The 72089-nt window shown below is 37.9% G+C and overlaps 2 protein-coding genes and 1 long non-coding RNA gene across 5 annotated transcripts; 2 read left to right on the top strand and 1 right to left on the bottom strand.

The window, feature by feature from the left end:
- The first annotated feature begins 34691 nt into the window (after positions 1–34691).
- LOC114273251 (putative pentatricopeptide repeat-containing protein At5g52630) lies at positions 34692–36265 on the top strand. The gene is made up of 4 exons (XM_028215022.2): positions 34692–35021; positions 35393–35674; positions 35794–35806; positions 35910–36265. The coding sequence occupies exons 1-4, from the start codon at positions 34692–34694 to the stop codon at positions 36263–36265; spliced, it is 981 nt and encodes a 326-aa protein (XP_028070823.2).
- Positions 36266–37071: 806 nt separating this feature from the next.
- LOC114273229 (uncharacterized) lies at positions 37072–40181 on the bottom strand. The gene is made up of 2 exons (XM_028214997.2): positions 37798–40181; positions 37072–37713 (listed from the first exon to the last, which is right to left on the bottom strand). The coding sequence occupies exons 1-2, from the start codon at positions 40049–40051 to the stop codon at positions 37334–37336; spliced, it is 2634 nt and encodes an 877-aa protein (XP_028070798.2). The 5' UTR covers positions 40052–40181; the 3' UTR covers positions 37072–37333.
- Positions 40182–50434: 10253 nt separating this feature from the next.
- Positions 50435–59976, top strand: LOC145822474 (uncharacterized). Of its 3 annotated transcripts, none has more exons than XR_014363779.1 (3): positions 50435–50600; positions 50744–51067; positions 58928–59976. It is a non-coding gene; the product is annotated as an uncharacterized LOC145822474 (long non-coding RNA). The 3 variants fall into 3 exon arrangements; XR_014363778.1 differs by lacking the exon at positions 50435–50600 and having other exon boundaries at positions 50623–50812; positions 50900–51067; XR_014363777.1 differs by lacking the exon at positions 50435–50600 and having other exon boundaries at positions 50623–51067.
- Positions 59977–72089: the final 12113 nt, after the last annotated feature.

Below are 72089 nucleotides of genomic sequence, written 5' to 3'. Positions count from 1 at the left end.
CCAAGTAGTGGCCTCCACAGGTAGCTTCGAAGCTAGCTTCAAATGTAGAAAGAGCTAGTTCAGCAACTGAGCTAGTGAGTTCATGGGTACCTGGGTTTCAGATTGGTTTGTCATGCAGAACAAGACTAAAGAAATGCCTACCTAGTGAAGTGTTGTTGAGACCAGGGTAGAATGGTTAAACCTCCTTTGGTGGCTCCAAATAATTGGGTGTTAATGAAGCATCCAAAAACAAAGGAACCAAATATGGTTCCAGTAATTTCTAGGTCCCAAAGAAGGAAGATCCAGCAAAGGTACACTCAGTACCAAAAGGATCTAAAGGAAAGTGGGGAGAGTTCTTCATTGGCCCAGCCAAAAGGCCAGACAAAGAAAAGAGAAAGTCCAAAATTGGACCATAGTCCAAAATCAACTCCTCAAAATAGAAGAAGTTTCAGTAAAGAGCAGTTGGCTAAAGTTCACTCTAAATTGAAAGCCAAGGAAAGATCTAGCTTAGCAGGCCTTGAAAAGGCTTTGATGGAAAGCGACAGTGAGACAGAATAAGAAGTTGACCTAGGCCATAGGAAAGAGATGGTTGAAGAGGAGATGTTTGAAGCCTTCATGGCTGAATAGACATTTTTGGTCGAAAAACCAGCAGGAACAGACCATTCGAAGGAGGTCACTAGTACTAAAATGCAGAATGTAGCATGGAAAATGCTTCTGAAATAACTGAATAAGTTAGCATGGAAAAGAAGCAAGTTCAACCAGTTGTTCTGTAATAACCCTCACCACTGATTACTGATAACCCTACTGATTACTGTTAAACTGTGACTGATTATGATAAGTAATTGAATCAACTGAAACACTGAACTGACTGATTGAACGTACTAGTTTAAATTCATGTCTATCTGTTTGACTGTTTAATTATCTGTTTATGTTTTATGTTTAAACTGCAAGTTGAAGGCCTTATCGGCGGCCGAATCTGAAATTGATTAGTGATATGTGTTAATCGTAATTTATGTGATTTTATGGCATATTTATCTGAATTGTGATTTGGTATGATTAAATTAGATTAAAATGAGCTAAATTACATAAGTTGCTCTATTTACCATATTGCCATCCTAGTGGCCCACTACCTAACACATTTGAGCCTTGCACTTGATCACATAACATTTCTCCCTCAGCCATTTTAGAGGCCACAACCGACTAGAGTGAGAGAGTGAGAGAATAGGAGTGATTTCAACTTGATTTTGTGAATTGGCTTGAAGAATTGAAGTATAGATTTCAAATTAAGCTCCTATACCTTGAGTACAAGACTTAAGGTAGAACATCCACCTTCTTGAACTTGTTTTTGAATTGATTCATGCATGGTTCTTGTGTCCTTAGTGATCTGAGCCTAGATTGAGCCTTATAATGCTGAATTAAAGCTTAATCTTTGCATGCATGGCATACTCTTGCATCTTGAGGTTGTTCTTCATAAATTTGCCACATGCATATTCATATCTTGAGTAAAGGCTATGAATTTATCATGTTTTAGAAGAAATGGGCTCATTAGAGCATGTAAATGAAGCTTTGAATTGGTTTAAACTCATGCATGTCATGTTTGAGCTTTGTTCATGAAAATTGGTTTGAATTGGATTTATTTGAACAACCTTTGGGCTTTGATTTTACAAATTAAGCTTTGAAACATGTTATGTTATGGGTTTTGAAGTGTTTTCCAAGAAATGGGCCCAAAAGAATCGAATTTGGTTCATTTGAAGTTGATTTTGAGCTTGAGGTTCAAATCTGGGAATTCCAAATTTTGAACTCACACTCGAGCGGGGTGACTGGCGCTCGAGCGTGAAATTCATGCTCCCATCACTTTGCACTGTTTTGAAGTCCGCTCGAGCGGAACAATTAACGCTCGAGCGGGACATTGTGTCTTACGCTCGAGCGAGTGTCGAGTGCCAAATCGAGCGTGATTTTCACACATCCAGCACTTTTGGCTGTTTTGCAGTACGCTCGAGCGGGTAAGTCTACGCTCGAGCAGAAACCTTTGTCTGCATGTCCGCTCGAGCGGAGTAACCTATGGTCGAGCGTGAACCTTGTTTTCTGAAAATTTTGAAAATGCTTTTCAAGTGCATCTTTGTATCCTCATTTCATCCTAGGCATTCCTAGGCCTAGTTTAAGATATCTTAATAAGGATATAGATGTAGAACAACACCGAAGCAAATTAGGGATTAAGTTATTATTTTTCCCAACCGTACAGCTTAGTGTGTGTTCACTCTGTAACTGTGTAGGGTTGGCATCTGAGGACGCGCTCTAGCTTAACTGTAGCCCAGAACTCTGTGAGTAACAACTGTGTAAAGATATGTTCAAATATGATTATCTTCTGAACTATTGAACTGTACTGTTTTTTGAAATGATACTGTTACTGAATGAATGATGTCCTAATTGTGAACTGTATTATGGCATCCTTAGCAACCTACTATTACTGTGTTGTACTGCTACTGTCACAGAGATCTCTGTTGGTTCCCATGTTGGAACCACTACTGTTTACTGATATGATGGCCATCAACTGACTGTTCGGTCTGATAAGACTTACTGTACTGTTTTGCTACTGGATGTACCACATATGACTGTAATGACTGAATAACTGATATATTTATTGAAATGATTGTTTTCAATACTGTAAGGACATTCATTCTTAACCTCTTTATACATTATGTTATTCACTGGGCTTTAGCTCACTGCTCATATATATATGTAGGTGTTCAGGCACCGGACCGTTGCTAGAAGCGTCGGGGTAAACTCCAGTTTTGTCAAGCCAACCCATGTGCCTCACTTCGAGGTTCTTGATCTGTTCAAGCTGAGGCTGCTTGGGGAGTTTTAGATTTCCCCTTTTTGCTTATAATCTATATAGACTGAATGTTACTGTACTGTACTGTTTTAATAGGGATTAAGTCCCTGTCCTGAACGATTGCAAATGTTGTACATACTGTTTTGCACTGATTGTATATATTTATGAAAAGTCTTTTTGCATACAGACTGTCACAGCTCATTGGACATTGTTCATTTACTGATTTGGCTTCCGTCATGCCCCTGTACTCTATATTACTGTTTTACTGTTAAGCAGGCCTTTAGTAATCTCGGATTACTGGCTGGTTACGGTGCTAAACCCATAGGGGCGGGTTTGGGTCGTGACAGAGTGGTATCAGAGCGATACTTATATCACGAGTTATACTGCACGCATGTGTCACGACCCAAACCCGCCCTTATGGGTTTAGCACCGTAACTGGCCAGTAATCCGTGATTACCGATGGCCTGCTTAACAGTCAAACAATGATACCACATTGTCTATTTACTCTTTTGGCTTCCGCCATGCCCCTGCACTCTGTATTATTGTTTGACTGTTAAGCAGGCCTTTGGTAATCACAGATTACTGGCCGGTTACGGTGCTAAACCCATAGAGGCGGGTTTGGGTCGTGACAGAGTGGTATCAGAGCGATACTTATATCACGAGTTATACCACACACACGTGTCCAAATAAGCTACAGGATGTCCTATAAAAGTGATTAGGGCATTACATGAGCATGATAAGTGTGTGTGGCTAAGACATGAATGTAACTATTAATGTGATAATCTGTCTAAGTATGCAACTGCCTATGTTTATAATTGTTATAACTGCCTATAGTGAGATGGACAATGCAAGAAATGTTGATGAAACTGAATCTTCTGAGGCAAGAATGCCGAGGTTGGAGAGAATGGTGGAATTAATAACTCAAAGATTAGAGCAACAACAGAACCCACAGCCCCCAGTTCCTCCAGTACAACCAGAGCCACCGGTTAATGATGATATCATAGCTCTGACACAGAAATTTAGTAAGATGTAGCCGCTATCCTTTCAGGGAGGCCTTGAACCCTTAAAGGCCAAAGCTTGGGTTCTTGAAACAGAAAAATTGTTTGAAGTGTTTCCATGCTCTGAAGCACATAAAGTGTTGCTAGCTACCTTCACCTTACAAGAAGAAGTTAGAAGGTGGTGGATGTTGACCCGCGATACAAATACTGTCATGACCTGGGCTCAATTTAAGGAGTCCTTCTTCGAAAAGTACTTCCCTTAGTGTGTCAGGAACATGAAGGTGACTGAATTTGAACAGCTGAAACAAGGTACCATGTCCGTAGGAGAGTACGAAACAAAGTTCACCAAACTTGCTAGATATATACCTCACATGGTTGATACAGATTACAAGAAGGCCAGGAAATTTGAAGGCGGCCTTAATGTAGAAATACTCGACAGGATTAATGTACCGAAACTGCTCAAATATGTAGATGTTCTTGACTGAGCCATTATGGCCGAAGCAAATATCGAGGCTTTGAAACAGACTGAAACACCCGCAACTGAGTGGCGCGGGAAGAAATGGGGTTTTAAATTCAAGAAAGGCAGAAACAACCCACTGAACAAAAAGCAAAACTCAGGGTCAACCACCAGCTCTAGTCAGGGAAGTGGTTCCATACCGCCTTGTTCTGAATGTGGTAAGAAACACCAGGGGGTTTGTTATAAATTATCTGGTGCTTGTTACAGGTGTGGCAAGGTGGGCCACATGGTAAAAGATTGCCCCTCTGGTCCTCAGGACAATAGTAAAGCTGTAGCCAGCGGCGCAGCATCAACTGCTCCACCAAAACCCAACCCTAAAGCTACTGGGAAAGAGCCTATGAGGCAAGGCCGAGTGTTTGCACTCGTACCAGGAGACGTACAAAATACCGAGACCGTCGTGTCAGGTATCCTCTCTATTTGTTCCTAAAATACTTATGTATTGATTGATTCGAGGTCTACACATTCATACGTATCGCATACTTTTTCGCGAAAATTGAATAGACCATTAGAACCTATGAACTATTTGTTAGTTGTATCTTCACCTGTTGGGGGATCTATGACTTGTGCTTATATGTATCCTGCATGTGAAATTATTGTTGGGGATATGCACCTGTATATTGATTTACTGCCATTGAACGTTGACCATTTTGATGTAATATTGGGGATGGACTGGTTAACGAAGTATCATGCCACCATAGACTGTGTAACGAAACAAGTAGTTTTCCGTCCACCCAGACTGCCCGAATTTGTGTTTAACGGAGTAGGAGTAGTACCTCCCCTGTATCTGATTTCCTTCATGAAAGCCTTTAAATTGATTAGAAAGGGGTGTAAAGGGTATTTCTGTTCTATATTGACTGTACCTACTGATGATAATACTGATGTGAACAATGTTCCTATAGTCAGAGAATTCCCAGATGTTTTTCCAGATGATCTTCCAGGGGATTTGATTGATAGGGAGATTGAGTTCACCGTTGATGTAATTCCGGGTACACAGCCAGTATCTAAAGCTCCTTACCGAATGGCTGCGACTGAACTGAAAGCGTTGAAAGTTCAATTGCAAGAGTTGCTAGATAAGAAGTTCATTAGGCCCAGTACTTCACCGTGGGGAGCACCTGTCTTGTTTGTGAAAAAGAAATACGGCTCACTGAGACTTTGTATTGACTACTGCGAACTGAACAAGGTAACTGTAAAAAATAAATATCCATTGCCGTGCATTGATGACTTATTTGATCAGTTACAGGGTGCTCAAGTATTCTCTAAGATTGATCTCAGATCCGGATATCATCAGCTGAAAATTAAACCAGAGGACATTGACAAAACAGCTTTTCAAACGAGGTATGGACATTACGAATTCCTAGTTATGCCTTTCGGAGTTACCAATGCACCTGCTGCATTTATGGACCTTATGAACAGAATTTTTTAACCATTCCTCGATGACTTTATTGTTGTATTTATAGACGACATTCTGATTTATTCTAAAAGTAGAGAAGAACATGAACATCATCTGAGACTTGCCTTACAGATCTTAAGAGAACAGAAACTGTATGCTAAACTGTCTAAATATGAATTTTGGCTTGATCATGTTATGTTTTTGGGACATGTTATTAGCAAGGATAGAATTTCAGTTGATCCGCAGAAAGTTGAGGCAGTAGTAAATTGGCCTAGACCAACAAATGTTACAGAAGTCCGAAGCTTTTTGGGATTAGCCGGGTATTACAGAAGATTTGTCAAAGACTTCTCCAAAATTGCCTTACCATTGACTCAACCAACACAAAAAGGGATATCATTTGACTGGACTGACCAAAGAGAATCAGCATTCCAAGAGTTGAAAACTCGACTTGTGACTGCACCGGTTCTTACCCTACCTCAGGTACGGATGGTTTTACCATTTTTAGTGATGCTTCTCATAAGGGTTTGGGATGTGTTTTAATACAGAATGGGAGAGTTATTGCCTATGCTTCCCGACAACTGAGACCGCATGAAAGGAACTACCCGACCTATGATTTGAAACTTGCTACAGTAGTGTTTGCACTGAAAATTTGATGTCACTACCTTTATGGGCCTACATGTGAGGTATACACAGACCACAAAAGTTTGAAGTATTTCTTCACATAGAAAGAACTCAACATGAGGCAGCAGAGATGGTTAGAACTGATAAAAGACTATGACCTACAGATTTTGTACCATCCGGGGAAAGCCAACACCGTTGCCGATGCATTGAGTCGAAAATCGATTGGGAACTTAGCCTGTTTATTCACTGGACAGAAAGAGTTGCTATGTGACCTTGAAAAGTCTGAAATTGAGATTGTTTTATGAGAACAAGGTGGGACAATAGCTCCTATTTTTGCTCAACCAGCACTGATTGAAAAGATTAAAGAGAGGCAACAACAGGATGACTTCTTGAAGAAGATCATCGATGAACGAGAATCTAAACCGAGGCCGGAATTCAAATTTGAGAATAATGTACTAAAATTTCAGGGAAGATTGTGTGTACCGAATGATTCTGAATTGAAAAGAAGAGTTCTGCAAGAGGGCCACAATTCAAAATTGTCTACCCACCCAGGAAATACAAAAATGTACCAAGACTTGAAATTGAATTTCTGGTGGCCCGGAATGAAGAAAGAAATTGCTGATTTTGTATCAACATGTCTTCATTGCCAACAAGTCAAAGCGGAACATCAACGAGCCGCAGGCTTACTGCAGCCCTTACCTATACCGGAGTGGAAATGGGAACATATCACCATGGATTTCATTGTTAGTTTACCTCGCTCCAGTAAAGGTATGGACTCAATTTGGGTTATTGTTGATAGATTGACTAAATCTGCTCACTTCTTACCTGTCAAAACAATTTATAATGCGGACAAATTGGTTATACTCTATATTAATAAGATTATTAGACTGCATGGAGTGCCTGTGTCCATTGTTTCTGATAGGGACTCGAAATTTATATCGAGATTCTGGCAAAGCCTATAGATTGCATTGGGTACTGAACTGAGACTGAGTAGTGCATACCATCCTCAGACAGATGGTCAGTCAGAAAGAATCATCTAGACTCTAAAGGATTTACTGCGGATGTGTGTTCTTGATTTCCAGGGAAATTGGGAAAGTCATCTACCGTTAGCTGAATTTGCCTACAACAACAGCTTCCATTCAAGTATTGGTATGGCGCCTTTCGAGGCATTGTATGGTAGAAAATGTCGATCTCCGATTTGTTGGGCAGAAGTTGGAGATGGGCCTTTGCTTGGGCCCGAGATTGTGTATGAAACGACTGAGAAAGTAAAACTAATACAACAGAGACTGAAAACCGCACAGAACCGACAGAAAAGTTATGTGGATGTCAGAAGACGAGACAGGGAGTATGAAGTAGGTGATCACGTTTTTGTGAAAGTGACACGGATGAAAGGCCAGACTCGTTTTGGAGTCAAAGGCAAGCTAGCGCTGAGATATGTCGGACCGTATGAAATTATTGAGAAAATCAATCTGGTGGCGTATCAAGTAGCGCTTCCTCCTGAAATGGAGCATATGCATAACGTGTTCCACATTTCTATGTTGAGGAACTACCTTCGGGATCCTTTTCATGTGATAGAGCCGACCTGTGTAGTGCTAAGTAATGACTACACTTACGAGGAACGACCTATTCAGATTGTAAACAGACAGATCAAGAAGTTGAGAAGCAAAGAGATCCCGTTAGTGAAAGTTGACTGGCAAAACCATGGTGGCATGTATGCCACTTGGGAGAGGGAAGATGACATGGCCAAGAGATATCCTGAACTATTTCCACTGAATCATGTTTTCTTTCAGAATGAAGGTAATTCAAGTTTGGAGGACCAAACTCTTTTTAAGTAGGGGAGACTGTAATAATCCTCACCATTGATTACTGATAACCTTACTGATTACTGCTAAACTGTGACTGATTATGATAAGTAATTGAATTGATTAAAACACTGAACTGACTAATTGAACGTACTAGTTTAAATTCATGTCTATCTGTTTGACTGTTTAATTATCTGTTCATGTTTTATGTTTAAACTGCAAGTTGAAGGCCTTATCGGCAGCCGAATCTGAAATTAATTAGTGATATGTGTTAATCGTAATTTATGTGATTTTATGGCATATTTATCTGAATTGTGATTTGGTATGATTAAATTAGATTAAAATAAGCTAAATTACATAAGTTGCCCTATTTACCATATTGTCATCCTAGTGGCCCACTACCTAACACATTTGAGCCTTGCACTTGATCACATAACATTTCTCCCTCAGCCATTTTAGAGGCCACAACCGACTAGAGTGAGAGAGTGAGAGAATATAAGTGATTTCAACTTGATTTTGTGAATTGGCTTGAAGAATTGAAGTATAGATTGCAAATTGAGCTCCTAGACCTTGAGTACAAGACTTAAGGTAGAACATCCACCTTTTTGAACTTGTTTTTGAATTTATTCATGCATGGTTCTTGTGTCCTTAGTGATCTGAGCCTAGATTGAGCCTTATAATGCTGAATTGAAGCTTAATCTTTGCATGCATGGCATACTCTTGCATCTTGAGGTTGTTCTTCATAAATTTGCCACATGCATGTTCATATCTTGAGTAGAGACTATGAATTTATCATGTTTTAGAAGATATGGGCTCATTAGAGCATGTAAATGAAGCTTTGAATTGGTTTAAACTCATGCATGTTATGTTTGAGCTTTGTTCATGAAAATTGGTTTGAATTGGATTTATTTGAACTACCTTTGGGCTTTGATTTTACAAATTGAGCTTTGAAACATGTTATATTATGGGTTTTGAAGTGCTTTCCAGGAAATGGGCCCAAAAGAATCGAATTTGGTTCATTTGAAGTTGATTTTGAGCTTGAGGTTCAAATCTGGGAATTCCAGATTTTGAACTCACGCTCGAGCGGGGTGACTGGCGCTCGAGCGTAAAATTCGTGCCCCCAGCACTTTGCACTGTTTTGAAGTCCGCTCGAGTGGAACAATTGACGCTCGAGCGGGACATTGTGTCTTACGCTCGAGTGGGACATTGTGTCTTGTGCTCGAGCGGGTGTCGAGCGCCCAATCGAGTGTGATTTTCACACATCCAGCACTTTTGACTGTTTTGCAGTACACTCGAGCGGGTAAGTCTACGCTCGAGCAGAAACCTTTGTCTGCATGTCCGCTCGAGCGGAGTAACCTACGGTCAAGCGTGAACCTTGTTTTCTAGAAAATTTGAAAATGCTTTTCAAGTGCATCTTTGCATCCTCATTTCATCCTAGGCATTCCTAGGCCTAGTTTAAGGTATCTTAATAAGGATATAGATGTAAAATGACACCGAAGCAAATTAGGGATTAAGTTATTATTTTTCCCAACTGTACAACTTAGTGCGTGTTCACTCTGTAACTGTGTAGGGTTGGCATCTGAGGACGCGCTCTAGATTAACTGTAGCCTAGAACTCTGTGAGTAACAACTGTGTAAAGATATGTTCAAATATGATTATTTTCTGAACTATTGAACTGTACTGTTTTCTGAAATGATACTATTACTGAATGAATGATGTCCTAATTGTAAACTGTATTGTGGCATCCTTAGCAACCTATTGTTACTGCGTTGTACTGCTACTGTCACAAAGATCTCTGTCGGTTCCCATGTTGGAACCACTACTGTTTACTGATATGATGGCCATCAGCTGACTGTTCGGTCTGATAAGACCTACTGTACTGTTTTGCTACTGGATGTACCACATATGAATGTAATGACTGAATAACTGATATACTGATTGAAATGATTGTTTTCAATACTATAAGGACATTCATTCTTAACCTCTTTACGCATTATGTTATTCACTGGGCTTTAGCTCACTGCTCATATATATATGTAGGTGTTCAGGCACCAGACCGTTGCTAGAAACATCGGGGTAAACTCCAGTTTTGTCAAGCCAACTTATGTGCCTCACTTCGAGGTTCCTGATCTGTTCAAGCTAAGGCTGCTTGGGGAGTTTTAGATTTCCCTTTTTTGCTTATAATCTGTATAGACTAAAGGTTACTGTACTGTACTGTTTTAATAGGGATTAAGTCCCTGTCCTGAACGATTGTAAATGTTGTACATACTGTTTTGCACTGATTGTATATATGTATGAAAAGTCTTTTTGCATACAGACTGTCACAGCTCATTGGACATTGTTTATTTATTGATTTGGCTTCTGTCATGCCCCTGTACTCTATATTACTGTTTTACTGTTAAGCAGGCCTTCGGTAATCTCGGATTACTGGCCGGTTACGGTGCTAAACACATATGGGCGGGTTTGGATCGTGACAAGTTCAGTTTGGCTCATTTCCTCCAGTGTCAGTGAATATGGTGCATATACTACCACAGGAGTTCCAGACTAAAGATGGAAACCAAGAAGGTCAGGAGATTGACCATATTCCAGTTTCTAGTGAAGATTCATATCAAGATGAATCCGAAGTGGCTACACCAACGAAAAAAGTGAGTATTAATCTCTCATATCCTTTTGAGTATCCTACAACATCCATGACACAACATGTCAAGCCCTTGTATATGAAGGCTTTTTTCGATGGGATACAGATGAATAGGGTATTGGCGGATAATGGAACAGCAGTGAACCTACTTCTGAAATCCTCTTTGAAGAAATTAGGGAAAAGGAACCCCAAATTAATCCTAACCAGCACAACCATTGCTGGTTTTGCTAGGGATAAACAAATGGCTCAAGATATTTTGCCCATCAACCTGAGTGTGGGAACAAGAGATTGCATGACGGTATTCTTTGTTATTGATAGTAATGCTAAGTATAATGCTTTACTTGGCAGAGATTGGATTCACACCAACAAATGTGTGCTTTCCTCTCTATATCAGAAGATAATGATGGCCTTGTGCAATGGAGAGACAGAGGAGATCAATGTAGACCCTCAACCCTTTGTCGCTTGTGCTGACTTTGCAGAGGCCAAGTTATATGCTGAAGGAGTGACACCACTCAGTATATTGAGAAAACCTGATGCTTCAGTTGAAGTGACGGCTAATGAGGAAGTAGCACACCTGAAGCACTTGGTACAAGAGGGTGCTGATGAAGAATTTGTTATCAAAGATGATAATGATACCTGGTCATAGGCAAGAAGATGAAACCCAAGAAGCTAGACCCTTGGCTTTAGTCAAGTTTTTAGCATTGGACTTAAAAGCAATAGTCCAAAAAGTTCAGGAACAAGAGAAAGAAGCCATGGTAGTTGGCTGTAAGAAGAAACAACAATAGGTCAAACCTTTGACCTTTGATAAATACTATGCATTGGACATCGAAACAAAAGTCCAAGAAATACAGGAAGAATAAGCCTTATGGACAGACTTTGTCTATGAGGAAGAAGGCAAAGATGTTGAATCAAAGAAAATGAGAGCAGAACAAAGCAAAAAAATTGCTTCGAGGATAGAAAAAATCAAAAGAGAAGCATTAGTGAGTTCTCAAATATAAGACCCCTTGGAAGAAGTTAATTTAGGGGAAGGTTCTGCACAGCAACCCACTTACATCAGTGCTTGGTTAAGTGCTCTTGACAGGGACTAGTTATTGATGGTCTTAAAGAGATATAAAGATTGTTTTGCATGGTCTTATAACGAACTGCCAGGATTGGATAGGTCATTAGTGGAACATAGGCTCCTTATGAAGCCTAATTTCAAGCTATACAAGCAGAAGCCAAGAAGGAAGAGTCCTGAAGTGATTTAGAAGGTTAAGGAGGAAATTCTTAGACTCCTTAAGGCAGGCTTTATTAGAATAGCTAGATATGTTGAATGGCTATCTAATATTGTGCCTGTGGTTAAAAAGAATGGTAAAATGAGGATATGCATCGATTTTAGAAACCTGAATTTAGCAACTCCAAAATATGAGTACCCTATGCCCATAGTAGATTTATTGGTGGATAGTTCAGCAGGACACAAGATTTTATTTATGATGGATGGGCATTCTGGTTACAACCAAATCGCATTGCAGATGAGGATGTCCATAAGATAGCATTCAGATGTCCTGGGAACATTGGCACCTTCGAATGGGTTAAAATGCCATTTGGCCTAAAGAACGCTGGGGCTACATATCAAAGGGCAATGAACGCTATCTTTTATGATCTCATTGGAGGGTATTTAGAGTGTTACATTGATAACATTGTAGTAAAATCCCAGTCCATGGAGGAACATTTGTTTCACTGGGAAGCAGCTTTCGAAAGAATAAGAAAGTTCAAGTTGAAGCTTAATCCTCTCAAATGTGCTTTTGGTGTATCAGCTGGAAACTTCTTAGGCTATGTAGTACACAAGAAGGGAATATAGATTGATCAGAATAAAGCCAAAGCCATCATTGAAGCCAAGCCTCCATCAAGTAAGAAAGAAATACAAAAATTCCTTGGACAGGTTAATTTTCTTCGAAGATTTATTTCTACCACTGTAGAGAAAATTAAAGTGTTTTCTTCCTTATTAAGGTTGACAGATGAAGAGGAGTTTGTGTGAACAGAGAGCATCAAACTACTTTCGAAAGAATTAAAGCCTACTTGGCCAAGCCTCTAGTGCTGATGCCACCAAAGAGTGATAAGCCCCTGAAGTTGTACATTGCTATAACAGAAGATTCATTGGGAGTTTTCTTAGCCCAGGACAATGAAAAAGGCAAAGAGCAAGTAGTTTATTACCATAGTAGGTTTTTAAATTCTTGTGAAGCTGTAGAAAAGTTGTGCCTTACATTGTATTTTGCTGCAATGAAACTAAGATACTATCTTTTGCCTACAATTGTCTTGGTAATTGCAATCACACATTTGGTTAAGTATATGTTATCTAGACCTATGTTGAGAGGAGGAATTGACAAATGGATATTAGTTTTATCAGAATTTCGTTTAGAATATGTCTCCCAAAAAGCAGTAAAAGACAAGTTTTAGCTAATTTCTTGGCAGATCATCCATGTCAGACAGAAAGCCAAGAAATAATGGATCTTGGTATGGTTAATATTGAGCCATGGAAAATATGGTTTGATGGATCAAAAGCTAATGGTCTAACTGGAATTGGTGTGGTGATTAAGTCACCACTGGGGGTAGAAACCACACATGATTTCAGAGTTGATGAAATTACTTGTTCCGATAATCAAGCTAAATATGAAGCTTTAATAATGGGACTAGAAATGCTTATTGGATTACAAGCTCATGTAGTTGATATATTTTGGAATTCTCAATTGGTGGTCAACCAAGTGAAAGGAATTTTCAAATGTCAAAGTGCAAGCATGTTTCCATACTATGTTGTTACATTACATTTGCTTTCTTAGTTTTAGATAACAAATGTGACTTATATCCCAAGATTCATGAATAACAAAGCCAATGATGTAGCTCAGAAAGCTTTGAATTTCAGAAGAAGGGATGACACTCAAATGAACATAAGTCAAGCAACATATCAAAAATTAAGACCACCCTTAACTAAAAGGAATGTGGTGTTAGAAGTCAATCATAATGACTTACAAGATCAAGATTGGAGGCATTCAATAATGCAGTGCCTAACTGGCCCATCTTCAAAAGCTAGCATAAAGATCAAATTACAATCTATGCAATACATAGTGTATGGTAATGCTCTTTACAAAAAGGGAGCAGATGGGTTGTTATTGGAATGTCTAGGGCCAAAGAAGGCATTGACAGCTATGGCTGAAGTTCATGAAGGCATCTGTGGTGCTCATCAGCCTGGTGTGAAGACGAGTTGGCTGCTTCGAAGACATTCCTACTATTGGCCAACCATCCTTAAAGATTGTATAGAGTATGCTAAAGGTTGCCAGGCATGCCAAAAGCATGGCACGATAAGACATGTACTAAGAACTGATTTACATGCAGTTATGAAGCCTTGGCCATTTAGAGGATGGGCTATAGATATGATAGGAAAAATACATCCACCCTCTTCGAAGCATCATTGTTTCATCTTAGTGACCACAGACTACGTCACTAAATGGATCGAAGCTAAACCATATAAGGCTGTAGACCAAACTGAAGTTATTGGATTTATTAAAGATCTGATTCATAGGTTTGGCATCCCACAGACCATAACTGTGGATAATGGGATTGTATTTGATGGGAAGATGGTAAAGTCTTTTGTGGTAGAGTTTGGAATTAGCCTTGTTAATTTTACCCCCTATTATGCACAAGTAAATGGTCAGGCAGAATTATCCAATAAGTCTTTGAAAAAAAGAATACAGAGAGTTGTGGAAGACAATCCTAGGGATTGGCATAACTTACTATTGGATGTATTATGGGGTTATAGAACTTCTCCAAGATCAAGTATATGAGTTACTCCTTATGCTTTAATATATGGGCATGATGTAGTGTTACCTGTAGAAATTAATATCAAGTCCTTGAGGGTGAGATGTCAGGATCAGTTAGTTCCTGAGCAGTACCATCAGAGCATGTTCTTGGAATTAGAAAATGTGGATGAAACTAAAATTTTGGCATTAAATAACATTCTTTTCCAAAAGAAGAAAGCAGCCAAAAACTATAATAAGAAAGTCAAGCACATTAGCTTTAATGAAGGTGATTTGGTATGGAAGACAATACTCCCAATAGGAATTAAAAGTCATAAGTTTGGTAAATGGTCATGTAATTAGGAAGGACCATATCAAGTTCATAGAGTCTTGCCTTGGGGAGCATACCATTTGAGAAATTTGAATGGTATGTACACCCTAAGAAAATTAATGGCAGGTGCTTGAAGCCTTATTATTCAACTGTATGGGAAACACAAGGAGTATAGTAAATGCTAAACAAGAGAAGCATGAAAACACTCAAATAATAAATAAAGAATTTATTTCATAAGGAGTTAAGTACATGCAGCCATAGATTGGCCCAAAAGTCAGTATAATGTTTCAGTTGTTCCCTTACAATTGATTCTCTACTCTTAAGGGATGGGAATAACTGGATGGCTGTAGTCATCTCCTGCCTTCGATCAGCCAGTCCTTGGTTGGTGATTTGCAGCTTTGTGGTAGTTCGATCCAAAGCCAGGTTAACTACTGATAACTTTTCCTCTAGTTGAGCTTTCTTCTCCAAAAGTTGGGCTCGAAATTGGGAGACAGAAGAATGTTGTTCTTTCAATTCAGACACCTCAGCATGTATATGGGAAACAAATTCCTAGTCTCTTAATAATTTCTCATCTGCAACTTTGGCAACATGGCAGATGTTGACATAAAAGTCAATGGTAGCTGTTGCCTGAGACAAGTGACTTGAAATAGCCATGTTAGATTGCTCAATGACCTTGCAGCACTGGAGGAAACCATTATTGATAATAGGTCTTTGCAAGGCTTCGAATGGGATCCTTAAGAACAATGTCAGCAATTCCAAATAGATGCCCAAATCCAGTGAAGGTGAGGAAGCCCTACTGATGGTGGAAGAGCTCTTAAGAATTTCCAAGAGAGAATCAGCCAAAACCAATGGCTTAGTTTCATTACTAGTTGTTGGAATGGTAGAAGACATGTCAAAAAGGCTAGCCAGTCTAGCTTCAAAAATGTCCATTTTTTCCATTGACATTGGTGGTACAGAAAGGGCTCTAGTAGGAGGAAGAGATGGCTGCATAGGGATAAGAGAGGAGGATGAAGTGTCCCTAGCAATTTCCACAGTCCTGGCCACCAATAGGTCAAGAGAAGTAGGACTGGAGCTGGATAGTGATGGTAGACAAAGAATTGGTGAGTTACCCGTATCTTCTCTAAGAGAATCAATTATCATTGGAGATGAAGTAATAACTAGGATCTCTTCAAGAGGGGAAGGAGCAGCAAGGATTGCATGGAGAATAAATTGAGCTGGGTTAAAGGTTAGAAGAGGAAGGTATGGAGTTAAGCCGAAGGATAAAGATATAGGAATGCTTTGCCTCAAAAAAGATGTGAAAAGTGTAGAACCAGGAAGTGGGAGTATTGCCTGAATGGGCTCTACACTTCGAGGCACTTTAGTGTCAGTCTTCTTTTTCTTTTTTTGAGGATGCTTCTAATAGTTTTTCAACTTCAGATAAAACTGAAAAAGTCCTTATCGAAAGAGAAGGTAGAGTAGTTGTTACTACAAAAGAAGAAATACGAAGCAATGTTAAGTTTCAGTATCGAAAACTTGAGAAAGGAAACTACAACACAAAAGGAAATTACTAGTTTCAGAAGTGGTAACAATGGTTGGAGAATTGCGAAGGATATAATGTTCAGCAGTTTGTTGCCTCCTTGCAGTTTCTCTTTGGAATGCATTAGCAGTAGCAGCAGCTTTATCCCTAAGCATTTGCTATTGTCTCCCCTTCTCAGTCCTCTGGAATACAATGATCTCTTTGGAGTGTTCCACTTCCACTGCTTTAGTAGATGCTTCATGAATGGGATCCCCAGTGAAATCAGAGAGAGACTGTCATTTTCTTCTTTCTTTTTAATGGTGTCTCCTGCTCTTTCTCTGCTTCCTCTTCTCCCACGTGAGTCTCAGGTACCTCCTCTTCAGGATCGAGCAAGAGCTTTCTTTTCCTTTGTGGTTGTCGCTTGCTCTTGAGGAGATTTAAAGCTTGAACTCTTTGAGGAGAGTCTCCCTGTGAGGTAACTAGACCACCTACACCAAAGAAGGAACTATAAGTAAAAAGCAAAAGCATCATAAAAAAAGAGAAAAGAAAAGAAGTAGCAGTGCATACTTTTCTTCGAAGCAGCTTGAGTGACTCTAGGAAAATGTGAGGTAGCAGGAGCAGACTTTGTGGTAGCAAGGGTAAGAGCTGGGGTAGCATGAGCAGTGAAGGAAGTAACAACTCTAGTCCCTTTGGACGTGACTTAAGGTACATCTAGTACCATTAATAGATCTTGAGGAGAAATGGCCAAGTACACCTCTATATTGGCGATCCATCAATTCTGGTACCTTTTTAGTGTGTTGCTTTGGGGAATGAAGGGTAGGTATTCAAAATCAATCAAGTCTTCGATGAACTTAGAGGCTGCCTTTTCTAATCTAGATCTGGGAACTTTCAGTTTTCTGTTCGCAAGGTTTGAGTTGGACTGACTGCAAAGAGGGATAGGGATCCCTTGAGAGAGTCCAAATTGCCTAGCAAATTGGGCAGGGTAATAGGGCTCAGAGATACACTTATAAGCTCTGGAGTTCATAATGCCAATGAATAGCTCCCTCGGATCAAAATAGAAACCCACATACTTTTGTGCTATGGCCTAGAGTAGGACCTATCGTTCAAAAAGGTCCTCAACCAGGTTGGACCAATATTGGCTTTGAAGGGGCAGAAGAAGGTGTGAAAAGAAAGGGAAGCTGGGAGTTGGAGAAAGAAAGAAAAGTAGAAGGCAAAGTTGGAAGGATAAAGAGAGACATTAGCTAACTTCATGCCATAAGTGGCAGGGTTTAGTATTAAAACCTTTAGACACTTAGAACACAAATCAGTGAAGTATGCAAAAAGCCAAAGTTGGAGTATCCAAAATGGGCCTCCTAGATTGGCATCCATGGGTTTTTCACAAAAGAGGGAACAAGCTCTGTAGACATGGCTCAAAACATAAGGATCTAAGGCCACTTATTTATGCAAAACAAAGGCTTTGGCAAGAGGGGTAAACTCAGGCATAATCCTTTGAGAAGAAGTACAGAAGAGAAATTTCCAAATCCAATACAATAAAAAGGAAAAGAATTCCCTATCAGTTACAGGGCCTTCCTTTTTGTTCTCAGTCTTGACAAAGTCACTATAGGATGAGTTTAGAGGGGGAAGAGAAAAAGAAATACTGAGGTCGGGGTAGTCTGGACCAAAGTGAGTACCAATAGGGGATAAACCTAATAGATAACAGATGTCAAGGACAGTATGAGCCATCATACCACATCTAAATTGGAAGAAATTGAAAGCGGAATTCCAAAAACAAAGAGCAGCAGGTATTAAAAATAGGTCCTCTAAAATGGTGAACCTGGACAATTGAAGGGCGTTAAAGAGGCAATGTTTCTGAAGATCCAGTGTCCTAGCAGGGACAACCTGATCATACCATTTCTCCCATTCTGGTCTTACTGTGGGCCAGCAACAATGGGGTCGATTCACTCTCCAGTTTCCCCAATCAAGACCGCCTTCATAAATGAGGCAATGGTCCTCTAAATGCGGGTACAGAGCTGGAAGCGGAGTAGGGACCTCTTTAAAAATAGATCCAAGCACATATTCCTGTTGCTCATGGCGATGGGGAATGAAAATACGCCCATCAAAAGCACTTTTCTCGCCAGCTTTGTATTTCTCACACTCTTCAGCAATGATCCTTTTTAAGGCTACGGATAGACTCACACGTTCCACGACTGGTATCTTCGAGGAGGAAGAAGCCATTAACAGAAGTTTTCAGAAGACGAAGTTGAGAAAAAGGGTAAATGAGAGGAGAAGTTAATAGAGATAAACGGTTTGTGTGTTGGGCGAGCAAGTATGAAAGGCTTTCTGTTTGAAAAATGCCCAATCATTTTAAATAGGTAGAATTCATAAAGAAGTACTGAAGGTACGGATGCGAAAATTTCTCTCAATAGTGATAATTTGGGAGGGAAATGTATCGCAAACACTTATATTGGCTTCGAAATCAATTATTTGGCTTCGAAGCCAAGCTTTGGCTCCAGAGCCAAGTGACAAGCATCTAGCTAAGACTTCAAAAGCAGGAAGTTGACTTCGAAGCACATTTCATACCTAAGAGTACAAGAATGCTCAGGTGTTTGTTTACTTCAAGGGGATTAAAGACTTGCTTTTAGGTTTCTTGTTGAAAGTAAAATCCTTTGAAGTAAAATTTGAAATACTCTTCAGCTAGAATTTGTTTGTTCTGGACTTCGAAGTGGCAAAAAACCAATATTTGGTTAAGCAGTGAAGAACAGAAAGGGACTCACTCTTTTAGAATAAAACGGTGCAATCTCTAAGGGAAGTTTCCATACTTCGAAAAACATAGATTGTTTTTTCGAAGCAAAAATAATTAATTCGAAACTGTTGATTGTGTTAACCATATGATTGGAATGAGAAGATGTTAGACTTATTTATTTTAATGATTTATTTAATTATGTTTTTAATTTATTTGGAAGAGAAAAATATAATCAAAATTTATTTTGATGATTTATTTGAAAGAGACAAATAGAATCAAAATTTATTTTGATGATTTATTTGAAAGAGAAAAATAGAATCAAAATTTATTTTGTCCCATTATTTCTCACCTAAACCTTTATCCTAAATGTTGTTAGAATGTATTTAATATTTGATTAAATCAAGAGTTCAAACAGCCCAAAACAAAGGTTCAAACAGCCCAGCATAGCAGCAGGCCAAAAGGTTCAAAATGTTTACGTGGAAGATATTCAAATTTGTAATGATGGAGTGGAAGATATTAAAATTAGTAATGATGGAGTACAACTGCCATAAACGGCTATAAATTCAAATGAATGCAACGACTATAAACGGCTATGAGTTTCATTATATATACCAAAGCCTCTAATATAAACAAGTTATAAAAAAAAAAATCAGAAAATATTCTTTGATCTATTATCACTCACATCCATTCTCTGAAAAATTCTCAGAGAAGTGTTCTTTAATTTTTGTTTACATCCTCTCTCAGAAATTATACATTGAGCCTTATAGCATTAAGCTCACCTTTCTTGTGTGAGGTTTACATAAAAACCAGAATTTCATTTTTATATCTATCTTTGAGAGATAATTCTTGTAGCTTTCTGTGAAAGCAAAAACACCTTTTTTTCAACCTTGTAAGAGTGTCGTACACTCAATGCTCTTGACTTAGAAAGTTTGCATAAAATCCATTGAGGATTGCTCCATTGTAAAGAGGTTGCTTGTAATGACTCAGATTTTAATTCACATTGGATTGATGTATAGTGGTGCCCGTCACCTTAAAACTAGTATGGTTGTCGGACTCTTGATATTGATGGGTTGGCAAGTGAACTTTAAATATTATAATTGAGGACCCTTGGGTGATATTTTGAACCTTGATTGAAGCCTTAACAAGGTATTTAGATAAGATTAGATAAAAAGCCCCAAAATTGAGTTTGAGTTTTTGACCAGCCGTCACCCTTTTGCCCTTTTCTTTTTCCGCACTTTGAATTTGGATGTGAGGCTAGAACCATTGGAAATCTTATTTCCGGGGCTTCGATTCGTACACAAGAATGACCTAGAACGGAGTCCGGATGAGAGGGTTATGCCCGTTTGAAATTTTGGAATCTGTGTTGGAAATAGATTCGCTCAAGCAGGAAAAGCGGCGCTCGAGCAGCTGCGCGAATTTAGCACCTTGAAAACGTGAGTTTTAGCTCATTCTTTGCATTTTCCTTTTCCTTCTTCATCCCTCTCACCCTAGGTCCAAAAACCCTAGGGTTTTGACCTCAAATACCTTCTATTTCCCTAAGGATTGGCTAAGATCTCTTACAAAGAAATGAAGAAGGCTTGAAGATCATACTTTTCAACCGATTGAAGTTCGGATTTGTAGAAGAATCTCATCAAAGCTTTGCTCCTTTGCTTGATTCTTAAGGTAGGGGTCCTAGTTCTCCTTCGATACTTCCATAAATAGATAGATTTGTAGTATTTTGAGTATATACATATAAGACCCACATTTTTGAGCATATAGTGTACATCATGATTTTTGGGGGTTTAGGGTTTGAAGTGTTGGGGGTTCAATTGTTGTTTAAGAAGTTGGAATAAAGAGTAGTGGTTTAAGAAGTTTGAATTTTTCTTGAAATTCTTGATTTTCTTGAAAACCCTAAGTTGATTCATGATGATAAACAATGATTTTGCCCAAATTGAAAGTAGAATCATGAAATTGGTAGGTTGAATTATATATATACAAGTTTAATTGGATTTTGGAGGTTTTTGAAAATTATGTTAAAAATTAGCGATTGAACCTTTGTTATGGATATTGTAAATTATGCTATAATGTGAAATGAAGATTAGGGAAATGATTTATTGATGATATGGATGACATGAGCCTTGGGGTGAAATGATGAAATAAAGGTTTAAGAGTTCACCTTGAATAGTGTTGATTATGTTGAATAGTGTTGATTATGTTGAGTTGTGTTGAATAATGTTGAACCGAAGTGTGTTGGACTATGATGAATTGAGTTTGAATCATGTTGAATTGTGTTGAGTTGAGTTGTGTTGGGTGTGTTGAGTTGAGTTGTGTTGGGTGTGTTGAGTTTGAGTTGTGTTGTGTTGGGTCATGTGAGTTTGAGATGGGTTGTGTTGGGTGGTGTTGTGTTGGTACCCACGGGGGGAGTTGAAAGATGATACGGAATTTGTGATAAGATGACGAAATGAAGATTTAAGAATTTTATTGTGTAATTAGAAAGTGATTTTATACCTCAAAACTAAAAGCCCAACTTTATATTTTACTCTAGTTATGAAGTTTTATTTTGGAAAATGAGGATACTTCAATCAACATTAAATTTATGAAATTAAGTCTATGTTGGGTTAAGATGAGTGTGAATATTGATAAATGGGAGATTGTGAAATATGATGATGTTATATGAAGGAGTTGTATCAAAGAAATTAAATGTTGGAGATTTAATTTATAACCGTGGATAGTAATTGATAACCAATGTGTTTTAAAAATTGAATTTGAAGACTTGATAATAATATGGAAAAGTAAAGAAATAGTTTGAACCCAAGAATTGTGAACACTTTAAAGATGAATCTTTGCCTCTATGGACGTGTTGTTATATTTTTGTGTGACAAAACAATGAATGATTTAATGGATAATGACAAAGGTCGTGGAACATATTTGTACTTGTTATGTGAATGAAATTTAAATATAGGGTGGATGTATATTGAATTAATGTGTTATGGAAATAATGGAAGATGTGTTGGTATAGTCCACTAATTGAAATGATATATTGTGATGTTATCTTGGGGTCCGTTTCCCGCCATATTTTGAGCTGGCAACGCGTGGCGCTTGAGATAGGTTCCGCCTTCCTTCCGGAGTAGCGCCTGGTAAAGCGTGTGGTATGTTGAGGTTCTGCGTTCCTTCCGGCTTATGACCGGTAAAGCGTGAGGTTCCGCATTCCTTTCGGCTTGTGACCGGTAAAGCGTGTAACTCATGGAGATGACTTGTTATTGGATCTGGTGTTTGATATGAAATTAATTGAAAGAATGGAAAATGAAATGGTAATTGGATTAGGGATTGGTGTTGATACACTCAATGAATTGCTTGTGATTATAATAGAAGATTATGGGTTTTGTTTTGTAAATAATAGAGAAATTGAATTAAAAATGGATTGTTATTCTTGTGTTATGCTTGTATTCTATTTGGTAATGCAAACGTTAATGTGAGGTAATTGTTGGGCAAGTTGGAGTTGAGTGCATGAGGAATGTCTCTTTTTGAACATAAAGGAAATTGGATCTTGACATTATGGAGTTATAGTGTTGGAAATAGTATAAGAGAAAAATGGAAATGAAATGGGGAATATTTTGGGAATTGGTTAATAAATTTTTAAATGATGTTGTTTCTTAAACATGTTTGTTTCACAAGGATCTATGGTTTTCTAAAGTTAAGGGATGATTTTTAATGGCTGGAGATTTTTCTTAAAAGCGTTTAAATAGTTTTGAAAAAAAGGTACTTTACTTATGATATTTTGAAATTAGAAGATGTCACCCTACTATATGGTATCACCCTGCATGCATGATCATTTCTATCTGTGTATTAGTTATTGATTTAGAACTATGAGATTCCTACTGGGCATTAGTGCTCACCCCTTTTTGTTTTATCTTTTTACAGGAAGAAAGTTTGGATTCTTTGATTGAAGAGTTAAGAAGCCCATGTGTCTTTTATATGTAATTTCATTGTAGATGTGATGGATCATGTATTTGTATTTTATTCATTTGTAGCTTCACAGTAGGAGATTGACATGTATTGTTATCATTGTAATGTTCATTGAGAGAGAGAAAACATGTATCATTGTATTTCTATTACTCAAGGGTAATGGATGTTTTAAAAAAAATAAAAAATGGACCTAATTTTAAATCTTTGGTAATGTTTCCAAGTAATTAAAAATTTGGGGTGTGACATTGCTAGTACCCCCGTGAAGCTAAAGCATAGTGGAAAATCTCAAGTGAAGCTTGAGGAGTGGACTTGGGCTGAGTTGAAGCCGAACCACTATAAATTTGTTTGCCTCTCTCTCCCTTATCTCTTTATTTTATTTAAATTGCTGTAGCTGTATTTCACATTTCACTGTGCTAAAATCATTAACTGACATAATTGTTAGAACGCTTGTTTTAATTATTTTTATTTTATTAACTATATTTATCTATTGTGTTAGTCATAATTTTTATTAGGGTGTTATTAATTTTTAATTGCAAAAACCTAATTCACCCTTCCTCTTAGGTTGTCTTTTGGGTAACAGAAGACCTAAGGCAAAGATTGTCAATTACAATCCATATGTTGGGGAAATTCAAATTAGGTGTAGACGCGCCCGGAGAACTCTCGAGAAAATCTCGTTTTGTTCTCTAGCTACTACAGTTCGGACTCAAATGTCACAGTTCTGAATCTGATCTCACAATGTGCAATGTGAGACTGATAAATCACCAAGGAGTCTAAATCCGACAAATTATTTTGGAAAACTGATTTTTACAAAGAAGTGCCAAACATGAACTGCTTTGTCAGATACAGCGTCGCCATCTAAATATTTTATTTTGGGAAAATTTAGGAAACCCTGACTCGTGCCTAAGGCCACGTGTTCGTCATCACCAAAGTTGCCTCAGCTCGGGAACTTAGGTACGATTGGGGAAGGTCATTTAATGAGCACCCCCGCTCGCCCGATCAAAGATCGGCCTGTACTAAACATGATGTCTTGTTTTTTAAAACACATGTGTTCTTATTCCGGTTAATTAGCTAATTTTACTACGTGATGCGCATAGCAAACAAGTATAGACTAGATCGCCTAATTTGGAACAAAGCATCGCATATCCATTTGTTTGGAAAATGGTTTGAAGTTTGCTACTCGCAAGTAGGCTAAAATGTGGATTTTAATGAATTGTTCCAATTTAGGTAATCCAACCTTCACCCACAGGCATTCAAGCAGTTAAACACTTAAGCAGTTAGCCTCATGGCAAGCATGCTGTCATGACAATATACACATCTCATGCAATATGCTAAAGCATAAACATTCACAGTGTACTCCGAGCCAAAACAAGGAACTAGTTAGAAATCATGCATGATCCTAGTTCATGTTAAGATGGCTAATGCAATACATGCGAAAATGCAACTAAGATAGGCTCGGCTATCCTAATAGTGTCATGTGAAATGCAACTTAATACATGTATTCAAATAGGTATTGAAATACAATGCAGTTAGTATGATGCGCTGAGCCCGGTGCATGCAAAACAGATGAATGGATGTACGCATGCAAGCATAAGGTATGCTAAACAAAATATGCCCTAAAACTAACCATCGTAAGCGGTTAAGTAAAAGGGAGAAAGAAATGGGGGTTGGAAGACATGCATCACACACACGCACGCTTATTACAACATTACGCTCTCTCGAGGGAGGGACTGAATAAGAAGCTAACTAGCTAATCTAAGCTAATTAAACTAATTATTACAACACCATTAATTAACTAATTATTACAAAACAAATTGAATAGCTAACGCATTAACTAATTAAAGTACAAACCAAAGCAAAAGCAAGCTATCTAAGCATGGCAGCTAAGGAAAGCAATAGATCAAGAGCCTCAGAGGGAGAGGAATGCATGCAAGCCCGGTCGCCTCATTCGGAAATCCAATGCGATGCTCCGATTTGCCTCTGTTTTCATTTGTTCTCAGAAACTTGCGCCAAGCTCCAGAAAGCTGAAACTCCACCTTGGGAATCCTGTGGGAGGGTGGCTGACCACTTTTGGTCTCTCCAGACACCTGCTGACCACTTTTGGTTGTTGAAAAACCAGAAAAGTGGTCGGCCAGCTACTTTTTCTAGCTGGCCGGCCAGTTGTTCCTGCTGAATCCCAGTTTTCTGTAACAGAGAGTAAGAAAGGGCATGGCAATGTATTTGCAAGATATGTGTGCACAACCACCCTCCTTATCATGTCATTAACTCAAGGGAGTGTAGTTCTCGACCCTCGGGCCACCAATCGTGCATTTTAATGCGTGATGGCCGAGAGGCGAAGTTGCACAATTCAATATGAAATGAATGCACAAGTAAACACATAAAGCCTAAAACTCTATCATGTATGATCAAGAGCGTCGGCGACCGAGAATCGAGGCACGTTTCATCACTTTAAGTATGAAACGTCCTTCTTTTCTCGTGTTTGGACTAACACCTATTCCAAACAACGATGCAACACATAACATGGCATGCTCAACGCAATGTAACATGGAGTATGCAAAAATGTAATGCGATGAAACAAGCATGCAAACAGCATGCAAGGCAACATGATCAAACTACCAATGCTAAGGGCATGCAAACAATGCCAATGCATGCATACACAATGTAATGCAACAAGGACAACTTATCAATGTTAGGGACATGCATACTCAATGCAAGGCAACATAAGCATGCAAACAACATGATACAATGCAACTAGCATACACAATGCGAATAGACATGGCATACACAAATGCAATGAATGAATATGGCATACTCAATGCAATGACTATCATGGCATAATCAATGGACTTAAACCAACAGGGGTAGACCTCAGTCATGCCCAAATCAGTGGCCATAATGCTAAAATGAAGGCACCGAAAACACATACAAGCATGCATGCCAATTGGCTCACCAACTAAGGCATTACTCTCAAGAGCTCTTAAAGAGTGAAAAACATGGAAGTGTAACAACACTAAGTGCACTGAAATAAGGTAAGAAATGATGCCAAATCATTCGAACTAACACAAGTATAACATGCGAAGGTCCTAAAGCTTAAGACAAGCAAAGAGGACTACACATGAGGTATGTAATACATGGCACAAGTGCATGAACTAAGCATGGACAGAGCTCAAGTAGGTCAAAATAAGGACCTAAACATGCTGAGACGAGTGCTCAAAGGCCTAAGCAGGCAAGCATACGAGCTAAGGCATAAACTAGGCAACAACGCATAACACTCAAAGGTACTTAAAGCATGATTGAGGTAGGAACATGGCAATGCTAAATGCTTTGAAATGTCATGTTAAGTGATGCCAAATCATGTACACAACACAAATGAAGCATGCAATAGTGCTCAAAGCTTAAGGCAAGCAAGAGTATTTGTACTACAAGTATACAAAACATGAAGCATGTGGCCAAGGCAACCCAAAACAGTCCTAGAACATGTCAAAATGATATTAAAACATGCATGAAAGGAAGCCAAAACAAGCTAGCATGATGGGCATAAGGCATGATGCATACAAGGCAAATAAGGTGGATTACACTACACCTATTAAGACCAAGCATGGAATGACTTAAGTAACAAAAATAAGAGTTATATCATGGCAAAATAACCCCAAATAAACACTGAAATGATGGCTCACAAGCTAAGGCATAAGGACATACACAACGGTTCATGTTAAGGCATAAAGGGGCCAACCCTCCAACGCATTGAATGAGTGATAAATGTGAGTGTATAACAATGAAACATGGACTGAAATCACATAACAAGTGATGCCAAATCACTGAAATAGGCCAAGTAAAGCATGCTAGAAGATTCAATACACAAGGCTAACAAGCTAGATTGAACCAAGGCTATACAAAGTAAGTCATGCATGGCCAAAACAACTAAAATTAGACCTAAAGCATGTTAAAACATAGACAAGATCTTCATGAAGTTAAGCCAAAAGCATGCTAGAATGACATGTTACAACATGATGCATGTTAGGCTATTTTATGGAATTGCATTACAAGTGCATGGAGCATGCAAGGGCCAACCAAACCAAACCAAAACAGAGTCATGACATGGCAAAACATCACCAAAAACATGCTGAAATGGAAATAAAACAAGCTAGAATGACATGCTACTTCATGAGGCATACAAAGCTAGTTTGTGTGATTTACACTACAAGTGTATTAACCATGCATGGAGTGACCAAAGCAAGTAAAAACAGTGGTATGCCTCAGCAAAATAACCACAAATAAATGCTAAGAACAAGCTAACACAACCTTATCAAAGGTGCTCAAACATGAGGCATATGAAACTAGTAAACACAATACAAGGAGAGGGGATGATCCTCTCCTATTTAGGACACCAAAACCACCTTTTCACCATTGAAAATCCTCTGGATTTCAGTGGTAAAAAGGTCATGCAAAGGGTTCACCAAGAACCTAAAGGGATGGCTCAAAACAAGGCGTAAGAGGGGGTAAAACACCCCAAACAAAAAAGTGACCTAAAACAACTATTTTAAGAACTTAAAAATAAAAATTTTTCTAGTTGAAAGTTAAGCTCAAAACAGCATGAAAATAGGCTCAAAAGCTTAAGCAAGAATGGGGGTTTTAAAGGTTAAAGACTCACCCTTGAAGACCTTCTTTACCACTGCAACTCCAGCAAGTTCTTTGAGCTTAAATTAGTCCAAGAACACCAAAAACAACCTCTTAGGACCTTAGCTACCTAAGGATGGTGTTTGAGTGTGTGTTTGTGTGTTAAACTAAGACAAATCTACACTTTTGAAGCACAAAAATGAAGGAACAAGGAGATATAGATACAACACTATATCTATCCCTCTCAGCTGGTTTTTTTGAACCTAGAGGAGGGAGGAGGAGCTTCCCTCTTATAGAAGAGGAAAGGCAAAAGCTTCTAGGAGAAGCTAAGCACCAAGGCAATCCCTCCATACACGTGTATGGAGGATGGCCCTAATGTCCTCCAACTACAGCTGGAGGAAAATATCTCCAAAAATGTGCCAAAAAGCAGCCGACCACTTGAAGTGCTCGGCTTGCTACTTAAAGTGGTCGGCCGACCACTTTAAGTGATCTCTGAGAGCAACAACTGGTCGGCCATAGGTGGGAGAGGTCTAGAGCATGAAAGAAAACTAGTGGTGTGGTGGCCGACCAGAAAATATGGCCCAAAGACCAAGCAAGCCAGTTATCCAACCAGAAAACTGGCTGGCAGAAGGAAAAATGGTCTCCAAGGAGAAAAAGTGGTCTCCCACCCTTGTACCACCTTCCAAAAAAGGAAAACAAGGTTTGTACCAAAAACAAACCAAAACGGATGCAAGACGAGAGATCGAGAGGTAAAGCATGCGGCCGAAAGCCCCGAAAACTAGCTGACGAGCACCAAAAGTGGTATGCAACCACAAATGTAGTCTCCCGGACCACAGTGTTCCTCTAGGCAGAGGCAACAAGGTGTGGTTCAAAAACCACGCTAAACGGAGAACGTTAAGCGGTCCCGAGACAAGGCGCGCGGCTAAAGGCTCCAAAAATCGAAAACTAGTCTCCAAACGGGAAAAGTGGCCTACGACCACAAAAAGTGGTCTACAACCACAAAGAGATGGTCTGCAAGACCTCTCCCTCCCCCCGGGAAGAGAAACAAAGTTCGGTCCACAAACCGAGCCGAAGCACAAAAGAGTTCAGAGGCCCGGAGGCAAGGCTCTCAGCCAAAGCTCCGAAACCTCTAAACGAGCACAACATGTACCATCATCGAGCGCTCAATCGATGACATCTGAGTCTTAAGGTCGGTCAAAAATGGGGTGTCTACATTAGGTTTCCAGTATTCCATTGGAAATGTTCAAATCAGGTTTTGAAGGACAAAATTGGTAAATTCGAGGCTCTGATTTTGTTTGCTTTGGGCGAATAGAATAAAATCAAACCATGCCGAATAAAGAAAGGAAAACTTAGCCTTATTAATATGAAAGTAATTACATTAGAAAGCCTTCTTGGCTACAAATTCAATTTCATAAAAATAAGGAACAGAAAGAATAACAAGGTCATGGAATTTGTTCTAACAGTGGCCAATGAATTTATATTCCTTTTTTATTCTGTCCTCTATCCTCTCCAAGCTAGGTTGTTGTAGTTGATATGTTCTTATTTGATGAAAAAGTTGTTCAGTTTTTATTTCTAACTCTGTTTCCTTCAATTCTTGTTCTATCTCATCCATATCTAGATCATCCTAGTATGCAGAATCTTTATTCTTAAAGTCATTATATTCGTCGATAAGGTTATCTGCTTTATACTAGGTGTGAATTCGATGGGTTGAGATTTTGTCCAAAGATTGAGTGGTAGCCAAAGAAGTTTGGTACCAATGAAGAAGCAATGAGAGTTGATCCAAAAACATTTGAAGTTCTACTTGGGCAATATTGGGGTTGAGGACATGACCCTGAGTCATAATGTCACAAGCCCATCAAAAGTTCTTAAGAGGAACATCACGTCCAAGAACATTGAAGGGCAAGTGAGAAAAGGTTGCAAGCAGAAATTGAGCTTGATATCGCTCAAATATAGTGAGGAGAGCTAGAGGTTGGTAGGAAGGAAGAAATTGATTCTCAAAGAGAGTAAGTCTCAGTCCTTCCATCCAGTGAGGGTTTTGAGGAAGAGGAGGCGCAGGAGGATCCATCCCAAAGGAAGAATGGAACTGGGGGTTATTTACACATTCAAGCCAGTCAGAAGAGCAAAATTTTGCCCTCTAGGCTAAAAATGACGGGTTGTATCCTTGTGCTTCCTCTGGACGAGGAGTGGCTCGCACTATCTTCGTAGGCGTGGAAAATGTGTACTATGCTATAAGTAAGTTGTCCTCCCAACTGCGTCGGCGATCTATGGATACATAGCGGTAAATCATCGAGCTCCGAGCAAAATGAGGGAAAGACAGAGGATTAGTGAATTCGATGAATCGATAGTCAATTCGCTCTCTTAGCTTGGATTCCTTAGGTTCTGGCCAGCTTCCCCAGCCAGAAGCTTTAGAAAAGAAGAGGAAGCCATAGCCTCATCTCACGCAGAAGGTTTTGTGGCAGAAGAAGAGCTTCCAATATCCATTTTTCCAAAGTCTTGGACTAAAGAATTGTGAACAATAGGTTCGTAATCCAAAGATCGATGATTTGCAAAAGCTTCCATGACTTGAATAAATGGAGATGGATAGGTGTGGCTAATAAATGCATGAAAATTCTTTCGATGGCGAACATCATTATCTAATAACTCTTCGTATGCCTGATATATGTCAGAGAAGGTTTGTTTGGCCATGCGAACTGTATCAGTCTTTTTGAATGCTCAGATAGTTGGAAATGTTCAAGGTGTAGAAAAGAATTTAATGCAGTTGGTTGTAGTTCTAAGAAGATGCAAAACCCATGCATGTCCTAGGACGTAGGTAAAGTGCTTTGATCCGCTAATATTACCAAGTATTGGGTATATTAGTGCGGGGGGTAATGTTAGCTGTATAATTTGTATAAGCCAATCACAATTCAACACGTGGCATGAAAAGGGCAATTTGGGGAGTTAATACAAATTACCAACCATAGTCAGACAAGTGTCAGCCCATATTGGTAATAATGGGTCTACATAGCACTGGAATGATCGAGGGATATAAAGTGTTGTGGCCTAACGATTACTCACAAGGTTCAAATTTAAAATTAGGAGGGAAGCCTAACTGCAAATATGGCGTAGTGGGACTAACTGTGAGAGAGCACGTTCAGCGATCATGGAGGGACATTTCGACGGTTAGGAGCCCATTTCGACGATTATCATTGAGAAGTATAAATAGTAGAGAAGGCCCCCAGAAAGGAAGATCCAGACTCAGATCAAAAAACCAATTTTATTTACTTTGTTTTCTCTTCCAGCTTTTACAGTTCTTTACATTTCTGTACTTTAAATTCCTGTACTGCACTTCATTCATAGGAGTAGTTTCAAATAGTTTGTTGCTGTAAACCTCTACGAGGTTGGGTCAGATCATTGTAAGTTTTTCATTTTACTTAATGAAATTCTAAAATTATTCTTCACTTAGTTGTTATTTGCTAAATTCTCCTAAACAAGTCACCAGTAAAAGTTCTTTTCATTCAGACTGAAAGAATTAAAACACAATTGTCTGATAATTTGTTGGCAATTACTCTTCTATAAGAACTGATTAATTTTTACTGACACATTTAAAATTACAATACTAACTTTCGAAAGTCAAAAAAGCCAACATATACCATTAACTTCATTCTATTTTATTTTTCTCTTTGGTTTTGGGATTTTAAGAGGTGCATATTTCACGTTTGGATGAGTCTGATTCCAGTTTCTTTTGGCTTATCATAAGGTAGGATAAATGTTTTTCAAGTGGCTGTGTCTTCCCTCAAGGTCCTAACTTTTTGGAGTCATGTCATGTCTTTGTAATTTTGTGTTATGAAACAATTAAAAAAAATTAATACAAAATAACGTGATAATTTTTAATTTTATTATTTTATAGTAAAAAAATTACTTATCTTTTCAAAAGTACTATTAATGCATCAGTTGGTGAAAATGGGCAAGAGATGAAAATTTTGATTATATGAATTTAGGGTTTGTTATGTTTGATAATAATAAATTCTTGAAGAAAAATGTTTTAGTTTTTAATTTTATATACAAATATCTTTATACATTTAACAATCAAACGCAACCTAAATAAGGGAATTGAAGTACTGATGACCTGGTGAAATTTGGTCATTTGTTGTTGAAGTACAAAATTCTTTTTCAAATTTGTTAAATCCTATGGAATTATAAGAAAAAGAAGAAATTTCTCTCAAATAAACTATTTATATATTATCAAAAAATTGAATGACTGTAAGTCTTACAATTGACAGTTGCTTAATTGACATAGCAAAATTAAAGGAAATAAGAGAATGGCTAAAAATACAAATTTAAATATCGAAAAGAAACATTATTGCTGTGTTTGATAATTGGGGGATTTGAAGAAGGATTTGGAAATGAAAAGGGATAGGAAAAAGGTGTGTGAAACTAGGTGAAATGGTATATTTTATTTACATTTCACCTAACTTTTCTCCTTCCCTTTTCAAATCCCTCCTCAAATCCTCTAACCAAACACAGCGTATGAAAATAAAAATCGATATCGGAATTAACAAATCAAAACTTTTTAAATATGAAAAAATTACAAAATTAAAGGCCAGACCGTCGGAATTCACCCAAAATCCACCAAGTCATGGATCTAAATTTTATGGATTTTTTTTCGTAAAAAGACAAAAAGTACACTTATTCAGACCGTCGGAATTAAAGGCCAGACCGTCGGAATTAACCCAAAATAATCCATCTTTTTATCTTTTTATCTTTTTCCATCACATCACCTCTCTACTTTTCTGCACATCTTTTCGTAAAAAAATAAAAAGTACACTTATTTAGGTCATCCCAAACAACCCCTTATTTTTATGTCTCTATCAAATTTCATGCAATTTTAAACATGTGCTGCTTGGCCTCTAATGCATTATTTTGTCTTGTTTGCCCATGTGCCTATTCTCTATATCAAATACTTTGCATCAGTGTGTTGTTTACATTTCGTAGCACTGAAAAGAAAAGATGTAAACAATAAATTACAATGGTGACAAATCATGAAAAATTTGTTCTTTTTCAATTCTACAAATAAATTATTATTAATATTGGGGGAAAAATAGAGACGCATAAAGCTTTTTTGTTGGAAATTCTAATAGACAATTTATGTTTAAAAAAAATCACAAGAATGATATAATACTTTTATTTTTTAAAATCAAAGGTCTATCTACACCATTTTGTACAAAATTCTATTAATTAATTAATTTATTTATATATCATTACAAATTTTTTTTATAATTTTTATTTAAATTCTTTTAGGAAATGAAAAGGAGAACAAGAGAACATGATCTATATATGAGAGACTATTGTATCCCAATAGAATTTTGTCTGCACCAATTTAAATATGAGATAAGATATATAATTCAAATAGATTAATAATTTCAAAATTAAGAATTTTAAAAATAGTAATCAAATCTAATCTAGTGTTCCAAACAAATCATGCCCTTAAAAGCCTACACCAACTACCTTACCCTACTTTTTACAACAGTTGGGATCTTCTGACAGAAGTAGAAAATTTCAAAAAGAGCAGACAAAGATATCATTTCAAAGTGTGATCATTCGGCTTTTAGCTATTGCCACCGAATGCATTGTGATGAGCCAATAAATGGGTGTCACCCAGCCACCCAACCAAAATCAAATCAATGTAGGCCCATTTTAGTACTCATTTCGAGTGGTCTGGAAGGGTTTTTGGGTACTTTTACTCGGTTCTTTTTTAAAATTAAAAAAAAAATAATTTATGATCTAGGTACACTTTTCAACCATGTAGCTGGTCATCAATTTTTAATTGAAAATATTCTCAATCTCTATATTTACGATTAAGCTTTCGTGAGTTGTTGAGTGGCTGTGAGATGAGGAAAGAATTGTTGCAGTGGAGATTGGGAAAGGCATTGTAGGTGATGGAGAAGGTGGCAGTTGCGTGTCAAGGAGGGAGGAAAGGGGTTGCAAGGAGTGGCAGTGATCGGGAAAAGGTGGTGGTGGGTGGTGGAACCAACCGATAATGGGGAGATGCGTGGAGAGAAAAGAGAGTGGTGGCAATTTCATAGGGGAGCAAGACAATGGGTGGCATTGGATAGGAGAGGGTTGTGTGAGGAAAGCATTTTGGCTTAAAATTTCGGAGGCTTTGTTACTAATAGTAAATTTATTTAGGAGCAAGGATTGCCATAAAAGTTTAAAAATAATATTTAAATAGTTAAATCTGTTTATCATCAACATAAAAATGTTTATATTGACTATTTATGATAATTATCTATACTTATTATTAGATATGACGTAATCTCAATAGTTAAATGTTCATTTGAAATTTATTATATCAGTTATAGTAAAATTAGGGACATCACCAAAATTTTACTTTTGTGGTGCTAAAACATAAATGATTATGTTTTTTATTTACCAATTGATATGAATTATTATATTCCAAAACATGAATAAAAAATAAATGAGGACTTAATTATAAATTAACACATAACAATTAAACGGTTTTTTTCATAAAATTGAAGATAAATAAGTAAATATACACATAATAAAAAAGTTAAATTGAAAAATAAAAATAAAAAATCAGTTACTAGAAGTCTGTATTACTAACATTTACAAGCATTCCATATCATATGGCAAAAGCAAAGGGGCAGGGTCAACATATACATAGCATTTTGCTGTTTTGAAAATAAATTTAGATAAAATTTACCAAAAAAAAAAAAGCAACATTTATATTTGCTTGATTACAGTAGCACCCCTCTCTTAGAAATCTTCTTTACCGCACTCATGAAATTTCAAAATCTGAGGAAGCACTTGCTCTGGGACTCTACAAATGTGGCCAACTCGACCACGCCGTTCAACTGTTCGACAAAATGCGTCACAGAAACTTGGGTCAATTGAATTGCTAGCGAAATCCCGACCCAGACCCAGTTTGCCTTTTCGAGTGTTTTTCAGGCCTTTGCATTGTCTTTTTTTAAACTGTGGGTTTAGTTATAAATTATTTGCGGGTAGTAATTTAGCTGATATGTACTCGAAGTGTGGCGTGATGGTTGACGCGTGTAAGGTCTTTGGGGAGATGTCTTATAAGGATGAGGTGTCATGGACCGTTATGATTGATGGGTATGCGAAAAATGGAGATTTTGAAAAATCTTTGTTTACTTTTAAGAGGATGGTGATGTATGAAGATGTAGTTATTGATCAGCATCTGCTTTGTAGCACATCAGGTGCTTGTGGGGCTCTAAAGGTCTTTGATTTTGTGAAGTTAGGATTTGAGTTGTATCTTCTTGTGGGAAATGGCTTAAAAGATAAGTATTCAAAAGTGGGAGATATGGAAAGTGCTTCAAATGTGTCTGCAATTGGCTTTGAGGGTAGAAATGTAGGGTATGTTTGGTTTTGAATTTCTAGGGTGATTTTGGGAAAAAAATTTTAGAAAATTTGTTTGGTTTGTAAATTTTCCAAAACAATTTTCAAAATCACTCTCTCTTACCTATCAATCAATTACTTTTTCTCTCTCCTCTCTCCTTCTCAATCACTTTTTTCTCTCACACACCTACTCAATTATAACAAAACATCAAATCATTACAAACTCCCAAACTCTAAAACTACTTTCAAAATACACAACCAAACAAACCCAAAAAATTTCTAAACTCTCTCCCCAAAACAATTTTCAAAAACTACTCTCCCAAAAACAAACCAAAAAAGCCCGTAGTGTCTTATACTTGTTTGATTGATGGGTATGTCGAGAAGGATCAAATCGAGAAGGCTTTGGATGTTTATCTTGAGTTGTGGAGGCGGGGGATTGAGCCCAATGAGTTCACTTTCTCTAGCTTGATAAAGGCATGTATTGACCAAGCTGCACTTGAGCGAGGGACCCAACTTCATTCCCAAGTAGATAGATTCAACTTTGACAAAGACCCATCTGTTTCTTCAGCTCTCGTTGATATGTATGGGAAATGCGGTCTGCTTAATTATTCAATCCATGTGTTTGAGGAGATTGAATACCCAACTGAGATAGCATGGAATCTGCTAGTAAGTGTGTATGCTCAACATGGATTGGGAAAAGATGCTATGAAAACTTTTGACAAGATGCTTCTAAGTGGAATTAAATCAAATGCTATAACATTTGTCAGTTTTTTAAATGGTTGTAGGCCTTCAGGATTGGTAGACGAATGATTAAATTACTTTCATTCCATGAAAAAATTTTACAAAATATCTTCTAGGTCAGAACATCACTCTTGTGTTATTAATTTGCTTGGGCATGCAGGAAGGCTTAAAGAAGCTGAAGAATTTATCAATAGCATGTCATTCGAGAGTCTTCTTGACCAGATCAAGAGAGCTGGATATGTTGCTTTCACAGATTCTATCCCACTTGACCTGGACAATAATACAAAGGAGAAGGTTTTTCATTGTCACAGTGAGAGGATAGCTATCGCATTTGCACTAATAAACATGCCAGTTGGGAAGCCAATCATTGTGAAGAAAAATTTGACGGTATGTGTGGACTGCCATTCTGCAATCAAGTTTATGTCCAAGGTTGTCGGGAGAAAGATAATTGTCAGGGACAACAGTAGATGTTACCATTTCAAGGATGGGTTGTGTTTTTGTGGGGATTATTGGTAAGATTTTGAAGGTAATTTGAAGGTTGGTGGAGGATACAATGCTTAGAATCATTGAGCTAATCATTGTGATGGAGGTCTTTGAGATCTCTGAACTTTTTGTTCATGTGCCACTGTAATTTGGTACTTTTGGCAATGAGTGTTTGCTCAAATGATGAGCCAGATTACTGGGAGGAAAATGACTTTCATGACAATTTTTTTGTAGCCAATAAATCAAGGGGCTAATTAGATCAATGGCTGTCACGAATAAATACAAGGCATCAAAGCTTGCTTTACAGAAGATATGTTGAAGTACTAACATTTTGGCAATGTCAAAACTCATATTTTGGCATGCCACGGTACCCAAAATGGTATAAATGTAAATTTTTGTTTTATTTTCTTCATAGAATGTCAAATAGAATTCCAATCTCAAATTCTCATGACTTTGAGCCATCATTGAAATTGATTCTACTGAAAGAATTTTTTTTTTTTTTTTTTTTTTTTTTGACATCCTTGCTAGAGATCATAATCCAATATTACATCTTTTATCATAGACAAAACAGATTTCAGCAACTATGTTCGCCACTTGGAATAAAAAGGGTGAAATTCATCTGTTCGTATATATCAGCCTTCATACATATTAGTTGTAACAACAACCAATGTCTTAAAAAAAATACAATAGTTGACATTTCAAAACATGGATTTTTTTTAAAAAAAAATTTCCCTCCAGGAAACGCAAGCATTGACTTCATTTTTTTATTGGATCAAATCTATTTCTACATTCCATTATAGTGAAATTGCACGAAGTGGTGTAGCTAAAGTCTTCCAGCAAGATTGAAACTTTTGAGATAAGTATAGCATTGTTGGTTTCAGAAATCATGATCCAATACATTACATCTCTAGCATAGACAAAATAGGTTTCAGAAACCATGTTTGCCACTTGGAATATAAAAGGTGAAATTCAAATGTTCACATATAGCAGCCTTCATACATATTTGTTGTAACAACCAATGTCTTGAAAAAAAATATGATACTCAACATTTCTAAACATGGAATTTTTTTTTTTTTTGGACAGTAAACACAAGCATTGACTTTATTCATTTATTGGATAAAAATCCATTTCTGCATTCCATAGCTGTAGTAGTGAAATTGCACAAAGAGGTGTAGCGAAAGTCTTCCTGCAGGATTGAAACTCTTGAGATACGCGCAACATTGTTGGACGAGATCTCGGCTTAGAGTGCAAGCATGCAATTGCCATTCTAACAACTAGAACAATGTTTCCCACAACCATTGGATTAGTTGGAAGCGGAAGGCGCAGGTCTAAGACATCAGCTAGCATTATGTTTCGAGTAGACGGTGATTCCAATGATGAGAGTAGTTCTCCCGGATGCCTTCCCATGATTGTTTCTAGTGCCACCACCCCAAAGCTATAAACATCACATTTTTCAGTCACAACCATGGTGTAAGCGAATTCTGCATAATCAAAAAGATCAATGAAGGAAGCCATAAACTACACTTTCTGTTTAAAAAGTGAAAAGAAAAAGTATTTTTTGCTACCTGGAGCAATATATCCGTAAGTGCCTGCAATAACAGTTTGATTCGATGAATCGAGATGTAGCAATCTGGCAGTGCCAAAGTCGGAAACAAAAGCCTCCAATTTAGAGTTCAATAAAATGTTGTTGCTTGATATATCCCGATGAACAATAGGTGGGGTGCAATCATGATGTAAGTAGGATAGAGCATATGCTATTGCTTTAACAATGTTTACCCTCAGAGTCCATCCCAATTCAACAGCATCAGCGTCAGCTCTCAGGAAACAAAACAAACTTCCCCTTTCCATGTATTCATATACCAGGAACATGCATCTGTTGTGCAAACAGAACCCATAAAGCTTTATTATGTTTCGGTGCCTTACATTAGTTAACATTTGCACCTCATTTCTGAAACTCTTGTCAAAAGCTGGCTCCTCTGCTTCCAAATGATGGAGTTTCTTCAATGCAATTACTTTGCCAGATGGCAACTGAGCTCTGTAGACGCTACCGTAACCACCGGTTCCAATGCAGTGCCTGATGTCAAAGTCGTCAGTTGCTTTGACGATGTCTTTGTATGCAATTCTTCCATCGTAATTCCATATCGAGCAAATATCCCCATTTTTCATTGCCCTTGCCTCGATTTTGTTTTTTTGGGCCTTATGGCAACGAAAACATGCAAATGCAAGAAAGGCAAGGAAAACTATGATAGGGAGAGAAATGATGAGAGTAAATTTTACTATTTTTTTCTTGGAGCAATTTCTTGCTTCATATAGGGGTGGACAATCATACCTATGTTGTGGGATTTGACCTTTGAGACAATTGTATGACAAGTCAAGATCTTCTATGTAGCAAAGACTAGAAGGGACTTCGCCAGAGAGATTATTGTGGGAAAGATCTAAGTGCCTTAAATAGAACAAATTTGTGAGTCCAGTGGGTATTGTTCCATTCAAGTAATTATCACTCAAATTCATGTTCTCCAAAAATTTGATTTGTTCTAGCTCTTTTGGGATAAGTCCACTAAGCAAATTGTGAGAGAGGTCCAGATATTGAAGTTGGTAGAGAATTTTGATTGGTGATATCTGGCCTAAAAGTTGGTTCCATGACAAACTGAGATTACGAAGGTTGGATAAATGCCCCAGTTCAGTGGGTATGTTGTTAATCTGATTTGCAGACATGTCAAGAAACTCCAAGTTCTTCAACTGACCTATAGAAGATGGGATCTTACCTTTTAGGAGGTTATCCCTGAGGTTCAAGTAAATCAATTGCGTCAAATCTCCTATTTCTACAGGAATTATGCCATGAAGGCTGTTAACACCTAAATGCATCGTAACCAAATTCTCTAGCTTTCCTATTTCTGGAGGGATAGAACTGTTAAGTCGATTTGAGGACAGATCCAAGTGGATCAAATTGGTTAATTGACCAATAGATGAAGGGATTGGATCACTAAGGATGTTCCCACCAATAAACATTTGAATCAAATTCTTCAGCTTTCCTATTTCTGAAGGGATGGAACCGTTAAGTCGATTTGAAGAGAGATCCAGGGAGAGCAAATTGGTCAATTGACCAATAGATGAAGGGATTGGACCACTAAGGATGTTCCCAGCAATACAAATATGATCCAAATTCTCTAGCTTTCCTATTTCTGGTGGGATGGAACCGTTAAGCTGATTTGAGAAGAGATTCAAATAGGTCAAATTGGTCAATTGACCAATAGATGAAGGGATTGGACCACTAAGTCGATTTGATGAGAGATCCAGATGGGTTAAATTGGTCAATTGACCAATAGATGAAGGGATCAAACCTTCAAGATTGTTGCGGGAGAGATAAAGGTCGGTGAGCTTTGACAGAGTACCAATTTCTTCAGGGATGCTTCCAGTTAAGTTACAGCTGAGGAGATTGAGTTGTTCAAGATTTGGCAAGGATGTCCAATTCATGCTTTCAAGCTTTCGGGGGTGAAACAGAAAAGAACAATAGGGAGACATAGCAGAGGAATTGAATGACACTTCCTGCCCAATTGAGTGACACTTCCTGCCCAATTGCAAGTGAGTGACACTTCCTGCCCAATTGCAAGTGATGCCCATCAGCTCGCAGTGATTTGTTGAAGAAAAGTTCCCCCACCAGTTGCTATTGAGTAGAGCTTTCGCCTCTATCATTGACAACGATGATTTTGCAGATGCAGAGGTTAACAAACTAGTATTAATAACTGCCATGCATACTGCTGCTATGACTATAGCAGAGGAATAATAAAGAAAGGAACAAGTTGTGCCATTTTTACTCATAATTGAGGTATGTATGTATGGATTCTGTACTGGAAGCTCTAAAACAATGAGCGTATGAATGCAATAATTCAAGGCATCCTCAGATCAAAGAGGGCTTTTAAGAATATGTGGTATTGAAAAAAAAAATAAAGACTCAATCCGTTGTTGTCTTCCTTGTAACTTCCTCAAACGTTGTAGTCATGAGTTGGAAATGAACTTTTTCGTTTGCATAGACTTCGACTTGTCACAAGAAAGAAAGGACGTAAAAAAATGGGCAGAATTACTGGACTCTTTTAAGATTTTTTAATTTATATAACATTTTGTTCTTGTTTTATCAAAAATTTATTAATTGTATGAATAAAAAAAAGTAATGTTGTTATATCTTTTATATTGAAATATACCTTTTAGATTGTGTGTCGTCATATTTTCATACCACTTGTATTAGTTTGGCCTTTTTAACCTTACTAAAAGAGAGATCTATGTAATTAGAGTAATATTAGGTATCATGAAAAAACTTTCATAAAAATGATCATGAAAGATTTATGACCCCTGGATTACACTTAAAATAAAGCACCACACACTAATTAAGGTAATCCAAGAGTCATAATTCTTTCATGATCATTTTCATGAAAGTTTTTTCATGATCCCTAACTTTTCTCATGTAATTATATCAAAATTATGGGACTTACCATATTTTCTCTGAAGGGAGTGTAATTTACCCTTTTTAAAATTATACATTAAATTTACTTACAAAAATTAAGACATGAAAATTTAATTACAAGAACTAAAAAAATGATCTTCTTGCTTTATGATTTACAAAAATCTAGATTACCAAATATATATATATATATAAATTAGCCAATATGTTAAAAAACAAAATAAAAAATCATAAAATTAGCAAGTTAATTTTGACCCTTTTTCGACATGAACCTGAATATGCTAGGATCTAAAATAACATGAATATTTAAGTACAAATTTTAATATTATTTTCACTAAGGTTATCATGATATTTTTTAATCTTTTATGTAACTCCATCTATTCGAATAAAAAATTCATGTAAAATAAGAATGAGATTAGATGGTTTCCAGTCCGTAATCAGACTAGACAGTCCAGTCCTATGGGCCTGCTTTTGGATCTCGTTTCGATAATTTGAACCATTCACAGTTAAGATTCGTTGAGTACATTATCCTTGCAAAAAAATTAAGTCGATCGGATAATGAAAATCACGTGTTCAATTCAATTTTGAATGAACCGTTAATTTTCTCACCATCCTTTTTTTTTTTTATATATAAAATTGTTATTCGATCAACTTGAATTTTTACAGGAATGATATACTCGACGAATCTTAAAATGTGAATAGTTTAGATTATCAAAACCGGTCCCAGAAATGGACCCACAAGGTCTAACAACACCTCTCGAATCTGATGGAGGACCAGAGAGAAGCAATGGCCAATAAGAATTTAAGGGTATTGTTTATATATTTATTTAAGATGTGTACTTTTTGTTATCTACTTTAGAGTCAACTTAGTAATAATAATAATAATAATAATAATAATAATAATAATAATAGGGTATAATTTCTTAAATTAGGAAAATGCAATTAAGTTAAAAATAAAATATTATGTGAATAATTTTATTTAGTATAGATTTATTTCATAAAATTTAACTTGTGAGAAAATATTTAACTTAGTATTTTTAACTAAGAGTGAGTTTTTGTGATCATGACTTGTAACTACGGACTTTTACATTTGCATTGATTCGGACTTTTTTTAAGAGTGCGATTTTATTGTCATGACTTGATACGGACTTTCACATTTGCATTGATTTGGACTTTTTTTTTTTTGATATATATATATATATATATAGGATATTTTGGGTCAATTTATACGCATTAGATTAAGTTTTTATAGTCCAAACAAACCTTAATCCTTATAATCCGTGACTTCAAAAGTTTTGCTGGTGAAAGGAATTGAACCTAAAATCTTAGGAGTAAACCCCAAGCTCAGGCGGCATTTATCAAGCCAAATCCTTGGAATTCATTGATTTGGACTTGTCAAAAGAAAAAAAAAAAAAGAAAAAAAATGTGATGGGTGATTAGTATGACTCTCTTCTTAACCAGATTTGGACTTGTCAAAAGAAAAGAAAAACACATCCGCGTTATGGATGATTGATATAACTCTCTTCTTGACCAAGTCTTCATTCTATTTTATTCTATTCTCGCTTCATTGGCCCAGCCTAACTTATTTTGCACTTTTAAGTCTCGAAATTGAGCCCTTATATACAATCAATAAAAAATAAAATTTTTTTGCATAATTATTAATACTATACACTAAATTTACTTACAAAAATCCATAAAACTTAAAAGGAGCCTAGTAAAATTATGTCAAATTTGTGGGACATACTACATTTTCTCAAAAGTTCAGGAGATGTCAGTATAATTTACCCAAATAAAAAATAAAGCATGAGATGGAAGGAGTTCAAGGGTATTTCTAGTAATAATTACAGTTGCTCGGAGAGAGAGAGAGAGAGAGAGAGAGAGAGAGAGAGAGAGAGAGAGAGAGAGAGAGAGAGAGAGAGAGAAGAGCGCGAGCAAAGCTTCTACCTCTAGAGATTTTTGATGGTGCTCTATTGACCTCCTTTACACTTTGAAAATCTAGATTTACACTCCTAGAGTATAGATCTGCATTTTTAGATTGTAGATTTGAGTTTTTTTATGTCTGAAATAGGGATTTTGAGTTTTTCTTCGCCTATTTAAATATAGATTTTTTAGATTTTCAACACCCACAATAATTCCCTCTTCTCTCAAGCTTTCTCTTATACTATTGTGGGTATTCTTCCTCTTCAACTCTAGTTTCTGGTGGTGCCTGAAGTTCGACGGTGGCGATGGCGAAGTTGGACAGCAGTGACGGGGATGATGGCAACAGTAGGTGTTGATGTAGATCTTGTTTAGTTTGATGAAGATCTTGCTTTCCAAACTACATTTATGAAAAGATCGGTAATTTTTCCTGAATCGTAGCTGATTTTTTGACCGATTTATTTTTGTTGTTTGTAGTTGTTTGTTTGGCCTTTAAAATCTTCTTGTTTTTATTATAATCTTATATGTTGTTTGTTTTATTTTAATATAACCCTTTTTCCTATTCCTCAAAAAAGAAGAAAAAGAAAAAAGAAAAAAAGAGAGGATATTTCTAAGAATACAATCTGCAACAAAGCAATATAGGTGCAAAAATGTGTTTATCAAATCTGTTAAAAGAAGTCATACAACCACCAATCTCTTATAACCCTCTAGTTATTGAGACTCGGTTATAGCTATAAATAGTTCTATGTTGGCTTGTTTGAAAATTTGCTATTTTAGTTAATTTTTTGATTTTTTACAAAAAGATATGTAGAAAAATCAAAGAGAGTGATGTAACAACTTGTATTGACAAACAAAAAATGTTTGTGACCTCCAAAAAACTCACACACTTCTACCCACAATGATATATCCTGCTAGGTGTCAACTTTTGATTGGTTATACGCCTAATGATCAAGGGTTCAATTCCCTTATCATATCATTGTGAATGAATTTGTGAGTCAAATAGCATTACTCTTCACAAACAAGGACTTGTAGCTACAGAAGAATGACTTGATTACATTAAAACACAAATTCAAGGGAAGCAAATTGGAAGAGGTAATTACAGTATGATAAGCATGAGACTCAATCCATTATTGCCCTCCTCAAATGTAGTAGTCATAACTTGGAACAGTGGACTTTTACATTTGCATTGGCTTTAATTTCGATTTGTTACACCATTTGCATTGGCTTTAACTTCGATTTGGAATTGTCACAAGAAAGAAAGGAAAAATAAGTACATAACACGTTATTCTGTAGCATGAGACTTAATCCATTATTGCCTTCCTCAAACATAATAGTCATGACTTGTAGCATGAGACTCAATCCATTATTGCCTTCCTCAAACATAGCAGTCATGACTTGGGACAGTGGACTTTTACATTTGCATTGGCTTTAATTTTGGTTTGGACTTGGTCACAAGAAAAGAAAAAAAAAAGAATGGCAAATTATGTAAATAGTCTTTGTAGTTTATACGTTGTGTCATTTTGGTCCATTTTGGTCCAATTGAAAATGGAAGTTAAGAAATTAGACAGAAAATTTGCACGTGGACAACATGTACAGAGTTTTTATGGGCAAAAAAATCAATTTGCTCTCACTATCAATTAAGTCAATGATTAATCCATCTCACTCCCATTTAACTCAATGTTATATATATATATATATATGTACATATCTCTGCACACACAGAGAGAGAGAGAGAGAAAAAAAAAAAAGGGGGGAATAGCATTGATGGAGTCAACCTAATTCAAGACCGAGCACTGAACCCAAACCAACACACCACCGGCGCAAAACGTAACCTCACAACGCAGAGAAAACCAGCAAGGCAGCCATAAATCTGAACCAAAACATAGCCCGAGTTGGAGTAGAACCAAACCAGTATCGGATAAGAGGCAAGGTTACGCTGGAGAAGACAAACTTGCATCAGTCAGCCACCGGCAAAGCCAAACCACACTGTAAATCAGTTCCAGCTACAAACCAGTGCAATCGGCGATTCCACTCAGAGTCAGACAAACGCCACTCTCAGCATAGAAGTAGAGGGTGCACTCCATACTCAAACACAACCACAAGACCGGCGTAGATCCACCATGAATGGCGATTCACGCAACTGCTGTAGCTAAACCCAAGTTTCAGTAGTCTTACATTGCTGTACACTTTCACCATGACATCCAGACTTGACATCATTTGCAAGCAACCACCGTTACGCTGACAGAAGCGAACCAGGCAGTACACTTCCACCGGCTATGACAACGAATGAACCAAAACATAACATATATTCATTCACTCAAACAGATGAAAGGCAGTGGAACAGCAGACGACGGTGGTCAGTGGCTCTTTCGAATGTGAAACCGTCAACGAGCGAAGGATGAGATGGCTCTGGAAGTGTCAACAGGAGCCGACGCTTGTGACAGAGTAGAGAGAAACGATCGAAGAAGGTGTGAGCATAGTTCTAAATCACGGTATCGATCGAGGAGTATCGGCATCGGTATCGGTAGTATCGACCTGCACGTATCGGGAATCGGATGTCCCGGCCGTGAAATTTTAAAAATGTTAGTAATCCTCTGAAACTCAATTTTATGCATTTTTTTTTTTTACTCTTTTAACCTTAATTTGTTAGATTTTAATTAAAATTTTGATATGTATAAATACTTTTGACTCATTTTCAACTAAATAATATATATTTATTTTAGTCTCAATTATAACTTTTAATTACCTACAATTTAAAATAAATCCATAGCAGTACACCAACTAGACCCATGAGTTGGTTAAAAAAACATATGGGTCCAAGATTACTCAAAACAACCCACCACCTTCAGCAAAATATATTGGCCCAAAACTATGAATATACATTTATATAAAATATAAATATAAAAGATATACACTGCCCCCCATGTGCTGTATCATACGTAGCTTGTTGTAGCCTCAAAAGCTTCGCTCAACGGCGTACGACCAGAAAAGCATTCTGAAACACGCCAGAAGCCGCCGAAGGATAGCACGACCTCCTTATGAACCTTATAGTTGCACTCTCATTTTAGTGAAGACCAGCAATCCAAAACCAAAAAACAGCATCGGAGCCACGAGCAGTTTTCTGCGGTGATTTTCATCCGTACCGATGACAACCAGCCTGTATCGCCCTATGTATTGAATTCAGGCCGATACGTACCGAGACTCGGCCGCTACGGTTGCGAATTTCATTCTTTCCGCTATACCGGTCTATATCTGAACCGGTGCTTTGATTTTCCGGTACGAATCGGCCAGTACAGTACGTACTAGCCGATATTTAGAACTATGCATGTGAGAGAAGAAAGAAGAGGAGTGACGGAGGCAGAGGTGGTGGTGGACCCTGCGAGGTTCCTTCGCTCGCCGTTGTCGCCATGGAAGAAAGCTTCGATGCCCGATCTCGACTTCTTCAAGGCAATTGCCCTACTAGGGTTTTGAGAGAGATGTAGAGAGAGAAGTGTAGAGAGAAGCTGAAAGGGAAAGGGAAACAAAATGTCTATTGTGCCCTTGGAAACCAATCGCATGTCATTCACATACAAATTTTCAGTCCAATTCTTAACTTTCGTTTTCAATTAGACCAAAATGATACAGAATTCAGAATTTAAGGCCAAAATCGAGAAAATTGAAATTAGAGGAACCAAAATAACACAACGTGTAAACTATAGGGACTATTTGCATAATTTGCCCAAAAAAGAAAAGAAAAGTAAGTGCATAAGCGTTATTCTGTTCCATTCTATTCTATATTGACTTTACTATAATTAGGGCTTCTCTTGAAATTGAAACCTTCATATATAATCACAAAAAAATAATAATAATAAATTTGCATAAATAATTATTCAAATTACACACTGACTTTATTTACAAAAATCAAGACATGAAAAATCATAACAAGAACTAAAAATATGGCTTTCTTGCTTTATGATTTACCCAAAAAAAAAAATTCATTAAATTAAATTAAATTAATTTTTTTTAAAAAAAAACCTAGATTACTCAAAAATAAAAAATAAAATAAAATCAGCCAATGTAAAATAAATAAATAAATAAAAATCGGTAAGTTCAGGTTGACTATTTTTGGACATGAACCTAAATATGACATGAGTTGAGAGCATGAGTGAATAATTAATTACACATTTTAATATTATTTTCACTAAGGGTTGCCATGATATTTTTTTTAATCTTTTACGTGATTCCATCTAGTTGAATAAAAAATTTATGTAAAATAAAAATTTAAGATTATTATTTATTTAGAAAAAATGTAAACAGTAAATTACAATGGTGACAAATCATGAAAAATTTGTTCTTTTTCAATTCTACAAATAAATTATTATTAATATTTGGGAAAAATAGAGACGCATAAGGCTTTTTTGTTGGAAATTCTAACAGATAATTTATGTTAAAAAAAAAATCACAAGAATGATATAATAATTTTATTTTTTAAAATCAAAGGTTTACATTAATCTATACCATTTTGTACAAAATTCTATAAATTATTTATTTATTTATATATCATTGCAAATTTTAAATTTTTTTTTAAAAGTTTTTTTTAGGAAATGAAAAGGAAGACAAGAGAACATAATCTATATATGAGGGACTATTATATGCCAATAAAATTTTGTCTGCACCAATTTAAATATGAGATAAGATATATAATTCAAATAGATTAATAATCTCAAAATTAACAATTTTAAAAATAGTAATCAAATCTAATCTAGTGTTCCAAGCAAATCATGCCCTTAAAAGCCTACACCAACAACCTTACCCTACCTTTTACAACAGTTTGTGTGATCTTCTGACAGAAGTAGAAAATTTCAAAAAGAACAAACAAAGATATCATTTCGAAGTGTGATCATATGGCTTTTTGCTATTGCCATCAAATGCATGGTGATGAGCCAAGAAATGGGTGTCTTGCGACCCAGCCACCCAACCAAAATCAAATCAATGTAGGCCCATTTTAGTACTCATTTCCAGGGGTTTGGAATGGTTTTTGGGTACTTTTACTCTGTTCTTTTTTAAAATTTAAAAAAAAATAAATTATGATCTAGGTACACTTTTCAATCATGTAGTTGGTCTTATTTTTTTTTTTCTTTTTCAAGTTTAAACCCATTTCTTTTTCAAGCAACTTAACCCAACACACACACACACATGCTCATCACAAAGAAAAAAATCTTCACCAAATATTTTCATATTTATCAAGTATTTCATCTATGTATCTTCAGAAACGCATGAACTCAAAAACCCCTCTGTGCATTCCAAAAATGTTCGACGGATTGTCGCCTCACCTCTTCTCGCCGTTACCTCGCCACTTCGTTTCATTTCTGTGTTTTTGCTCCGTCGGGTGGGTTAGGGAGAAGAAACCAAGGGGAAAGGGGGGGGGGGGGAATAAATAAAAAATAAAAAATTGACCAAAATTACGTCGTTTGGTACCACAGCAGGAAGCCACTGCAGAGGATCTAGACACGAGAAGAGAGTGATGGCAATTTAAGGAGTTCGGATCCTTTGCCGTGTTTCCCTGCGGCGCCTCAAAACGACGTCGTTTTGGGGCAAATTTTTTTTAAAAAAAAGATGCAAAAACACAGAATCAGAAGAGAAAGGGGAAGAAGAAAGCAGAGGAAGAGAGAGAGATGAGAAGAACACCATCTTCTAATAAAAAATGTTGAACACAACTTCAGAGATCCTCATAACCAACTCACAGAACACAAATTTCAGATTCACCTTATGGGTTTCCCCACCCGAGGCTCGATTTGGACGTTGGAGGAGTGGTGGAGGCTGGCGGAGGAGAAGATCTGGATGGTGGTGATGCGACGGAGGTTGCGCCAGAGATCGCCGTAGGGGTTGAATGTCGTTGTGGTGGGTGAAGAATTGTTCAGCGGTGAAGGAAGATGAAACCATGACGGTGGGGCGGCTTTCTCTAACCCTAAGGTTAGGGAACCCCTCTTCACAGAAAATATCCACATCGACTTCACATGCTTTTTTTTTTCTTTTCTTTTTTTCCATATGACATGAAGATCAACTATGTCTTCATCATCTGCTGGCATAAATTGAGAATGACTATGGATCAGTCCTTTTAAACCTACCATTGATATGAAATTTTCCACTTTGAAAATGCCTAGTTTCTCCCCCAAATCCAAAACTAACTACCATGTTCGATCCATTAGCTCGCAGGCTCGATCACACCCAACGACACTCCGAATTGAGGCTACTTTCTCCTCTCTCTCTCTCTCTCTCTCTCTCTCTCTCTTCCTCTGCTTTCTCTTCTGATTCTGTGTTTTTGCATATTTTTTTTTTATAAATTTTGCCCCAAAACGACGTCGTTTTGGGGCGCCGCAGGGACCGCCGTAGGAAAACGTGGCAGAGGTTCCGGACTCTAAAATTTTAGAGGTTTTGTTGATAATAGTAAATTTATTAGTTAATTATCTAAAAATTCTACTATTTAGAAATATTATAGTAGCTCAGGTTTTATTTAAGATTTTTTGATAATATTATTTAGAAATATAAAATTGATAATATTATTAGTTTTTTTCAATTTTTAAAACTAAGAACATTCTCAATTTTTTATAGTAATGTTCCACACAATTGTTTCAGTAAAAAAAATAAAGTATAAGATTAAACATTTTTACTCTTCTACTTATTGGTTTGATTCAACTATCTAATAAAACCGAAAACATTATCAGTTTTTTCTAATTTTAAAACTGAAAATATTATTATTTTTTTCATTTTTGTTATTATTTTTTCAGTTTTGCACATTAATGTTCCAATATCATGCTCCATTATAGACACAAAATTTTTAGTTTTGCACAAAAAAATAATTTAATTTTTTCAACAAAAAAAAAGTTTTTTTTTTAACATAATTTTTTTTTAGTTTTTTCAATTTGATGAAAGTTGATATTTTAAAATTTTGAAAATCAAAATAAATGTCAAATCATCATGTTTCTTTATAGATAATCATAAATTATGAATAATCATTATTTGAAGGGTAATTTCGATTATTAAAATTTAATGAGACTTGAATGTTAAAAAAATCTTAGTTATGACTTAATGAAATATAAATTCATAAATTAGGACTTGTGTGTAAATACTCCTAAATTTATTTAGGAGCAAGGAATTCCAAAAAAAGTTTAAAAATAATAGTTAAATAGTTAAATCTGTTTATCATCAAAATAAAAATGTTTATGTTGACCGTTTACAATAATTATTTATACTTATTATTTGATGTGATGTAATCTCAATAGTTAAACATTCATGTAAAATTTATTATATCAATTATAGTAAAATTAGGGCCGGAACTAAAATTTTACTTTTGTGGTGCTAAAACATAAATGATTATGTTTTTTATTTACCAATTGATATGAATTATCATATTCCAAATTAAGAATAAAAAATAAATTACGACTTAATTATAAATTTACACATAACAATTAAATTGTTTTTACATAAAATTGAAAACAAATAAGTAAATGTACACATAATAAAAAAGTTAAATCATACAAAAAAAAAAAAAAAAAGAAGAAGCTAGAAGTCTGAATTACTCACATTTATTAAGCATTCGACATCATATGGTAAAAGCAAAGGGGCAGGGTCAACATATACATAGCATTTTGCTGTTTTGAAAATAAATTTAGATAAAATTTACAAAAAAAGAAAAAAAAGAAAAAAAAAAAGAGCAACATTTATATTAGGAAATTCTATTTCCACACACCAAGTTTACTTACTCCACACATTTAATAAATTTTTTTAAAATTATAATTTTTTCCTGTAACAAAATTATCATCTCACCTACCACCCTCTCACCCCATAACTCCTCAAATCTCTCGAATACCCATTCTAGCCCTAGATTCATCTTATCTCTTCCTCTGAGTTCTGATTGACTTAGCCATGAGAACATCCTTTCCTTTCTTTGCTTTCTCAATCTTCTTCTTCTTCTTCACTTTGTTCTTCATTTCCAAGCTCATGCTGCTCCTTTAGGTTACTCTTTCTCTCTCTCTCTCTCTCTCTCTCTCTCTCTCTCTCTCTCTCTCTCTCTCTCTCTCTCTATGTACTATGCATTCTGTGATTTATTTGATTGGTGGAGATTTGTTTATTCAAGTACATTGATAGTGATTAATCAGGACATTTGATAAAACACTAGTCTTCTCTTCTTAAATAGACAAGGTCATCCTCCAAAATCCCCCTATCAGGCAAGTCCAAAATCATAATTTATGGTTCCTATTGTGTTTATACACAAATCTATGAATTGGTTTTATGTGTTTTTGTTTTTAACCCAGATGGAAATGTTCTTCAATTTGAGAATGGATACCTCGTTGAAACTGTTGTGGAGGGAAATGAAGTTGGAGTTGTGCCTTAAAAAATCCGTGTCTCCGAGGACAGTGAACTTTTCGCTGTCGATTCGGTTAATAGCAATATTGTCCAGATTACTTCACCATTATCCCAATGTAAGCTTGTTTTTCCTATGTTTTCTCTTGCTATATGTGCGAATTGATTAACAAAATGGGTTCGACCATTTCACCAAAAGTACAACTCTACATGTGAGGGTTGCGAAGGGTAATATAACTAAGGCGTCTCATGGTCCTCCTCCATCTCATAAGCAGAAACCCCAAACCTTCTGGACCGTGTGCCATAGATGTAACATGCAGTATGAGTATCTTAGAATATATCTCAATCATAATCTTCTCTGTCCCAATTGTCATAAACCATTTTTCATAATAGAAACTGCTCCACCGTCCTCAATAGGTTATAAAGCATCCACCCAATCAAACCATTCCCAGCAGCAACAGAACATGAATCATCAAGGTGCAAGCAAAAATGTACATACTGCAGGAAGAAACAACTAAAGGAGAGGATGTGCATAGAGAAGGTGAGGGCATATTTGGAATGTGAAGTGTGTGGGCTGAGATAAAGAAGTAAAAATCAAATTACTAAATGTGTGGATTGAGAAAAAATGTACACAGAGATAATTTAGTGTATGGGAATAGAATTTCCCATTTATATTTGCTTGATTACAGTAGCACCTCTCTCTTAGAAATCTTCTTTGCCACACTCATGAAATTTCAAACTCTAGGCAAGCACTTGCTCTGAGACTCTCCAAATTTGGCCAACTTGACCAACCAGTTCAACTGTTTGACAAAATGCCTCACCGAAACTTGGGTCAATTGAATTGTTAGCAAAATTCAGACCCAAACCCAGTTTGCCTTTCCAAGTGTTTTTCAGGCCTCTGCATCACTTGGGCCAATTGAATTTGGGAGGCAAATGCATTTTCTTTCTTTAAAATGTGGGTTTAGTTATAAATTATTTGTGGGTAGTAATTTAGCTAATATGTACTTGAAGTGTGGCGTGACGGTTGACGCGTGTAAGGTCTTTGGGGAGATGTCTTATAAGGATGAGGTGTCATGGACTATTATGATTGATGGGTATGCAAAAAATGGAGATTTTGAAGAATCTTTGTTTGCTTTGAAGAGGATGGTGATGTCTGAAGATGTAGTTATTGATCAGCATATGCTTTGTAGCACATTAGGTGCTTGTGGGGCTTTAAAGGCCTTTGATTTTGGAAAACCTATTTATTCAAGTGTAGTGAAGTTAGGATATGAGTTGTATCTTGTTGTGGGTAATGCCTTAACAGATATGTATTCAAAAGTAGGGGATACGCAAAGTGCTTCAAATGTGTTTGCAATTGGCTTTGAGGGTAGAAATGTAGTGTCTAATACTTCTTTGATTGATGGGTATGTCGAGAAGGATCAAATTGAGAAGGCTTTGGATGTTTATCCTGAGTTGTGGAGGCGGGGATTGAGCCCAATAAGTTCACTTTCTCTAGATTGATAAAGGCATGTACTGACCAAGCTGCACTTGTGCAAGGGAACCAACTTCATTCCCAAGTAGTTAAATTCAACTTTGACAAAGACCCATCTATTTCTTCAGCTCTCGTTGATATGTATGGGAAATGTGGTCTACTTGATTATTCAATCCAAGTGTTTGAGGAGATTGAATACCCAACTGAGACAGCATGGTAATGCCTTAACAGATATGTATTCAAAAGTAGGGGATACGGAAAGTGCTTCAAATGTGTTTGCAATTGGCTTTCAGGGTAGAAATGTAGTGTCTAATACTTCTTTGATTGATGGGTATGTCGAGAAGGATCAAATTGAGAAGGCTTTGGATGTTTATCCTGAGTTGTGGAGGCGGGGATTGAGCCCAATAAGTTCACTTTCTCTAGATTGATAAAGGCATGTACTGACCAAGCTGCACTTGTGCAAGGGAACCAACTTCATTCCCAAGTAGTTAAATTCAACTTTGACAAAGACCCATCTATTTCTTCAGCTCTCGTTGATATGTATGGGAAATGTGGTCTACTTGATTATTCAATCCAAGTGTTTGAGGAGATTGAATACCCAACTGAGACAGCATGGAATTTGCTAGTAAATGTGTCTGCTCAACATGGATTGGGAAAAGATGCTATGAAAACTTTTGACAAGATGCTTCTAAGTGGAATTAAACCAAATGCTATAATGGGACCATTTGTTACAGCTTTTTGATGGTGGGCTTCTATATATTTTGTATGAATTTATTTCAAACAAAATGATAAATACAATTTGTGGGTTTTATCTCCCACCTTTCTATCTCTTAAACCACTTATGGGTTTTTGATTGTATAATTGATTTCTATACAACAAGCTATCATCATATATTTATAGGTTTGTTCCCGTGTACAAACCGTGTGTTGAATTCAATAGCTTAAGTGCTAAGCTTTCTTACCTGGTTCCAACTCATGGTCGGTGGTAACTTCCATGAGGCAGCATCTTCTTCTTCAAGCTTGTTCTAGAGTATTCATGCTATTTCTTCATCTCTTTCTTCCATCTTTAGGAGATTTCTATAGAGGAGTGGAATGATCAAGTTTATTCTTCAACATCCCCCTTTAAACTTGAATCACCAAATAAGGTAACTCTGAGCATTCTTTGTAAGTTCACAAATGTTGTTGTCTTGAGAGGCTATGTAAATATGTCTGCTACTTGATCTTCATTCTTTGTGTGTATCAACTAGATTTCTTCTTTTCTTATGCATTCTCGTATGCAATGAAATCTTGTGTCGATATGCTTGCTTCTGTCAGGGAAGACTGGATTCTTTCTTAATTAAATTGCTGACTTGTTATCCACGTATATCTCTGTGGCTTCTTGTTGTGGTTCTTGAATTTCTTTTAGCAAATTTCTTAACCAAATAGCATGACATGCTCCTGCAGCAATAGCTATATATTCTGCCTCACATGTCGATAGAGTTACTATCAGTTGTTTCTTTGAGGACCACGTAAAAGCTGTATCTCCGAGATAAAACACAAATCTGGTAGTGCTTTTATAATCATCCACATCACCTGCCTAGTCACTGTCGCTGTATCCTGCTAATTTGGATTCATTTGTAGATGAATAAAACAATCCGTACTCTATTGTGCCTTTCACATATTGTAGGATTCTTTTGGCTGCTTTCAGATGTGGCGTAATGGGTTCCTCCATATATCGACTAACTAAGCCTACTGTGAACAATAAGTCAGGTTGCGTGGCTGTGTCTTATGCTTCCAACTAGACTTTTGAAATATGTTGGATTAACCTTATCTCTTCATTATGCTTGGACATCTTGGTACTTTCATCTGTCGGTGTATCGATGGCTTGACAATTTTCCATGCCAAACTTTTTTATGATTTATTTGCCATACTTGGCTTGTGATACAAAAATGCCTTCATTACTTTGCTTGACTTCTGTGCCCACGAAATATGCCATTAGTCCGATGTCTGTCATCTCGAACTCTTATATCATGGATGCTTTGAAATCTCAAATAATGTCGAGATTATTGCTTGTGAATATAAGATCATCGACGTAAAGACAAACAAATAGCGAATCCTCCCCTTTGTTTGTCTTGAGGTATAGGGAATGTTCATAAGGATATTTAACAAACCCATTTGCAACAAAATACTTGTCGATTCTTGCATTCCATGCTTGTGGCACCTTGCTTCAAGCCATAAAGCGCTCGCTTCAACTTACATACTTTATCTAGTTGGTTTGGCTTTACATAGACTAATGGTTGTTCAACATACACTTTTCTTCAAGACAACCATTTAAGAATGCTGATTTGACATCCATTTGGTATATCTTCCATTTTTTCTAGGCTGCTAAAGAGAGAAAAAGTCGTGCTGTTTTTAGGCGTGCTATTGGAGAAAAAATTTCATCATAGTCTATACCATATTGTTGCTTATAGCCTTTCACGACCAATCTTGCTTTGTATTTTTCAACATCTCCTTTACCGTTTCTTTTTGTCTTATACACCCAATTGACACCAATGGCTTTGTGTCCTTCTGGTAAGGATGTAAGTTCCCCAGTGTTGTTTCTTTCTATGGCTTGGATTTCCTTATTCATGGCTGGTCTACATATGTCTTTCTTTTGTGCTTCTTCAAAGTGAATAGGATCACTTCCAGAGAATAGACAAAATATTGTGAAATCTTCATCATCTTTAAGTCTTCTTGTAACATCGTATAGATCTTGAATGGTTCTAGTCTTGCCAACTAAATTCTCTATTGTTGGTAAAGAACTAGCATGTTCTTGTTGTGTACTAAGTTTTGGAGTACTCATTCTTGTTCTTGTCACCCATTGAGGTGAATGTGGGTGAATGCGGACTTCAATTCCAGTGGCTAGATTATCTTCATCATTGATTATTGGAACTAGTTTTTGACTTGGGTTATGCCAATCCCAGCTTGATGCTTCATCAAATTCAACATCTCTTGAATAGAAAACTTTCTTTGTGATGGGATCATAAAGCATGTATCCACTTCTCTATAGCTAATGAAAACACATTTCTGACCTTTATCTTCTGGCTTCGTTTTTTCTCGTCTGGAATTTTTGCATAGGCTATGCATTCAAAAATCCTCAAATGATCAGCTTTTGGCTTTCTCAAGCTCCATACTTCTTCAGGGGTCTTTTTTAATAATCTCTTGGTTGGAAAGTGGTTGAGCAAATATATTGCACAAACAATAGCTTCTCCTCAGAGCTCTTTTGGCATAGCTCTTTCTTTAATCATGCAATGAACCATATTTAGGATTGTTCTATTCTTTCTTTCTGAGACACCATTTTGATGAGGTGTATATAGGATAGTATGTTGATGAATAATTCCATTTTTTTTCCAAAATCTGTCGAATTCCTTTGCGGTGTATTCTCCTGCATAATCAAATCTCATCATCTTGATGAAATCTCCACAATGTTTTTCAACTAAGGATTTGAATTCCTTAAATTTTTGAAAACCTTCACTTTTCTCCTTCATGATATAAACCCATGTCTTGCTAGTAAAATCATCAATGAAAGTAAGAAAATACCTATTTCCACCAAGTGTCATGGGTTGTATAAGACCATATACATTTGTGTGGACCAACTAGAGAGGTTGGGTTGTTCTATTTATTCTACCATCTTCAATGCTCCTTCGGTGTTGTTTGCTGATGAGACATCCTTCACATTTCTTTAGCGGAAGCTTGATCCATGGTAACCCTGTCGCCATGTTTTTCTTTGACATAGTGTTCAATCCTTGAAAGTTCAAGTGACCAAATCTAAGATGCCACAATGTAGTGTCATCTATGATGTTGGCTTTGTAACAATTGGGTTGAATAACATTGTTGCCTTGTATATAAAGAGGAAACATGCGATTCTTGGTCATGTCTACATGCGTGATCAATTTGTTGTATTGATTACAGATGAATAACCCCAACTCTCTTGTGTGGATAGTGTAGCATTTCTCGAGTAATTGATCCGAACTCAGAATGTTACCCTTTAAATCTAGCACATAATAAACATTGCCGATATATTGTTGTTCTCCATTCTTCAACTTGATGCCGATAGTCCTTTGCCTTTCATGGGTCTCTTTGTTGAATCTCCAAAGGTGATTTCTCCTTCCAGACTTTCATCGTGTGTTGCAAACAATTCTGTCTTGCCATACATATGATTGTTGGCATCAGAATCAAGGTACCATAAACTATTTTGATTTGCTTCACCACTATCATTATATGTCAATAGCATAGTGGAATCTTGTTTAACTTCACCATAATTGACTTCTTTTTCTTTATTGTTGGTATTTCAATACCAACATTCCGTAGCATAATGTCCAAATTTTTGACAAACATGACATTGAGTCTGAGATTTGTCATACCGTTGTGGTCTTGTGTTTCGACCTCTTCCTCAACCTCTTTGATTGTTTGTTGTTGGTGGTCGGCGATCTCCATAATCCTATTATTTTTGTGGACGTTGTTGTTGTGGACGTCTTGTACTATTGTACTGAAAATATCTTCCTCTTCCTCGTCGATTTGAGGGTTCCCTTCTTTTTTTTATTGAAAACTTTGTTTGGAGAGCTTGCTCAAGGGAACTTGATGCAGTCTTCTTATTGATTCGTTACTCATGAATTTCTAACGATGCTTGCAATTCATCGATTGTTAAGTCGTTAAAATCCTTTAATTCTTTAATGGTAACAACCACATGTTTGAATTTCGAACTAAGTGATCTAAGTATCTTTTCAATAACTCAAATTTCTTCAATCTTGTCACCGAGTCTTTCAATTTGGTTAACAATAGTCAAAATTCTGATAAAGTATTCAAAAATTGACTCATTGTCCCTCATTGGCAATAATTCGAATTCTCCTTGTAAGACTTGAAGTCGAATCCTTGTGGTTTTCTCAATTCTTCAATTTGCCTTTTGAAGAGTTTCTTATGCTTTTTTTGATGTGCTTGCAATGGAGATCTTTTCGAAAGTAACTTGATCTATGCCTTGATGTATCAAATATAAGGCTTTCTTGTCTTTTGTCTTGGTATCTTTAAGTGCGGTCTTCTAAGCTTCTGTCAAATTTTCTTCATCTTATTTGGATGCTAATTCATCATATCCGTGCTCCATTGAATCCCATAAATCTTGGAATAATAGGAGTACCTTCATCTATATACTCCAATGCTCATAATTACCTTTGTCTAATTTTGGAAAGTGAGGTTGGAAGAAGTTTCCTGTGGATGCCATCGAATAGCTTGCTTTAATCTTCAAATATTTTTAGAAATTGAATTTCCAAAATTTGACTATACAGATGAGTCTGAAATGGTCCAAATAGTTAGAAAACATTATTGGATCATTGTGATTGGACTCCGAATGGCTTAAATACAACCAAAATGAAATTAACGGTTTAGATATACTAGAAAAGTGCACCGCATGAAGCAGAGGATAAAACCTTCGGATTCCCTATGTCAGGTTGATGTTAGATGACGTCAGCGGCTTAGGCGGTGCTCGGCTCGGCTGGCAACGTAGCTCGGCTTGTGCGTGGGCTTCCTGATGTCTGGTGTGTGACGTTAGCGACACATGTCATCTTTTTCTAGTTCCAAGTGGGGCGCATCACCTACCTGTGGTGACGACCTCGATTGTGCATGAAGGCACATGCAGCGTCCTGGCTGCGCAAGTTTTGACACGATTTTTTCCTACGGGATCGTCTCGATGAGACCTTCAACATGGTATGATCAAAAGTTGATGTTAACAACTTTTATTTCTGGGCAATTTTGAAAATTGCTTTCTTCTACTCTGTTTTTGCAGAATTTTGGCCTTCTTGGCTCTGATTCCACCAATGGCGGGCTTCTATATATTTTGTATGAATTTGTGATGCCTCACACACAAACAATTGAATGAATTTATTTCAAACAAAATGATAAATACAATCTGTGGATTTTATCTCCCACATTTCTATCTCTCAAACCACTTATGGGTTTTTGATTGTATAATTGATTTCTATACAAGAAACTATCATCATATATTTAAAGTTTTGTTCCCATGTACAAACCGTGTGTTGAATTCAATAGCTTAAGTGCTAAGATTTCTTACCTGGTTCTAGCTTAGGGTCGGTGATAGCTTCCATGATGCTTCATCTTCTTCTTCAAGCTTGTTCTAGATTGTTTATCCTATTTGGGGGGTGATTATAACTTATTTTGATTTGGGAGTTTGTGCCAGACTGTTTGGTGCATCTTCAGCTTATAATTTATTAGGCATAAATAACTTAAATAAGCTAAAAAAGCTAATTATTTGGAAAATGGGATAGGGGTGTTTTTAGCTTCTACTTTCTGATTATCAGTTTTTAACTTAAAAAAAAAGCTCCACCAAACATGGCCAACATTTGTCAGTTTTTTAAATGGTTGTAGGCCTACAGGATTGGTAGAAGAACGATTAAATTACTTTCATTACATGAAAAAGATTTATAGAATATCTCCTAGGTCAGAACATTACTCTTGTGTAATTGATTTGCTTGGGCATGCAGGAAGGCTTAAAGAAGCTTTAAGCTGAAGAATTTATCAATAGCTGTCATTCGAGCCAAATGCTTTTGGATGGTGTTCTTTTCTTGGGGCTTGCAACTTGAATCCGAGAACAGTGGTGCATATGCTTTGTTTTTAATTATTTATGAGGAAATGGGACGATGTAAGGAGTGTTAGGAAGGCGTTAAGTGATGGAAATGTGAAAAAATTGCCCCGGTATGGTTAGGTAGACATCGGTAACAAAACCCATGTTTTTGGAGCTGAGGATTGGTCTCATCGAAAAAAAAAGAAGAAGAAATATATTGAGAAACTTGATAGTCTTCTTGACCACATCAAGAGAGTTGTATATGTTGCTTTCACAGATTCTTTCCCACTTGACCTAGACAATAATACAAAGGAGAAGGTTTTTCATTGTCACAATGAGAGGATAGCTATTGCATTTGCACTAATAAACATGCCGTTGGGAAGCCAATCACTATGAAGAAAAATTTGAGGGTATGTGTGGACTGCCATTCTACAATCAACTTTTTGTCCAAGGTTGTTCGGAGAAAGATAATTGTCAGGGACAATAGTAGATGTCACCATTTCGAGGATTGGTTGTGTTTTTGTGGGGATTATTGGTAAGATTTTGAAGGCAATTTGAAGGTTGGTGGAGGATAAAATGCTTAGAATCATTGAGCTAATCACAATGATGGAGGTCTTTGACATCTCTGAACTTTCTGTTCATGCGCTACTATAATTTGGTACTCTTGGCAATGAGTGTTTGCTCAAATAATGAGCCAAATTACTGGGAGGAAAATGACTTCCATGACTATTTTTTTTGCAGTCAATAAATCAAGGGGCTAATAAGATCAATTGCTGTCACGAATAAATACAAGGCATCAAAGCTTGCTTTGCAGAAGATATGTTGAAGTAAGAACATTTTGGCAATGTCAAAACTCATATTTTGGCATGCAACGGTACCCAAAATGGTATAAATGTAAATTTTTGTTTTATTTTCTTCATAGAATGTCAAATAGAATTCCAAATTTAAATTCTCATGACTTTGAGCAAAGCATCATTGAAATTGATTCTACTAAATTTATTTATTTTTTTTTAATTTTTTGACATCCTTGTTAGAGATCATAATCCAATATTACATCTCTACCGTAGACAAAATAGATTTCAGCAACTATGCTCGCCACTTGGAATAAAAAGGGTGAAATTCATCTGTCCGTATATAGCAGCCTTCATACATATTAGTTGTAACAACCAATGTCTTGAAAAAAATATGATACTCGACATTTCTAAACATGGATTTTTTTTTTCTAGGACAAGAAACATAAGCATTGACTTTATTCATTTGTTGGATAAAAATCTATTTCTGCATTCCATAGCTGTAGTAGTGAAATTGCACAAAGAGGTGTAGCGAAAGTCTTCCTGCAGGATTGAAACTCTTGAGATATGCACAACATTGTTGGACGAAATCTCGGCTCAGAGCACAAGCATGCAATTGCCATTCTAGCAACTAGAACAATGTTCCCCACAACCATTGGATTAGTTGGAAGTGGAAGGCGCGGGTCTAAGACATCAGCTAGCATTCTGTTTCGAGTAGACGTGATTCCATTGACGAGAGTAGTTCTCCCAGATGCCTTCCCATGATTGTTTCCAGTGCCACCACCCCAAAGCTATTAGCATCACACTTTTTAGTCACAACTATGGTGTAAACGAGTTCTGGACCATAAACTACACTTTCTATTTAAAAAAGTTAAAAGGAAAGGTATTTTTTGCTACCTGGAGTGATATATCCATAAGTGCTTGCAATAACAGTTTGATTCGATGAATCGGGATGTAGCAATCTTGTAGTGCCAAAGTCGAAAACAAAAGCCTCCAATTTAGAGTTCAATAGAATGTTGTTGCTTGATATATCCCGATGAACAATAGGTGGGGTGCAATCATGATGTAAATAGGATAGAGCATGTGCTATTGCTTTAACAATGTTTACCCTCAGAGTCCATCCTAATTCAACAGCATCAGCATTACTTCTCAGGGAACAAAACAAACTTCCCCTTTCCATGTATTCATACGCCAAGAACATGCATCTGTTGTGCAAACAGAACCCATAAAGCTTTATTATGTTTCGTTGCCTTACATTAGTTAACATTTGCACCTCATTTCTGAAACTCTTGTCGAAAGCTGGCTCCTCTGCTTCCAAACGATGGAGTTTCTTCAATGCAATTACTTTGCCAGATGGCAACTAAGCTCTGTAGACGCTACCATAACCACCAGTTCCAATGCAATGTCTAATGTCAAAGTCGTCTATTGCCTTGATGATGTCTTCGTATGCAATTCTTCCATCATAATTCCATATTGAGCTAATATCCCCATTTTTCATTGCCCTTGCCTCAATTTTGTTTGTTTGGGCCTTACAGCAACGAAAACATGCAAATGCAAGAAAGGCAAGGCAAACCATGATAGGGAGAGAAATGATGAGAGTAAACTTTACTATTTTTTTCTTAGAGCAATTTCTTGCTTCGTATAGGAGTGGACTATCATACATATATTGTGGGATTTGACACTTCAGACGATTGTATGACAGGTCAAGATCATCTATATAGCAAAGACTAGACGAGACTTCGCCGGAGAGATTATTGTCGGAAAGATCTAACTTCGTTAAATTGAACAAATTTGCAAGTCCAGTGGGTATTGTTCCATTCAAATAATTATCACTCAAATTTAGGTTATCCAAAAATTCAAATTGTTCTAGCTCTTTTGGGATAAGTCCACTAAGCAAATTATGAGAGAGGTCCAGTTATTGAAGTTTGCAGAGAACTTTGATTACTGATATCTGGCCTAAAAGTTGGTTCCATGACAAATCGAGATGACTAAGGTTAGATAAATGCCCCGGTTCAGTGCGTATGGTGTTGTTAATTTGATTTGCAGACATGTCAAGAAACTCCAAGTTCATCAATTGACCTATAGAAGATGGGATCTTACCTTTAAAGAGGTTATCTTTGATGTTCAGGTAAGTCAATTGTGTCAAATCTCCTATTTCTACAAGAATTAGACCATAAAGGCTGTTACCACCTAAATGCATTTTAACCAAATTCTCTAGCTTTCCTATTTTTGGAGGAAGGAGCCATTGAAATGATCTAACGAGAGATCCAGAGTAGTCAAATTGGTGAATTGACCAATAGATGAAGGGATTGGACCACTAAGGATGTTACCATTAATATTCATTTCAACCAAATTCTTCAACTTCCCTATTTTTGAAGGAATAGAACCATTGAAATGATTTAAAGAGAGATCCAGAGTAGTCAAATTGATCAATTGACCAATACATGAAGGGATTAGACCACTGATGTAGTATTAAATATATGAAGTCGTACTAGTTGGGTGAGCTTTCCCAAGGTGAGAGGTAGCAAACCTTCAAGATGATAGTTGGCAGATTGAGAAAGCCAGGTGAGCTTTGACAGAGAACCAATTTCCTCAGGGATGCTTCCAGTTAAGTTACACAAGTCGAGATTGAGATTTTCAAGATTTGGCAAGCATGTCCAGTTCATGTTTTCAAGCTTTCTGGGAAAGAAAATGGAGACATAAGCATAAGGACAATAGTCAGAAAGGTCCATGTGAGTGACACTTCCTGCCCCATTGCAAGTTATGCCCCACAGCTTGCAGTGATCTGTAGAAGAAAAGTTCCCCCACCAATTGCTATTGAGTAGAAATTTCGCTTCTATCATTGACAACGATTATGTCGTGGATGCTGAAGCTAACAAACTAGTATTAATAACTGTCGTGGATACTAGCGCTATAAGTATAGCAGAGGAATAACAAATAGAGGAACACGTTATGCTATTTTTACTCATAATTGATGTATGTCTGTATGTGTGGATTTTGTTTTGGAAGCTCTAAAATAAGTAATTCCATTTTTACTCAAGGAGAACTCTTATCGTTAAGAATAATATTGATGTTAGTGAAAAAGAAAGATTACAATCCGTCGTTGTCTTCCTTGTAACTTCTGTACAGTTGTGGTCATTGAGAGGGAGTTTTTATGAGCATTAGGGCCGAGCTACGCCCAGGCGTAGTAATAGGCCGTAGTATGGGCCATGGTGGAAAGGGCTTAACGAGTGGACCTTAGTGTTAGCTCGGTCCAAATATGGTTACAGTCACCACGGTCGGAGTGGTGATAATTAGCTCGGTCATAGTATTCGGAGCCGAGGTATTTGGGCTTCTTATGGTGGACCTTGCTCTTGTTAGCTCAGTCAAAGCTTGCTGTAGTTAGCTCGGTCTCAATAGACAAAATCGAGGTACAAGTGAACAAAGAGCCGAGCTATGTGTTGCATGTGAAGGCGCTGGATTAAGTATGCCAAAGGGCTAGTGTTAGCTCAGTCATATTGTCATCCAACCGAGGTAAAACCATCTCACTTGGTTTAAGCAGTGAGGGGGGTGTTGAAGGATAAACATTATCTTTCAGGAGTGTGATTCCTAGGAGGACTCTACATAGAGGAATAAGAGTCCAACTAGGATTGTGCCAGGCAAAAACTATAAAAGCTCACAACATAACCTATGTAGAGGTAACATAAATTTGATTTTCGGAATACACAGAGCTTTTGTCTATTTGTCTATTTTGCTGACTTAGGCATCGAAGAGGTATCCGGCACACACTCGCCGGCTATCTCACGTTTGTGTTTTCAGGGAATAAAGTGACGACGTTTGGAGGAGCGTAAACTTGATCAACAGGATTATACGAGAACATTATTTCGTGCTCGTACAATTGGCGCCGTCTGTGGGAAGCTTCACAAAGAACAAAACCTCTTGATTAAGCTTTCCTCTCTAGTTGGAAGCAATGGCGCACAATGAAGATTTGCCGCAATCAGCTATCGATAGGCAAACCTCGAAGGGGGGTGGGAGGCGCGAAGGTTTGCCTTCTATCCCTTCCATGGTGGATTTGGAACCCCAATGACAAAACCCCTGGAGAGATGCAAGGGGGAGACGATGCGGCAGCCCCCGTCGCTCTCAAAGCCCTAAAAGACAAAGGCGGAGGATGGTCCCTCAAGTTCTGGAGGATCGCATGAAAGAGCAGGACGAGTTAATAAGGAGGATGGCGGCAGACATGGAGTCAATGAAGCGCCAGATAAAAGAAAAAAGGGTGGTGACAGGAGAGGGGCTCAAAGGCAACACGCCCCCTCGCCACTCGGAAGATCATGGTAGGCATACCACACCATCGCAAGAAGAAAGTAGGAGTCTTAGAACAGGCGACACTCAATCGCGGACTTCCAAGACTCATTACTCTAGGTCTGAGAGAACGAGAATTGACAGGTCGTGTACTGAGGGAAGCACCTATTGACCCTCGCACACGTACCAAACGTCGTTTAGGCACACGGAGTTGCCTAGATCATCTGACTTGCGAACTGTGCTTGAAGAGAGGGCCCGATGGAAGGAGGACACCAGGGCTCGCGACCCGCACAGAGTTTCAGCCCTTCAGCGGTTAGCCCCTCGGACGCATGGTAGCGTCGAGGTCGGAATGCCAATGTCGCACCTTGCTTACGAACTAGCAGACAAAGTATTAGCAAGGTTACACAGTTCGCAGTTCGTTCCGGCAATTGAGAACGCACCACTACCCTCAGGCTTCCACTAGCCCAAATTCACCACTTATGAAGGGAAGTCTGACCCCTACATGCACTTAAGCCACTTTCGCCAGGTTATGGCAATATACCAGCGCAACGAGGCCCTAATGTACATCCTATTTCCATCCAGCCTTGGCGACCTAGGGTTAACCTGGTTCGAAAGGCTGCCAGAGGGCAGCATTGCCTCATGGCGCAACTGGCAGAGGCGTTCGTGACTAGGTTCAGAATGAACAGTAAAACACCAGTGGAGATCGATCAGTTACTCTCCATTGACATGGGCGACAAGGAGATGTTGAGATCTTACAACAGTCGCTACTGGGAAACCTTCAACCAGATTGGGGATTGCCCTACAACCCTCGCCATTGCACAATACAAATGGGGCCTGCTAGTCGGTAACAAATTGAGGGACTCAATTACTATGACGCCATCCCTCACGATGGAGGCCTTAATGGAGAAAGTGCACCAACATATTCGCGTGGAGGAAGATAGCGCCCGTGCTAAAGCAAAATCTGGCACAACAGTAGTGCCAGAGAAAAAGACTATAGCAAAAGTCAACACGGTAGAACAACCAAGTAAGAATGGGCGAAGCAGGCGGGCTAACAAAGAGGACCCAGACAAAAGGAGGTTAAGAGTTCGCACTGCCATTACCACAGTGTTCAAAAAACCAATCTACCGGATTCTCAGTGAGATACGCAATGAACCTTTCATCCGATGGCCAGCCAAGTTGGGAGAGGCACAAAAAGACTATGACGAGAGGTCCCGGTGCACCTTCCATGATGAAAAGGGGCACCGCACTGAAAATTGCACCCCGTTGAGGCAGTATTTGGACAAGTTAGTGGCAGTTGGGCACCTGGACCAGTACATAGAATGAGGGACACAGCCAGCCCCGCAGAACCACAATAACCCAAATGGAATGCCGGTCGACACTCAACCTCAAGGCGTAATTAACGTAATACATGGGATATTCGAACCTAAGCGGGTATGTGAGCTCAGGGGGATGATAAAAAAGGCTAAGCACTTAAGGGAGGTATTAAGTGCATAACCTACCATCAAAAATGGGAGAACAGAGGCCACAAATGTCATATCTTTTTTAGACAAAGATTTAGCAAGGATATACTGCCCTCACAATGATGCACTGGTTGTCACTCTACGCGTCAAGAATTTCGACATCAAGCGGATTTTGATTGACCAAGGAAGCTCATGTGAAATAATGTATTACGAAACCTTCAAACAACTGAAACTGGAGGACAAAGACTTGGCACCTGCAACATCTCCCCTAATCGGATTCAACTCAATGCCAGAGTGGCTAGTGGGCAAGATAATCCTCCCAGTCAAGGCAAGAACCATGACAAAACAGGTAGAATTCTGGGTATTAAAAGTTCCTTCCACTTACAACATAATCTTGGGGAGGACATAGTTGCACGCCATGCGATCGGTAACGTCAAGCTACCATCAAGTATTGCGGTTCCCCAACAAAGCCGGAGTAATTGAAGAGGTCTTTGGAGATCAAATTATGTCAAAACAATGCTTTGTTACAGTAAATGGCAGCCGCGTTGCAAAAGGGTTTGTACAGATTGTTGAAGAGCCAGAAAGCAATGAACTATTTGCGGATGTCGGCAAGGCAGCTGATCAGAAGGCAGTGGAAGACTTGGTGGAGGTAAGAATAGATGAAAAGAACCCAGAGAAGTTCTTTTTGCTCAGCTAGTCTTTGTCCAGCACTGAGAGAATAGAGGTCATGGAATTCTTAACCTCTAACATCGAAGTGTTTACCTAGACACTGTATGACATGTCTGATATTGACCCAAACTTCATCTGTCACCAACTGAACGTCCACTCAACTGCCAGACCAGTTATACAGCGCACTCGTAGATCAGCACTCCACTATGCCGAGATAGTGACGGAAGAAGTGGAAAACTTGCTGGAGGCAGGAGCTATTAGAGAAGTTCACTATCCCAGGTAGATCTCCAATACCGTAGTAATGCCAAAGAAGAACGAAAAATGACGTGTCTGGGTGGACTACAAAACAGTCAACAAGGCATGCCCAAAGGACAGTTTTCCCCTACCACGGATAGACCAACTAGTAGACCTGACGACAGGACACAATCGACTTAGCTTCCTTGATGCATACAGTGGTTACCATCAGATCGCTATGTATGAACCAGATCAGGAGGTCACATCCTTTACAACACCTAGAGGATTGTATTATTACAAGGTCATGCCCTTTGGCCTAAAAAACGCAGGGGCAACATTCCAATGGATGGTCACCAAGATGTTTGAGGTAGAACAATGGAGGCTTATATAGATGACATGGTGGTCAAAAGCAAGGATGAGAAAGACCATCTTAGGGACCTAGGTGAAATGTTCCAGATTCTGAAGAAGAACAAGTTGCGCCTAAATGCATCCAAGTGTGCATTCGGCGTAGGATCAGGCAAATTCCTAGGCTTTTTGGTGACCAACCGAGGTCTAGAAGTAGACCCTTCTCAGATCAAAGCAATCAAGGATCTAGAGAGGCCCAACATAGTAAAAGAGGTGCAGTATCTCACTGGCCTAGCTGCCGCACTTAACCGGTTCATAAGTCGGTCATCAGACAGATGTCGACCATTCTTCCAAGCATTGAAGGCCAAGTTTGAGTGGGATGAAGAATGCGATCACGCCCTAGAAAGCCTAAAAGAGTATATGTCTTTCCACCGTTGCTAGTAACCCCAGTACCTGGAGAAGAGCTCTTTTTTTACCTAGCAGTTTCACAGCACGTAGTCAGTGTAGTATTGGTTAGAGCGGAAGGAATCTAACATCTACTCATCTTTTATGTTAGCAAAACCTTGCTCGGCACAAAAACCAGGTACCTGCCATTGGAAAAACTGGCCTTAGCCTTGATGATGGCCTCAAGGAAGCTGTTACATTACTTCCACGCCCACACCATAATCGTCCTAACAGCTTTTCCATTAAAACCTTTGTTTGAGAGGGTGAACTTTTTTGGGCGAATCTTGAAGTGGGTGGTGGAATTGGGACAATTTGATATCAAGTTTCAACCCAGAACCGCAATAAAAGCCCAAGCTCTGGAAAACTTTGTGGCTGAATTTACACTAGGAAGCCATCACATCTGTCCAGTTGGTACAACAGAAAAGGGGATGGAAAGTGCGGCAGGAACTGCGCAACCCCCAAAACAAGATGCCCAACCACATCCCAAGGCATACTGAATTGAAGAAAGGAAGGAAGAGGCAAACCAAGCCATTCCCAGTGAGGACTCATCAAAAAATAGAGATTTAAGGTAGTCTAACAGTGAAGATGCAACACCTACAGTCGGCATGGACTTGGGGGAAAACACCGGTAACATTCATGATCCCAAAACATCATCCAATCTATCTACTTGCTGGAAGCTATTCGTTGGAGAGATGTGGAAACTCTTCGTGGATGGAGCATCCAACAGGCACGATGCAGTACTTGGCATAGTCCTCACCTCACCAGATGGCCTGATAGTGGAACAAGCAGTCAACCTTGGCTTCCCAGCATCAAACAATGAAGCAGAGTATGAATCAATTGTAGCAGGCCTAAATTCAGCACTCTTCATGAAGGCCACCGAGCTAATGGTTTACAGTGACTCCCAGCTGGTAGTAAACTAGATTTCAGGCGACTACGAGGCAAAAGATGAAAGGATGGCTAAGTACCAAGAGTTAGTCAGAAAGGAAATCATGAAATTCAATGTAGTGCGGATAGAGTAGATCAGCCGAGAAAAAAATAGTAGAGCAGATCACCTAGCAGGCTTTGCTTCGATGGCAAATACATCCATCTCACATCCATTACTGATCGACTTCCTACCAAGACCAAGCATTGAAGAACCCGAAGTAGCTGAGGTATGTTGTGCTGAACTAGGCCCTTCATGGATGAATCCCATTATAATATTCTTAAAAGACGGTGTCTTACCAGAGGAGAAGAAAGAGGCCAACAAAATGAGAGCAAAGTCACAGCAATTTTGGCTCTCTCCATCAATGGCCTTGTACAAAAAATCCTTCATAGGACCTTACTTGAAATGTGTCCATCCTAGCAAGGTCGAGGCATTCTTGTTCGAGATACACGAAGGCGTATGCGGAAGCCACCAAGGGGGAAGATCATTGGCCTACAGAGCAATTTCACAAGGATATTGGTGGCCATACATGCAAGAAGATTCAGAAAAGTATGTCAAGAGGTGCAAGAAATGCCAAAAGTTCGCACACCAAATACATCAGCCAGCCAGAGAGCTTCTTCCATTAACTAGCCCATGGCCCTTCGCAATGTGGGGCTTGGACATAGTAGGACCACTTCCAACGGCACCCGGCTACAGAAAGTTCTTTCTTGCAGCAACAGACTACTTCACAAAGTGGGTAGAAGCAGAAGCACACGCCTCAATAAAAGAGAAAGATGTGAAGAAGTTTGTCTGGCAGAATATCATCACTCGGTTCGGCGTACCCAAGGCTCTAATATCTGACAACGGCACTCAGTTCGATGGCAAAATATTTAGAGGTTTTTGTGAGGAGTACAAGATAGAATTCTACAATTCTACACTAGCATACCCCCAAGCAAATGGCTAGGCGGAAGCATCAAACAAAGTCATCTTAGATGGATTGAAGAAAAGGCTGGAGAAAGCAAAAGGCAAGTGGGCTGAGGAGATTCCTCATGTTTTATGGGCTAACTATACCACACCTCGACGGTCAACTAGAGAAACACCATTTTCCTTAGCCTATGGCATGGAAGCAGTAATCCCACTGGAAGTTGGCCTTCCCATTATTAGAAGTGAAAATTTTGACCCAGATTTAAATGGAGAAGCCATAGTCTTGGAACTCGACCTTGCAGAAGAGAGAAGAGAAAGAGCACTGGTTCACATTGCCTCATACCAGCAAGAGTTATCTAAAAAATATAACAAGACAGTATATCCGAGGCAATTCAAGATTGGAGATTGGGTGCTGCGCAAAGTAATGGGAAACACTCTGGTCCCTAGAGATGGCAAGTTAGGGCCTAATTGGGAAGGACCATACAAAGTGATTGTCTTAGCAGGAAAAAGGGATATATCACTTGGAAGACGGAGATAGCAAGGCTATTCCCAGGCCACGGAACACTGTCAATCTCAAACTATTTTATTTTTAGCTTTTCATTAAAGTACTTGTAATTTTTTCTTTTTTCAATAAAACAAGTAGTTTCCTTTTCAGCACAATTCTTTTCTTCTGTAAGAGTTGTTTTAGTGACCTAGGGGCAATGAAATCATAGTTGGCCGGAATAACCAACACTTCGCTCTAGGTTGGCAGGAATAACCAACTTTGAGCTCTTTTCAGCCGAGATCAGGATGAAGAAGTTTGGCAGGAACAACCAAACACTTCGCTCTAGGTTGGTAAGAATAACCGACTTTAAGCTCTCTTTAGCCGAGATAAGGATCTAGGCTGAAGAGGTTGGCAGGAATAACCAACATTTATCTCTCTTCAACCGAGATAAGGATCTAGGTTGAAAAGGTTGGCAGGATTAACCAACATTTATTTCTATTCAGCCGAGATAAGGATCTAGGCTGAAGAGGTTGGCAGGAAAAACCAACATTTATCTCTCTTCAGCCAAAATAAGGATCTAGGCTGAAGAGAGTTGGCAGGTATGACCAAACAGAGTGCAAGGTTCCAAGACCGAGATAAGTATCTCGGCCAGAACAAAAAATGCTAAACTTTATGCAAATTATAGTTGACAAATAAATACAGGTATGGAATAAACCGAGCAGAAAGAAGAAGATTTCATTCAAGATTCAAAAACAAAGTTACAAGAAGAGGGGCTTTAGCCCGGTTACAAATTCTTTCCAAGAGAAAAGGAAAATTTGAAGAATCAAGCAAAATGGTCGTCCAGATCTGCATCTAGGTCAACTCGAGCTGCACCACTCGATAACCTGGTTTCAGCAGGTAGCTCGGTCACATTTTCAACCAAGTCTTCCACTGGTGGCTCAACCTGAGCTAATGGAGCAGTATGGAGACCGTGATCAGTAGTAACAGTCGGGGTGTCGTCAGGCTCTGGGGATGCCTCCTCTTCCTCCCCGACTTGAAGAAATTTTTGCTGAATGGCATTGGCATACTCCGCCATATAGCTCGGTATAAAATGTGGAGGAGGGTTCTAAAAGTCCTCGGTCTCTTGGCCATGACCGAGCTTCGCCATAGCCGCCTTCTATCCGCATTTGAAGAATATGTCTTTTGCAGCTTCACATTGTTGGATGTAAGTGGCCTCCCCTTCCTTATAACCCCGATCTTCAACATCTTCCAACTCTTCTTCAGCCCGGCGATCTCTGCATCCTTCTTCTTCTCGAGCTTGGCCAGCTCGCGCATATATTTATCTTTCAACTCGGCCGAAGCCTTCTGCTTATCTGCTTTAGCTGAGTTGACTAGTCCGGTGAGTCGGGCTATTTCGGTGTGTAGCTCGGCCAACTTAGCATTGGCCTCTGCCACGACCCGCCGTATGGTTTTACGTAGTTCCAACACACGCTTGTGAGCGATATGATTCTTCTGCATGGCCTGCAAAAGGAGAGATAACAATTATAGTTAAAACCGCACAAACAGATGTACAAATTAGAAAGACAAGCAAAGGGAAAACTTACTAGCACCATCAATTTTGTTACCGCGTGAATGGCCTTTAGCTCGGTGAGATGGTCGAGCACGTTGTCATCTTCATCAATAAGTTGTTGTGGCTCGGTTGCAGATGTTCGAGCACGTTTTCTCAACCAGAATGACGAGGCACGAGTCGTTGGAAGGGCCACCACTGCCTCATTTGTTTGGCCGGCTTGTGGTACCTCGGCTTGAGTAGCTGTTTTGGTGATCAGGCTCGGAAAGCGCGACGCTTTGCCATTTCTTGTTCTTCAGTTAAAGGAACAAGGTTGATTTGGGAAAGAGATGGATCAGGTTCTGGGGAAGGTTCCAGGAGGAAGTCTGTTACCCTGGTCTTCCTCCTACTGCTATATCTGTATGTCGGTTCAAAATTGAGTAGCTTGACCCAACCTCTATCACAGTACCGGAGTGCGGCGCGAAGTGCGTCTAGATTGGGGTATTGGTACTGTGACTTTAGATGGTTCAAGTCTGCATAAAGGAAAAAGCCAACAACTAGCACAATGCAAAACTTATAAACAGAGTAAAGAGCGCACAAAGCTAAGCCAAGGTATTCATACCGGCTACTCCCTTATTCTAGTTAATTTGGTCGCCTGGTATCTGGGCTTCCTGGTCTTCGAAGTTGCCCGAGACCCATAAAAAGTATCGTCGTTTACATCTTTGTCCGGAGTATTTTTGATTATTTTCTCTTGGCCCCTTCTTATTCTTAAATAGTATACCCAGCCATCTTCATTCTGGCCAAGTGAATTCTAGTGAAAAAGCTCGGCTAAACCGAGGTTAAGGCCAAGCCGGCGATTTGGCTCAGCGATGCCGTTTATTATTCTATATGAATTGGTGCTAAGTTGGGTTGGGCATATTCTAGTTTGCCTAAGGAATTCGCATAGGAGTGGTTGAACTGGGAATCGGAGGCCGATTTCAACAATGGATAACATGGTAAATGGAACAAAACCTTGTTTTTCCCAGGG

This window comes from Camellia sinensis, chromosome 3 (genome assembly GCF_055761805.1).
Source record: "Camellia sinensis isolate YWXY chromosome 3, ASM5576180v1, whole genome shotgun sequence".
Taxonomy (NCBI): Eukaryota; Viridiplantae; Streptophyta; class Magnoliopsida; order Ericales; family Theaceae; genus Camellia; species Camellia sinensis.
This window is presented reverse-complemented; position numbering and strand designations above follow the sequence as displayed.

Bases quoted from the DNA above. Each gene is read 5' to 3' on its own strand.
- LOC114273251 (XM_028215022.2), top strand. From the start codon at position 34,692: ATGGTTGACGCGTGTAAGGTCTTTGGGGAGATGTCTTATAAGGATGAG. The intron at 35,022-35,392 runs GTAGGGTATGTT...TATGTCGAGAAG, and splicing joins TTGGCTTTGAGGGTAGAAAT to GATCAAATCGAGAAGGCTTT.
- LOC114273229 (XM_028214997.2), bottom strand. From the start codon at position 40,051: ATGAGTAAAAATGGCACAACTTGTTCCTTTCTTTATTATTCCTCTGCT. The intron at 37,714-37,797 runs GTAGCAAAAAAT...TTGATTATGCAG, and splicing joins TTACGGATATATTGCTCCAG to AATTCGCTTACACCATGGTT.